This window comes from Lacerta agilis, chromosome 6, assembly GCF_009819535.1.
Source record: "Lacerta agilis isolate rLacAgi1 chromosome 6, rLacAgi1.pri, whole genome shotgun sequence".
Lineage (NCBI taxonomy): Eukaryota > Metazoa > Chordata > Lepidosauria > Squamata > Lacertidae > Lacerta > Lacerta agilis.
Window position 1 is genome coordinate 13,469,792 of NC_046317.1, and position 72,089 is coordinate 13,541,880.

Below are 72,089 nucleotides of genomic sequence, written 5' to 3' on the forward strand. Positions count from 1 at the left end.
GGGAGTGGCCGCCGGGACCACATAACACCGGTCCTGAGAGATCTACATTGGCTCCCAGTGCGTTTCCGAGCACAGTTCAAAGTGTTGGTGCTGACCTTTAAAGCGCCAAACGGCCTCGGTCCTGTATACCTGAAGGAGCATCTCCACCCCCATTGTTCAGCCCGGACACTGAGATCTAGCACCAAGGACCTTCTGGCGGTTCCCTCACTGCAAGAAGTAAAGCTACAGGGAACCAGGCAGAGGGCCTTCTCGGTAGTGGCACCTGCCATGTGGAACACCCTCCTATCAGAGGTCAAAGTGATAAGCAACTACCTGACATTTAGAAAATACCTGAAGGCAGCCCTGTTTTGGGAAATTTTTAATCTGTGACATTTTAATGTATTTTAACATTTGTTGGAAACCTCCCAGGGTGGCTAGGGAAACCCAGCCAGATGGGCGGGGTAGAAATAAAAAATTATTATTATTATTATTATTATTATTATTATTATTATTATTATTATTATTATTATCATTATCATTATCATTATTATTATATAAGCTTGGTTGCTTGTCCCAAGGTTGTATTTTAACCCATAAATGTCAGCAGCATCATCTGATAAGCTTAGGCTATGATTTTCATACTTTGGTGTTGTTTTTTCAACATGCAACAATTCAGCTAATTGTGTAGACATCTGCATCGGGAAATATCATTTTACTGCACACTTCCTCGCCTTTGGGGGTCCATGGGCACATTTGGAATTTTGAAAGTGTGTTGTGGGTGGATGCCATTTCTACTGCCTCCTCATGCAGGCAGGAACTATGCGTTTTATTGCATATCCATTACCTGCAGATGTAAAGGAGAAGTCATACCTTGGCTCCCAAACGCTTTGGGAGCCAAATGTTCTGGCTCCCGAACGATCGAAAACAGGAAGTGAGTGTTCCGGTTTCCGAACATTGTTTTGGAAGCCGAATGTCCAATGGGGTTTCCGATTGGCTGCAGGAGCTTCCTGCGGCCAATCAGAAGCTGTGCTTTGGAAGGCGAACATTTCAGAAGTCGAATGGACTTCTGGAATGGATTCTGTTAGACTCCGAGGTACGACTGTATTGCTCACAATATATTGCAAACCTCCGGATAACCCCACTCAGCATTTTCATGTAGATATTAAGCAGCGTAGGGGATAAAATCGAACCCTGAGGAACTCCACATTGAAGACTCCATGGGGTATCACCCTCTGGAAATAACAATCCAAACAGGACCAGAACCACTCCAAAACACCTGGCTACTCTTGTCTTTCTTCCTCTCTGCCCCCTTGTCCCTGGCTATTTTGTGTTTTCTCTTTCCACACCAGCTGCTACTGTATATATTTTTTCCTCTTCCCCCTCTGGGCCCACAGCCCATAGCTTTCTGTCTCCCATTATCTACATTTCCTTCTTTCACCGAGACACAGGAACAGCCATTCACTGATACCTCTTTCCTTAGGGTCCATGCTCTCTGAGCTGGTAGCATCCAATTAGAACTCCTCTCTCCACTCTTAGTGTCCAATTGGAACTGTCCCCTCTTTTAATTGGTTACTACTGGTCTTTCTCAGTCTTCTGGCCAATCGGAACAATAGATTACCTGAGCAGACAAGTGGGCAGTGCTTGAGGAGCTCAGGTGTCCATTATAATTTGTAACCTGGTGTGGAAAGGGTTAAAGAGATTGAAGGTATTCCAATAGCTCTGTGTGAGCTTTGTGAAAATCAGCAAAATTCCTGGGTAAGAGTTAGGATGTTTATACCTCTTTGCTTAATCCCAGGTGATGTGATTAGAGTAATTAAAGTTCTATGAAGATTGCCCTGTAAGAAGACTTTCCCAATTAACTTTGTTAGGATTGCAATTTAGAAAGCATTTCAGCCTCTGTTCTGATGTAGGATAATAGTTTTAATAGTCTGACGACATTGAACTCTGAGTGTATAATTACTTTCCAATGAAAATCTAAAAAGGGACACAATAGAATAGTTCAGCTATCCCGAATCTTAGACAGGTAATGATACAAATGCAAGCAATTGTAATTCCTTGTAATGGTTTCTTTTGTCTGAAAAAATAAAAGGTAGAGATCTAAAAAATAATAAGAAAAAAAATCTGCGCCAGGGTACTGAAAACAAGGGCAAAAGGAGAAATAGCCTAAGGATCATAAAATGAAATTAAACATAAATATATTTCAGGAAAGATACCTGGAAAAATCTGTGATAGGATATTGAAAAGAATGGAAAAGGGAAAATAAGGATCATAAAATGAAATTGAACGTCAATGTATTTTCTGTCTTCAAGTCTACTGTTATGAAGACTATTAGATATATTGCCAAATGTATTCATTACTCAAGGGAATGCTCCCAATATATATGTTTCCACCCCCCACAACCTGAAGGTATTTCCCCAACAATATTTTGCAGGGTTTCCCCCCCCCTTATTTGCAGATTTCATAGTGCAGTGTTAATTTGCCCCCCCCCCTTGCCCTCTCCAGTTTCAGGCCAGGCAACAGAAACATCCTGTTCATGAGGGAGGGAAGTGAGCAAAGAATCCTAAATCTCCAAAATAGGCATGTGGTGTGATTTCAAAGAAACCTTTGGGATTTTCGAATCTTTCCCTGAAAGCTGACAGTTGCAAAAAAGAAGAAGAAGCTAACAAATAATGAATTGTGTGATTCCCCACAAGAGTTGCTACAAATTGAATTAGTCATTTATTTATTAACACTGTTGCAAACCTTCTGTCATTATTTAATCAGTTTTTTAAACGTGTCGGCAACCAAGGCATCTGATGTTCTGAAAAAAAAGAGAGTGGAAAGGTGTACAGTTGAGACACCTGACTGATTACCTTCAACCTCTTTTGCACAGTGCTAGCTGAGGCAGACAGAATCACACACACAGGCGTAGTCAGAACTTGCAGTATAGCTTCTGTGCCCTGTTCCACCCACCATATAATTCCTCTAAGGATGCACTAGTTTCTCCCTTTATCCTCATAGCAACCCCAGCAGGTTGCTTAGATGGAGAGATTGTGGCTGGCCAAGGTGACTGGAACCTGGATCTCCCCAATTAGTGAGGATCCTTCCTTTTGTTGGGGCATCTGTAGAGTGCCCATTCTCCTGCCAGCGGAGCATGCCAAAGGAACAGAGAAACACCAGACAGTTCTCGGAAGAGTCAGTTGCTTTCCTGATGGTATAATGCAGTTTCAGTTGTACGGTCGTACCTCGGAAGTCGAGCAGAATCCGTTCCGGAAGCCCGTTTGACTACCAAAACATTTGGAAAACAAGGTGTGGCTTCCGATTGGCTGCAGGAAGCTCCTGCAGCCAATCGGAAGGTGTGGAAGCTGTGTTTGGGTTCCAAAGAACATTCACAAACCAGAACACTCAACTATCTGAAAAAGTGTGCATGCACACAAAAGCTCATACCAAGAACAAACTTAGTTGGTCTCTAAGGTGCTACTGGACAGAATTTTTTATTTTGTTTTGACTATGGCAGACCAACACGGCTACCCACCTGTAACTCAACTATGGGTTTGCGGAGTTTGGGAGCTGAAACGTTCAACTCGCAAGGCGTTCGGGATCCGAGCTACGACCGTATACAGTTGCAGATACAGTCTTTCCAGCAGTGTAGTCTCCTTATAGTAGGGGTCAGCAAACTTTTTCAGCAGGGGGCTGGTCCACTGTCCCTCAGACCTTGTGGGGGGCCAGACTATATTGGGGGGGGGGAATGAACAAATTCCTATGCCCCACAAATAACCCAGAGATGCATTTTAAATAAAAAACACACATTCTACTCATGTAAAAACACTAGGCAGGCCCCACAAATAACCCAGACATGCATTTTAAATAAAAGGACGCATTCTACTCATGTAAAAACACACAGATTCCCGGACTGTCCGCGGGCCGGATTTAGAAGGCGATTGGGCCAGATCCAGCCTCCGGGCCTTAGTTTGCCTACCCATGCCTTACAATATACAGACTGTGCTCTGGGCAAGAGCAAACTTGCCTTAAACCAGTGATGGCCAAACTTGGCCCTCCAGCTGTTTTGGGACTACAATTCCCATCATCCCTGACTGGTCCTGTTTGCTAGGGGTGATGGGAGTTGTAGTCCCAAAACAGCTGGAAGGCCATGTTTGGCTATTACTGCCTTAAACACAACAGCATTTATACTGTTGATTGTGCCGAGTCATTCTCACATGCTTAACTAGCTGCAGGTGCAGGAAAACACACCCAAAATTAACCAGCACCCCTAACTCAACCCTTTCTTGCTCTTTTTCTCTGCTTGCATAAACACACACCTGGATGCATCAACATACATTAACATCTTCTGGGTTGAGTCTAGCATTATTTCAGTGGAAAGCTGTTGTGGGGACCCTGCTCTAAAATGTGGACGGCAGGCCGCCCAAGTGAGCAGGTCCATGCAGCACACTATTGGACACCCTTAAAGGAGGAAGGATGCGTTGCAGCATTGTGTTGCCTGCCCCCACTGGTTTTAAACAATAGTAAGATCATTATCAATGACAAACCTAGACAGCATCTTAAAAAGCAAAGATATCACCTTGCCGACAAAGGTCCGTATAGTTAAAGCTATGGTTTTCCCAGTAGAAATGTACGGAAGTGAGAGCTGGACCATCAAGAAGGCTGATCGCCGAAGAATTGATGCTTTTGAATTATGGTGCTGGAGGAGACTCTTGAGAGTCCCATGAACTGCAAGAAGATCAAACCTATCCATTCTCAAGGAAATCGGCCCTGAGTGCTCACTAGAAGGACAGATCCTGAAGTTGAGGCTCCAGTACTTTGGCCACCTCATGAGAAGAGAAGACTCCTTGGAAAAGACCCTGATGTTGGGAAAGATGGAGGGCACAAGGAGAAGGGGACGGCAGAGGATGAGATGGTTGGACAGTGTTCTCGAAGCTACTAGCATGAGTTTGGCCAAACTGCGAGAGGCAGTGAAGGATAGGCGTGCCTGGTGTGCTCTGGTCCATGGGGTCACAAAGAGTCAGACACGACTGAACGACTGAACAACAACAACAAGATCATTATTGGCATGCAGTGCACAATGAGAATGGATGTTGGCTAATAGAGAAGAGGTATTTCTTCTGGGGATATTGAGAAGTGGTCTGTTTTAAATAGCACCGATGCATGTCAGCACCTGTAAGTTACTGTGTAAGGTCAGGAACTACAAACTGTGAAAAAAACAGCTGGTATAATTTTTTTTCTTCTTCCGCAGGTACAGGAGGACTGTAAATTTTTAGAGATGACATTTTTATTCTTGGCTGCAACAGCTTGGCTTCAACCCAGATGGAGACTGAGGTGGTTTGTTTTTAAATGAATGCTTCAAATGCCAGGGAAGATAAAAGAGGGTGTTGGGTGTTTGTGTGTGTGTGTTTGTGTTTGTGTACCTGTCACTGAAGAAATGTCACTGTCTTCCCGATAAACTTACTCTTGCTAACAACAATTTTCCAGAGAAGTATATGTGTTAAAAATACAAATAAATTTAAGGGAAGGGTTCATCTGAAAGGCCATGCGCATGCTTCATCCCACTGTTAATTGTATCATTTTCATTCTTATATTAACACCTGTCAGTTGGCTATAATCTGTTCATTGCAGCTGTTACTCAGCAGGGCAGGGGAGCACATACCCTCCAACATCTGATGAAAAAAGGGACGTCTTATATAATAATAGTAATAATATTAATAATATATGTTTATTATGTATACTACACCCATCTGACTGGGTTGCCCAAGCCACTCTGGGCAGCTTCCAACATATATAAAAATATAAGAAAACATTAAACATTTTTTTTTAAAAAAACCTTCCCTATACAGGGCTGCCTTCAGATGGCTCAGGGGTCGGATAACTCCATACCCTCCAACATATCTCTGATGAAAATAGGGACATTCTAATAAAAAGCAGAAAATCATTCCTGGATCAAATCAGAAACCGGGACGACTTCTGTAAATACAGTACTATCCCAGAAAAATAGGTACACTTGGAGGGTCTGTAAATGTAAGATGGGGAGATGTGGCTTGGCGCATCCAGGAGTTGCTTAGATCACAGCATAAAGGGTACTCTTTTCCAAAGGCTGGTGAGAGCCAGTCCGTTCCTTCACTAGTAAACAGTTATAGACGGGGAGACACAAAAATGGGAGTGTGGGGACAAAAAGGAGGTCAGCTGACCCTGTTTTTTTTAAAAGAGTTGTGCCACAAAATCTGTGTAACTCCCTTCCTTGAGGGTTGCAGACTGCTTTGACCAGAGAGCAAGTCTGTCTCTGGAGCTTTGCTTAAAGTGGCCAGCCCACATCCCTTGAAATTCGAAGAAGAAGAAGAAGAAGAAGAAGAAGAAGAAGAAGAAGAAGAAGAAGAAGAATTTGGATTTGATATCCCGCTTTTCACTACCCGAAGGAGTCTCAAAGCGGCTAACATTCTCCTTTCCCTTCCTCCCCCACAACAAACACTCTGTGAGGTGAGTGGGGCAGAGAGACTTCAGAGAAGTGTGACTAGCCCAAGGTCACCCAGCAGCTGCATGTGGAGGAGCGGAGACGCGAACCCGGTTCCCCAGATTACAAGTCTACCGCTCTTAACCACTACACCATACTGGCTCTCAAAAAGCTTCTTCGCTCTCCTGCCTGGTCATACACACCTCCCTCACCTGGCCAGAACATGGCATGTTTCACAGATCAAAGCATTGCTTGTTATTCCTCAGGCCGCTTGATCCTGTGACAGAGAACCCAGCCTTGACCACTGTCACCTTAATTGTAATTATTTCAATGAATACGATTCAGTTTTAATTATTAGAGCTAAAATAGAGCTCAGTCGGTAGAGCATGAGACTTTTAATGTCAGGGTCGTGGGTTTGAGCCCCTTCTTGAACCCTGCATTGCAGGGGTTTGGATTAGATGACCCTCATAGTGCCTTCCATCGCTACAGCTCTATGATTCTTTGACCCCAGTTCTAAGCATTTTAATTCAGAAGTTAAGCTGACAGGCCTGGCACCAGGATTTGGGCAGCTGGTGGGGCCCAAGCACTCTGGCAGTGGCACCTATCCACCCCCCCCCCCAAATTCAGCAAGGTCTACTTCTGAGTAAGTGTTCCTAGTATTGTGGCCTCCAAAGAAAGGACTTAAACAAAACACTTGGTTTGTTCCATCCAGACTGCAAACCTAAATACACATATTAGCAAGTAAGCCCCATTGAACTCAGTGAGACTTACTTCTGAGTAAATATATTAAAGATATTGCTGCATGGATCATAATTTCTACATATTTCTGTACGGTTAATTTTGCCTTCATTTTCAGCATGAATAAACTCTTCCCATTTCCTCCCTCCCAGAAAGGTTTTGTTCTGTAATTCAGTTATGACAACCAGCTGGCTGGGAGAGTTCTCTGTACCAGCGTTTGCTACCATCAGGCTGCAAAGCCTATCATGATAATGAAGAGTTTGCTCAGCAGAGCAGTTAATGTGCCGGAGAAATTTCTAGTAATTTAGGATTGCCTGACATTAAGGAGTTTCTCTTTCGTTTAAAAATAATGTTTCTTCTTTAACAGGAAAAATGGAAATAGGTGATTCGATTTCATGTGCACCTTTTTGAGGTTAGAAATGGTAGGCCCAGGCAGGTATCTAGTAGCTACTGGAAGCTGGAAATTTGTTCCTGGTAATGTTACTGAAGAATAAGAGAAACATGTTTTTCTTCCCTGTGTGTGTGCGTATGTGCGCGTGCGGAGTGGTGGTTGTGCTCCTGGTTGCTGGTGGGAATCCCACCCCCCACCATAAGACTCTAGAGTGAAGGCAGGAAGCATTGCCCTCACTCCGATCTGGCTTTAGGAGAATGCCACAAGATGACACAGCCAAATCCGAGTGAGGGCAATACTTGCCCTCTGAAGCCTTTGCATGTTTGTGTGGCGATATCAAGATTCTTTGGAAATCAGAAACATTGTGGCTATGGCTGCCCGGATAGGTACTGGCAGAGAAAAAGGGTGCCTCCTCTAATTTTGAGGGGGGGGGAGGTTATAATTCTGAAAATAACTTGGTATTGGCTCAGGACTCTCTCTGGTAGTCTGCATATTGCCTAAAAATACTTAAAACATGACCGGACTTCATTGTGCTGAGTTCTTTGCTCTTGCTATACTTCATTGTCTAACACTTGGGTAGGGACATGTTCAGTGTGTCACATTATGCACTGAGTATTCCTAGACACTGAAGAGGAGAGGGGCAGGAGAAGGGAATGGAGCTTTTTTTAAAAAAAATAGCAATCCCACATCTGCTGTATGTTTGATTTGAGCTCTAGTGTAATAGTAGGGGTTGAAAGTTAGAAATATGAGTGCTTGTTGCAAAAAGTTTGCCGATTAGCACTTGAATCATTCGGAAGATTAAAGTTTGGTCAGCACAGGTGAGCATCCCAAGAAGCATTGGGATACTTATCTTGCCTTCTCCACATGGGCCTTTATCAGCAGTTTGTTTGCTTGGCCCAGAAATCTTCAAACAAGCAGGTTTTATTCGTGAGGTCTTCTATTTTTACCTCCTTGCTTGTCGCTGCAGGAATGAGGAAGCATCATTCAAAGCTCTCAGAGAGAGAGAGAGAGAGAGAGAGAGAGAGAGAGAGAGAGATGCAGATTGTCTGCATTTTGCATGATCTTCGGTTAATTTGTTTTATCATAGGAAAGGTTTAAATGTCTGGTTTCCACATCCATTCATGGCTAGATCAGGAAAGGCGAAGGACAACATTATCCATCAATGTAGCATGTCTGTGGGAGTTCATACCCTCCAACATTTCTCCAATGAAAATAGGGACATCCTAAGGAAAAGCAGGGCATTCAGGGATCAGATCAGAAACCAGGATGGCTTCTGTAAATCTGGGACTGTGCCTGGAAAATAGGGACACTTGGAGGGTCTGGGAGTGGTGATTTGGATATAGTCCTGTGTGTGTTGATTGTTTGGCCACTGGAATATGTTGGCTAATATGATCATCATTGTTTCTTTTAGCCAAGACAATTAAATCAAGTGGGCTTAACTAGAGCTGCCCCTACCAATTTACCGAAAGAGTAGTAGGCTGCACAAACTGTACACTTAAAAAAAGGTGACTTCCTCTAGGAATTCTGGGAGTTGTGGTTTGTTAATGGTGCTGAGAATTCTGCGAGAAGTACCGGTAAGCTGCAGTTGCCATATGCTTTAAATGTGCTGTACATGTATGATGAGTATGCAGCCTGAGTAGCAGCCAGTTACAAATGATATGAAAAAGACAAAGCTGTCTTTAAGACAGCCTATAAATGTTTTAAGCAAATGAATGCATTTCATGTTCCTACCATTCCTGCCCCTTTCTAAGGGGCACTGTCACGCATAAATCGCAAGTGATATTGTACGAGTTTATCCCGGTTGCCACCTTGTGTAATTTGCAGCAAAAAGGATAACCCCATTCATAAATAGCGCTGTGGATATGTATTCTGTAGCTGTGTCTGTACCAAATAATTGCGTAATCGTTTTAACTTCTTGTGATGATGGTCACATAGACACCACATATTTAAAATACATCGCTCCCCACCGTCCCTTTGCAAGAATTCAGTGGATGGCAATTTGTTAAGGGTGTACCCAGTCCTTTTTTGCTTTAAAAAAATGTTTACGGGTACTCTCATTTTGACTCAAGAAAATCACCATTTTACAGTTCAAATTGGGAAAAATAAATACAGGCAATGGGCAAAAGTACAAAGATTCACAAAATGTTTAGGGGTATGCGTCCCCCCGCGTCCCCCCAGAAAAAAAGAACTGGGTGTACCTCTCCAAGGGGTAAACTACAATTCTCAGGATTCTGATCTAAAAGCAACGTACCAATACCAATTATTATTGTGATTTTGGTTATGTAGTCCTTTTTCTCCAGTCTTCCATGATGCTGTTAGTTTTTTAAAGAGCAGGTCACCTTTCCAGGAAACCCAGCCAAATAAGACAGAGCACAGCATTCTCCCCTTCCTGTTTCTTTTTGCCTTTATTTACTTCATTTTTAAAGTTGTGTGGTTTGGTGTTTCTCTCTCTCTTTCTTTCTTTCTCTCCTCCTCCTCCTCCTCCTCCTCCTCCTCCTCCTCCTCCTCCTCCTCCTCCTCCGCTTGTGGTTCCAAACAGATGAAGCTTAAATTGAACTGACTATATTATCTCTTGAAATCCTTTGAAAGGCACCTCAAAATACATTCAGGTGTCACAGGCGCAGCGAGACATAAAGAAGATGCTGGAGATGATGAAAACGGGGAAGGGGAGGGAGAACCCTCCCGTGTCCTTTTATACATTGACAAATGCCATGGAAATAATCAGGGCACCTGATAAAGCTTATAAGCAAGAAAGGAAATGAAAGACAGAACCAGTCAATGTGATGAGTCTGGTGCAGAATCCTAGCCATAGCTCACTAGCTCTACTGGCAGGTGATATGCTTAAGAAAATAAATTAGAAAAGGAAAAAAGAAAACAACAACTCCTCATGCATAAAGTCAGCTGAAGTTACAGGAAGACCCAACTTTTCTTTCTTTCTTTCTTTCTTTCTTTCTTTCTTTCTTTCTTTCTTTCTTTCTTTCTTTTCAAGGATCCATCTTAGTTGTTCCCTTTTGCACCTTTTCCTGCTACAGCATTTGACCCTGAGCCACTTGATTTCCATGTTTAGCCTCTGCATTAAGCATCAGTTCCCACTGTTATTATTAATCTGTACTAGCTCCCCCCACCATAAGCCACCTGACTACAATAAGTGCCTTGAAAAATCAACTGTATCAAGTTGGTAAAGTCAAACAGGGCAAATCTTTGTCACACACAGCAGCATAAACCAAGTGTACTCAAAAGTAATATTTGCATACCATAATTGTTTGAGAATATTAAAACAAAGTGTTCTCCGCAAGCTACCTGCGGTAGTTTATTTGTCCACATGGCAGAACGGCAGTTCTGACTGAACAGTCATAATGGAAGTGAAATGTGATTAATTTTACACTCGTCTGCAGATGACATTCTCTTTTGTTTAATGAGGTATATTTTCCCGCTGCTGTACGTGTGGGCTTTGCTGCATGACTTTCCTGAATATTAGTGAATCATCTTTTGGAAGGCAAATATATGAGGGGTTTGGGACTTGGCTTTTATGAGACTATTTTCTTACTCCTAGCGTTCATCTAAGGGTTGTGTCAAATATTCTCCTTTTTTTTTTTGCCTAAAAATTAACAAGTGAACAAATTACCAAAGAAAACATAAATCCTGAACAACAGGGGAAATGGAGGCATCCCTCTGCCATTTGTAACGAAACTCTAGCATTCCAAGAAAGAGAGAAAACTGGAAGCTAGATTTTAGGAGAAGAAAGGTGCCATGACCCCAATTTGCTGTAGCTTTGCAGTTGAGCACACGCTCCAGATTCAGTCATTGGCATCTCTGGGTAGACTTGGAAAGGCTCCTGTTTGCAAAGCAGAAGTGCTGCTGCCTGTTAGTATACGTCACGTGTATTCAATGTGGTTCCGTCCAGATGTTTTGGACAGGTGTTCTGGCCCCAGCCAGCATGGCCAATGGTCAGATGGGAATTGAATTCCACAATATCTGGGCATGTGGGCTATCTGTGGTGTAGACAAAATGGAGTAAGAGGAATCCTGTGTTACCTTCCAATTTTGGTTGAGATTGAACAGTTAGACCAGGCCACCTTTTCTGCTTGCAACCCACGGTCCTCAGATTAAAAGTCTCATGAGATATCATGTGTTACTTCACTCTTGCATTATTATTATTATTATTATTATTATTATTATTATTATTATTATTATATTTTTATTAAAGATTTTCTTGATTTACAGAGGTAATGCAATGTCCCTCTCATATTTTTCCATATAACATTTTTACAAATCGGTTGTTGTTGTTGAGACATTAGGGAGAGAAGGGGGAGAGAGGTGGGTGAGATGGGGAGATGGGTGGGGTAGGGTGACAATGTTTCTGTTTTACTTAATATGTGTAGGGTTTGGTGTCAGCGTTGTCTGTGAAGGTTCTCTGTTGTTCGCTTGTGCTCCTTTGGTGGTGAGAGAGGTCGGGGTTGGTGTGGGGCGTGATTGTTCTTTTGTGGTTGGCTGTGGTGTTCTTTGGTCTCCTGTGTGAGTGGGGCGGGTGGGTGTTTTTGGTCAGGTTAGCCATATTGATTTGTATGCTGTTGGTAGATTTTTGTCATTGTCTTGTTGGGCTTCTTGCATTTATTATTGAACATCTTGGCTATGAGTTCTGGGAGATCTGCTTCTTGCATTGTAGGTCTTTTTTCCCATCTGACCTGAGAGAGTGGAGCCCTTACAGACTGACTCCAGATACAAAAGCTGAGACAGCTGAATGGACTCTTGGACTGGTTTGTTGTTTCTGTTATTGATACTCAATTTTGTATCTTTCTTTTAAATCTTACTATAATTTATTGTTCAGTTTGGTGGTGCGCTTTCTCATGTTTTGTTTATGACTACTTTTGTGATTATGTATTTTTTTTCGTGATTGAGAATGGTTTTAACTATGGAAGAGAAGCCATAGCTGTCAACTTTTCCCTTTTCTTGCGAGGAATCCTATTCAGAATAAGGGAATTTCCCTTTAAAAAAGGGGAAAGTTGACAGCTATGATTAGAGAAGCATATAAATAAAATTATGGAAGGGTTGAGTGGAGATGTATCTACTGTAGCCTCCCCTTCTCCTCTGGTGGGTTTCTTGAATTAAAATCAAATCTCTTTAATTCTTTCCAAACCTGTCGCCTTTTCACGAGTGTCTCTAGACCACTAATATTCCAGGTAAGTATTTTTAGATTATCCATATTAGTTCCAGAGTAAGCAGTGCATTATGGGAGCAAGTGGGAAAAAGGGAAATCAGCTGCTTGAGATATTTTAACAATGGATGATAAGTAAGCCCCAAACTACTACTCCCTCACTCTCTTTTCTTTCAAGAAGAACAAAGAAATATTTCTACTGTTGGAACCATTGTAGTCCCAATGCTTTTTTTCTAAAAAAAAATAATGCTCATTCCTTAAAAGAAAAAAAAAGGAAGCTAAAAAAGCTCAACAACATTTGGGGGGTCATGATTTTTACTTTTTGAAATATGGCAACCCTACAATAAAGGGTGACAAATAGATTTCTGCCAGTCCCCCACCCTGTAATAAAAATCCTGTAATAGTAAATAATCAAAAGCAAGTCATGAAAACAGAGACAAGACAATCTCACACAGAGCAGGAACCATATTGTGGAATTTTCTGTCCAAATTTCTTCTGCATTGGGTTCTTCTTTACTTTATCTTAGTTTTCTCCCCTGCCTTGCTGTTGTCATTCAGAGGCATCACTTTCTGTCTCTTCATCTGTGCTTCTTTAATTTAGGTTGATTATTTTCCTTCTACACCACCATGATCATGAGATGAGTCATTTTAGTCAAGGGTGTTACTTGGTTTGTTTGTTTGTTTTAAAAAATTCACATTTCCCCCTGCAACTGACATGGATATACACCTTCAACTGAATGGGCCATACAACAGTTTTCTGTGGAAACTTAATTATCTACATTTGGCCTGATTACCAGGTGGTTTATCTTCTCAAATAGTTCTCATTGCTTAAACAGTTAGGAAGTATTCTTAATACCTTGTGAATAACAAGCAGAAAAATGGCTTCAAAGCTAGGTGAAAATAAGGTGTGAAAATGGAGACGTTTCCTAGGAATTCTGCAGCAAGTCCCCAGGAGATGTGTGTGTTTTTTTCCCCACCAAAGAAAAATACACAAAAAGAAAATGCAATGAAAAAAACTTACAAACATCACATACAAAATCCACATTTGTTTTCCAACACATACCAAAAATTATTGTTGCACCAAATATAATAAATTCCCTCATATCCCCCACTCCCCCTCGCCCGTGTGTGATCTCAATACTTTATTTGTCCCCAGGAGATGTTTATTGGCCTGGGATCCAGGGATGCTAGGAACCATGGGACATAGAATATTCATGGATCCCCATGGTTGGATCCACAGTGGCAGCTTGGAGGGAACCATGGGAACTAGACTTCATATGATTTCTAGTGTCACACTTAGGAAGTTTCACTGTGATGCCAATTCAGAGCCAGTTTTTGGGGTGCGGGAGCTGGACAGCCTTGCCCCTGGTGCCAAGCTGAACTTGATAGATCAGTGTTGAGTGTAAAAAAGAAGGTAAAGGACCCCTGGACGGTTAAGCCCAGTCAAAAGCTCACTTTCAGGCCAAGGGAGCCGCCGTTTGTCCACAGAAAGCTTTCCGGGTCATGTGGCCAGCAGAACTAAACTGCTTCTGGCGCAATGGGACTCCATGACAAAAACCAGAGCGCACGGAAATGCCATTTACCTTCCTGCTTCAGCAATACCTATTTATCTACATGCATTGGTATAATTTCGAACTGCTAGGTTGGCAGAAGCTGGGACAGAGCAACAGGAGCTCACCCCATTGCAGGGATTCGAACCACCGACCTTCTGATCGGCAAGCCCAAGAGGCCCAGTGGTTTCGACCACAACGCCACCCATGTCCCATTGAGTGTACTGTCTGTGGTGAGCTGGGGGATGGGACTGTCTTTGAACTCCCCCCCCCCCACCGCACACACAAGTTTTAAAGCAAGGGGAAGGAGTAACCTGAGCCACGGTGGTCTCATACTAGGCAAGGAGAAATGCAGTTAAACTCCATCTGTGTTGTTATGTATGCATGCCTTAAGGTTAAATTCCAGATATGTTTGCTTCTTCCAGGAAAAAAAACAATAATAGTAAGGCAAGGTATCACGACTGCTAATCTTCTGGGTATTTATTTACCTGAAAATGAATGCTGAAAATTATCCATCTGGCAGTCAGTGTTCTGCTCTGTCAGTTTATTACTTCCTCTTTCCAACTCACGCTGCTTTCTGTGTTCTGAATGATTTTTTGACATGCACACAGTTGCTGTTTGCTATAAAAGTGCGCTCTGGGTATTTTCTTGAAGGTGAGCTGGGTAGGTTCAGGAGAGCTACTTTGCAGGGTTATTGTGAGGATAAAATAGGCTAAGCATGTAGACCTATGGTGGTACCTTGGGTTAAGAACTTAATTCGTTCTGGAGGTCCGTTCTTAACCTGAAACTGTTCTTAACCTGAAGCACCGCCACCAGAGCACGATTTCTGTTGTTATCTTGAAGCAAAGTTCTTAACCTGAAGCGTTATTTCTGGGTTAGCGGAGTCTGTAACCTGAAGCGTATGTAACCTGAAGCGTCTATAACCTGAGGTATCACTGTACCTGCCTTCACTGAAGGAAGGACATTGGGTTAAAAATATAGATAAATGCATATTTAATCCACAGTTAATCCTACCTGTTGCCTGACTGATCAAATGTATGCTTTAGTGATGCCAAGGGGCAAGCCACAGTATGGTCAGGTTACAGTTAAAGGGACCGGCAAGGAACATTCAAAGGGATTGCATACCCTCTAACATTTCTCCGATGAGAATAGGGACTTCCCATTCCATGATGATAATTTTACTATTTATACGCTACACATTTTAACTGAGTTGCCCCAGCCACTCTGGGCAGCTTCCAACATCTATAAAAACACAATAAAAAATTTAAAAACCTTCCCTATACAGGATTGCCTTCAGATGTCTTTGGGGGGGCGGATAACTCCATACCCTCCAACATTTATCCAATGAAAATAGGGACATCCCAAGGAAAAGTGGAACATTCTGGGATCAAAGCAGAAACCAGGATGGCTTCTTTAAATCAAGAAAATAGGGACACTTGGAGGGTCTGGGATTGTGTAGTATTAAGGGAGAGTCTGGACAATATCAATAAAAACAAATCAATTAAGGTTAAAACCCAATGCACACTATTTTGGTAGATAAATCCCATTGGATTTGAACAGGATATTTCTAAGTAAACATTCATAAATTCTGGCTGCATAGGTTGGAGTCCCAGTAGTACTCTCTTTTTTATTGTCCAGCGGCAAAAATACTGGATTTTGCCACCATAATAAAGGGAAATAAAAAAGGCCCGATTACTGGTGACTGACAGCACAGTTGTCAAATGCTGTTGAGTTTATCTGACATCATTAACCCAAGCTTCAGACATCCAGGCTGCTGCTACTGCTGCTCAAAGGGTGTTTTTGCAACTACAGTGGTAATACTTGTTAGGAATAGCAGGACCTGATGGTATAGCTGAGGACTGAAAGAAAACCTGAGATTTCAAAGGTCTGCTGCGTGTGTCTACAGACACTTCTTTGCAGCCACACAACAGCTGCTCAGTGGGGTCTTTATGAGCAATAATTTGCATGGAAATGGTGCACATTCCATCTGAATCGGAAACTTCCATGCAAACAGTGACAGCAATTGCTCTGCCGACTAATTATTTTGCACCATTTAATTCACTAGGCAAGGTAAGGCAGCGATTGGAAGTCAAAGTTTGTTTGTTTTTTAAGCATTCTAGATCCAGTCAACTCTCTGGTGCATCAGAGAGTGAGGAGGGGGGAAGGAAGATTTATTATTTATTTCTGCTGCAGTCAGTCACTGTTCTTTATGTATACACCATAATACGCAGCAGGTGTCCTGAATATCTTATAGCCCCGGGGGGCTTCAAACAGTACGATAGCAAGTATATCTATAGCAAGGAGAAGAAAAATCTGAGCATCCCAGGATGCAGGGAAGGCAGATTGCATGAATACTGACATGCAATCTCACCATGTCCTGAGGTAGAACACAGCAGGGATTAGGACTACAGAAACAAGCAGTGCAGTTTATGGTCCCTGAAAGGGAATGACCAAGAAAGCAAAAAGCCTAAGAAGAATGGATGTGGTTCTCAGCACTGTCAAATCAACACAAGTAGGGACTGCATGGCTGACCACGTAGCATTGATTGGGAGGGGACAAAGGTGCTTCCAGAACTGATTCAGAGCTACGTAGATTATAGAATCATAGAGTTGGAAGAGACCACAAAGGGCCATCCAGTCCAACCCCCTGCCAAGCAGGAAACACCAGTAAAGCATTCCTGACAGATGGCTGTCAAGCCTCTGCTTTGTTGTTGTTGTTGTTGTTGTTGTTGTTGTCCAGTCGTTCAGTCGTGTCCGACTCTTCGTGACCCCATGGACCAGAGCACGCTAGGCACGCCTATCCTTCACTGCCTCTCACAGTTTGGCCAAACTCATGTTAGTAGCTTCGAGAACACTGTCCAACCATCTCATCCTCTGTCATCCCCTTCTCCTTGTGCCCTCCATCTTTCCCAACACCAGGGTCTTTTCCAGGGAGTATTCCCTTCTCATGAGGTGGTCAAAGTACTGGAGCCTCAACTTCAGGATCTGTCCTTCTAGTGAGCACTGAGGGCTGATTTCTTTAAGAATGGATAGGTTTGATCTTCTTGCAGTCCATGGGACTCTCAAGAGACTCTCAAAAGTCTCTTTAAGCCTCTGCTTAAAGACCTCCAAAGAAGGAGACTCCACCACTCTCCTTGGCAGCCAATTCCACTGTCGAACAGCTCTCACTGTCAGGAAATTCTTCCTAATGTTTAGGTGAAATCTTCTTTCTTGTAGTTTGAATCCATTGTTCCGTGTCCGCTTCTCTGGAGCAGCAGAAAACAACCTTTCTCCCTCCTCAATATGGCATCCTTTTATATATTTGAACATGGCTATCATATCACCCCTTATCCTTCTCTTCTCCAGGCTAAACATACCCAGCTCCCTAAGCCGTTCCTCATAAGGCACCGTTTCCAGGATTAGTTTGTCTGACTTTTGAAAATGGGTAGGAAATCCAGATGAGGTTGGATTTCCAGACAGATATGGCAAGCCCATGGAGCCTCGGGGCCTGTCGCAGAGTTCCCAGAACCCATATCAATGGAGAAAACGAATATGTAAATATATGTTGAGAGCTTTAAGTCTTATGCAATTGGGAGGAGGCATGAGGTATCAAGTCTACCACTGCACAGAGACTATTCTTAGCCAGATGAGTACATGACTCAGCCCAGCACAGTCATTTATGTTTGAATTTATTACCTTTTTATAAAGGCCAAATCAGCACATCTAGGAATTAATGGCGTTTTAATTTCCTGCTCAGATATTTCCAAGCCTCTGCTGCTTGTCTAGTGGACAGATGAGGGAAGGAATGAGTTTTGGTTTATTTGTTTCTGGCTATTTGCTTATCGTCCTTCCTACTTTTCCTCTCACAATAAACCCAGTAGAATAACAGTAGGTTTCTGTTGCCTGAACATTTCAAGATGTCACTCAAGGTGAGGGAACATAGTGACTTGACACTCTCTCTTTGTAATAACAGAGGTCTCACTAAGGAAAGACAAGGCAGATTGGAGACAGCTAAATTATTAGAAGTGTGACAGTCTCTATAAACTGCTGTGAAGCACTGTAATGAAACAGATATCGCGCGGGATTGTTGCCTGATATTTCCTGCGCTTGATTCTGTTTAGATCCCTTATTTGAACAGGATATTGCGGTCCATTTATTAAACAGTGAAATATTGAGGAGGGCCTAACATGAACATAAAGCGTCTTCTAGCCAAAGACAGAAGCAACTTAGTGAGCATTCATTCTCATATGCCAATTTCGTGAAGGAGCGAGCAAACTGGCCACCCCATCGTAATAACTGCTCAGCCCAGAAAATCACAAAATGGCCACCAAGCAGTAGCCAAACCCCAGTTTCCATGGAGACATGCCGATAGCCACCAATCAGGGATATGATAAAGACAAGAGATGGTTATATCACCCTCCATGAACTCTAGTGCAGTGGTTCTCAAACATTTTTTCCCAGGGTCATACTTTCAGAATAAAAATATGCTTGTGCCACAGCAAAATTGCTAATAAATATATTGGAAATATATTTGAAAACAAAAGAAATATATTGGGAAACAAAAAGAAACAAGTCTTGGCAGTTCTTGATTTATAACGTAGAACACAGTTACTCATGGGGCATCCGGAAAGTACAGCAATGCAGCTACATAAGAAAATGTATCATTTCCAAAATATAATTTGTTGTGTCTTGGGTTCGTGGAGCAATAAGTCCAGAGACACTTCTTCGTGAACAGCTCTTTATTGTAAGGATAGGACAAGACTGGGGAATAGGGGGTAGGGGAAGCTCTATTTATAGACACACTGGTACAGAGAGGAAAGATACATTTAAGCGGGAACCAATAAAAATCAAACTTTCCGGCGGGACCCAATCAAGCTGTGGATTGTGCTTGTACTCTTTAAATTGACCAATGACATTACTCCACCCGGCTGACAGAATATCTTACTTAATACACAACATAATTAAAAGCTGCTCCCTTCGTTAAAGTTCTTAAAGTTGCGTTTTGTTTTGTTTTTAACAGGGCTAGTAGTTGCTAATCTGTCTGGGGCTTCTGTCACTTCAAGAATTCAACTTCTGTCACTTCAAGAATTCAACTTCTGTCACTTTAAGAATTCAATACCCTGCCCCACGCTGAGGCGGGGGTGGGACCTGGTGGCCCAAGCGCAACCGGGTCCCACTCGGAGGTAGAACCGATTTGTCTGATCCAGCAGGGCTCTTGTTTTATTTTAATGTGTATTTTGAGGTAAAATACATTCTTTTGAAAAAAAAGTATTGGATGTGATCTTTTGTACATTTTTTAAAAAGCAAATTCACAGGTCAATTTAGAAATGGGATGGAAAAATTTCTGAGTCAACACATGGGGACTTGACGTGGATTGGCAAGAGATGGTTTTTGTTCATCCCTACATATAGCTCCCTCTATGAAAAAAATACATAAATTGTAATCTCTCTGCAGGATAATATTTCAGTGTGTGCATTGCATATGTTTGTTTATATAATCTTTATACATAAATCCAGATTTTCCAGACACTACTGTGACAGATCAAACAGACTTAGAAGAAAAGTAGGCAGGGACTTTCTGTTTGGAATATAATGCAAACAGAGCTTGAAAGCAAAGGTGACACTGATGTGTTCATACAGAGGAGGATTTAGAAGTTATGACATTGGCAGAATCTAGTTGCGGAAAAGGGAGGTGTTTGAAAAGAACAAAGACAATGTCCACTTAAAGGTTTCAGCCACAGCTCAGACGGAGGGTACCCACCAAATTCATACAGCCTTTATCTCTCATCCCTTAGTTGTTGTTGTTTTTTTCTAGTCTGCATCAGAAGTGGACAACCAGTGGTCCTTCAAATGTTGTTGGGTTCCAGCTCCTTAAAAAGGCATTTGCTTATTTGTATCATTTCTATTGGTTCAGTTACCTTTGCACTGCTGGAGTTTATTATTATTATTTTTAACAAGTTGGATGTTGTTAACATTAATTTGAATGTATATTGGTGGTTTGGTAGGTTTTAGATAGTTTCGGGAAGAGAGTGGTCTGAAAGTGTGGGATATTGGCATCGGTCTCCAGTCATGTCTTCCTGATGAGATTTAGGCTTTCACCACTTTTTCTCCCCTGCAAAGGCCTATTAGGATGGTCCAGCCTCAAAGACTGATGGATTCAATAGGATTCTAGATGGCTCTGGAGGGTTTTGCAGCTGCTATGACTGGTGCTTCTGTCAAAGCCCTGGCTAACCTCTGGAACATCTGAATGGCTGGGTCCATTGACACGATCACTTCTGAGCACCCTCTCCCACTTCATGGAACCCGTTTGGCTCCCTGGAATACTCCAGATCTTAGGGCGGGGAAACGAACTGGGAGACAGCTCAAACGTGAGTGGAGGAAAACTTGTCAAATGCAGTCAAACTCTCCTCATTAAGCCTATGTAGTGGCAGTGATGGGAGCAAAGAAGGCATACTTTGCTGCCTCCATTGCATCCTCATTGTGCTGTCCAGCAGAGCTTTCCCAGGTTGTGCAGGGCCTTCTATCGTCTGGCCTGAAGGAGGTGACAGAACCAATGATAGCTTGCTGTGACTTGTGGCTCAATTCGTAATTTGGCTTGGCTGTTTTCAAAAACATTGGGAAATAGCTCTGTCATTATCATTTGTTGTTGTTCAGTCGTTCAGTCGTGTCTGACTCTTCGTGACCCCATGGACCAGAGCACGCCAGGCACGCCTATCCTCCACTGCCTCCCGCAGTTTGGCCAAACTCATGCTAGTCGCTTCGAGAACACTGTCCAACCATGTCCAACCATCTCATCCTCTGTCGTCCCCTTCTCCTTGTGCCCTCCATCTTGGACCCTGGCAAATGTTTGATGGCTCCAAATCCTTATCCTTACCTCCAAACACACCACCCCATCCAATCTATGTCTCTCTCCCACTTTCCTTTTGGGCACATCTGCTGGTAAGGGTCTTCCCTGATCTTATTGTGGTGAGCAAGTGGTGGAGAAACACTTCATTTCCCCCCAGATTTCAAGGACCTACCCACAGCCACACGGCAACAGAGACTCACAGTTGCCACCTTTTCTCGTTTAAGCATCCAGAAACAGGAAGAGGGCAGCTGAAGGAGAGTGACTGAGTTTGCGGTTGAAGGGAAAGGGAAGAAGGTGAAAAGGAGAGGATTCTTGAACCTAGCTCGAGGTTGTGATTATCACTTTGGGTGGGAGGCAAGCATTTGCAACCTGCTAAGGTTTTTTTTTATTCCAAGCCGAAGAATTTACAACTTTGGTAGCATCACTCATTTCAAAGGGATTCCTCCCTTCCCCGCAATGTATAACTGATCTTACATTGTGCCCTTCAGCTACAATTCTAATCTAGCAAATGGTAAACATAAGCGCCAGTGGAGCCAAACTGCACGATTAAATGCTTAAGTACCCTAGGCAAGGCAGGCGAACGTTTCACTGGATTGTGCCCCAATGATTAATAAGAACAGCCAGAACATTTATATTTTTTCTCCCTGATCACGAAATGTTCTGGAAACTCATCTTTGGACTGATTGAGTCCTGATGGGTCTAAATTAATCTGTGGCTCATTATAATGTATATGTTTGCTGACAGGAAAAGCAGAAACGGCTAAGTAGTGTGCCAGATTGATACTGTAAACTGCCCTGGGATCCTTGAATGGAGGGCAGTATATAAATTTAATAATAATAATAATAATAATAATAATAATAATAATAATAATAATACTGAATCAGATGGTTGGTCTAGCTTAGTATTGTCTACACTGACTGACAGCAGCTCTCCAGGTGATATCCCCAGCTCCGGCGGGAAGGTTTCCATGTGCTGCTCTGGTTCGCCAGAAGCAGCTTAGTCATGCTGGTCACATGACCCGGAAGCTGTTTGAGGACAAATGCCGGCTCCCTCAGCATATAGATCGAGATGAGCGCTGCAACCCCAGAGTCGTCCGCGACTGGACCTAATGGTCAGGGGTCCCTTTACCTTTAATGGAACTTTTATGTGCTACTAACTTTCTCTAGATCAGTGTACATACTGTACAAATGAAGTATATTTAAAGCATATTACTTCCCCTAAAGCATCCTGGGAACTGAAGTTTGTTAATGGTGCTGGAATTGTGGCTCTGGGAACCACAGTTCCCAGGGTTCTTTGGGGGAAGCAATGCACTTTAAAGTATGGTGCATACACAACCTTAGTGTTCAGTAATGTCCCAGCGAAGTGAGCTTTTCCGAATAGTTGCTCACAGGATTGGCTAGTACATCCAAGGAGGGAGAGTAATAGTTTATGCAAGGCATAGGGCTGATAATAAAACGTTGTTCTTTTACATTGTGTCTTTATGAAAGAATGCTGCAGTGGAATCCACTGGATAAAGGCTGGGATAGAATCTTTTAATAAATAAAATAAAGCAGCTTAATCCATTGAAAGCTATTTTTTAAAAAACCCTAATAGGAAGAGGAACAATGCACATTGTTAAGTAAGATTGCTAAAGTAACAGTGACATTTCCTTCATTGTGAGGTGCCCTCCCCCCACTGAATGACTTGGCAGAATAGTTTGGTAAGAGCAAGACTTAAAGGGGAGTAAGGCAAGGTAGTAAAGTGGGTTGTGTGTGAAAGAAGGCAGAGTCTTTTTATTAGTAATAGTGAAAGAGAAAACCATTTCATCTTTTGAACCGGAAGTTGGATTTCTTATTGGTTTCTGTTTTCTGGTTCTTAAGGTAAAAGGGTAAAGGACCCCTGGACAGTTAAGTCCAGTCAAAGGTGACTATGGAGTTGTGGCGCTGGCGTTTGTCCGCAGACAGCTTCCAGGTCGTGTGGCCAGCATGACTAAACCATTTCTAGCGCAACGGAACACCATGACGTAAACCAGAGCACACAGATACACCGTTTACCTTCCTGACACAGCAGTACCTATTTATCTACTTGCACTGGTGTGCTTTTGAACTGCTAGGTTGGCAGGAGCTGGGACAGAGCAATGGGAGCTCACCCCGTGACAGGGATTCGAACCACCAACCTTCCAATCGGCAAGCCCAAGAGGCTCAGTGATTTAGACCACAGTGCCAACCATGTCCCCTTTTCTGGTTCTATCACTCTACATGAAGATTCAGAACCACTGGAGACCATCCCTCCCCCATAATGACTGGATTATACTCAAAACCAGTTTTGATGCTTTGAGTGAAGTGGTTTGTCTTTTCTGTCATCACAAGGGCACCCCCAACTTTTGGAGGGTCTTTTGACAAGGTGTCCAAAGTGGGTCCAACTGCTTGAAGAAGAAGAAGAAGAAGAAGAGTTTGGATTTGATATCCCGCTTTTCACTACCCGAAGGAGTCTCAAAGCGGCTAACATTCTCCTTTCCCTTCCTCCCCCACAACAAACACTCTGTGAGGTGAGTGGGGCTAAGAGACTTCAAAGAAGCGTGACTAGCCCAAGGTCACCCAGCAGCTGCATGTGGAGGAGTGGAGACACGAACCCGGTTCCCCAGATAACGAGTCTACCGCTCTTAACCACTACACCACACTGGCTTGCTTCACTCTTCACAGGATACTCATGACAGCCAATTCAGTTGTCCGGTCTCTCAAGTTCTATGTGGTGATAAAGAGCATGAGGACACCTGAGTCTCCTTCTCCCCAGTCTGCATTGGGTTGAAAATGCTGCACAAGCTTATTCCAGCTTGCTGTCAGAACTTGCTTACAATCTTCCAGCTGAAGACTTTTAAGAAGCAGCAAGGCTAAATTAGGGTGGGTGAGTTCCATCAAAAATGGATTTGCCCCTGCTGGCATTCCCTTTGGAGGAAGTGTTTCAATTGCTCCATTATAATTCAGCTGCAGGGCTGCTACAAATTCCACCCACCCAAGTCACTTGGATCACACTTTCCTTTGCACCATCCACTCAAACTCCATTCCAGCTCCAGCAATGGAAAACCCTCTGTTTAGCAATGGAAGTTAAGTGGTTCCACTCACGTTTAGATGCAATAACCCTTTTCAGTGCTCAATGCTGGTTTCAAAAACAGGGGAATGCTCTTTCTCCCATGACCTTCTCATAAACTTCCCAGAGAAAAGAGCCCAAGGCCACCATCTTCCCAAACATGAGAAACAAGACTTCCACCACAAACGCTAGAATGAAACAAGAGCCATCGATGAGAAACACTAATTCTCCCAATTAGTTCCTGCCTAATTGATTCAAATGCTTATTCTGTCCTTGCCCTTTTCTCTTGTTTCACTCTTGCTTGCAAATATTTTTCCTTCCGTGTAGCCCAATTCTGTACTACAGTGGTACCTTGGTTCTCAAACGCCGAAAACCCGGAAGTAAGCGTTCCAGTTTTCAAACGTTTTTCAGAAGCCGGACCTCCGATGCGATTGTTGGCTATTGTTTCCAGGGTGCCTGCACCAATCAGAAGCTGTGCCTTGGTTTTCGAACATTTCGAAAGTCAAGCGGATTTCCGGAACGGATTAAGTCTGGCACTTTTGTTTTTGCTATTTATTTTGCATTTTTGAGGCTTTTTCGGTTAATTTGTTTTTGTGACTGTGTGGAACCCAGTTCAGCTACTGATTGTGTGACTGGGGAAATGGATAGAAGCCCCCCTCCCCATCCAAACAATGACTATCATCAGTGCAGGTAAGAAATAAATTTAATTGTAATTTTTATCATCTACAATACTGTCTTATTTATTTACAGTACATTGGTGATTGCTTTCATTTTATGGATCAGTGGTCTTGTTAGATAGTAAAATTCATGTTAAATTGCTGTTTTAGTGGTTGTTTTTAAAAGTCTGGAACGGATTCATCCATTTTGCATTACTTTCTATGGGAAAGCATGCCTTGGTTTTGGAACGCTTTGGTTTTGGAACGGACTTCCGGAACAGACTAAGTTTGAGAACCAAGGTACCACTGTATAGGTGCTCAGTCCCTTGCTGCTCTGTGCCCAGTTTAAAGTGGAGGTAACCTGTGTGTGCACATATACACACTGACATTCTGTTGGTTCATATGGAGGAGTGAACATCTATTTAATTTCTAGATCAGCACTTGCCATTTTAAAAAGAAACCAAGAGAAACGTAGAATTGTGACTGCTCAAAGTGTGATTCCTGGATCAGGAAGGGACACTGAATGAAGAAAATGCAGAAGTGAAATAGGAAGCTTGGATTGAATCAGATAGGAAGCCGGTCTCATTTCATCAGCTTTGCTGAAGGCCCAGCTCCATCAGGTTCCCCCTTCCCCCGAACTGTGCGAGCTGGTCATCACAGGAACACCTGGTGTAGGAGATTGGTGCCCAAGGTTGGATTCTGATTTTTCTCTTTTCTTGGGTGATCCTTGGGTGTCATGGTTTCAGCCCAGATCCCCTAAGGCTTGCTGATCAGAAGATCAGCGGTTCGAATCTCCGTGACGGGGTGAGCTCCCGTTGCTCGGTCCCTGCTCCTGCCCACCTAGCAGCTCGAAAGCACATCAAAGTGCAAGTAGATAAATAGGTACCACTCCGGCGGGAAGGTAAACAGCGTTTCCGTGCGCTGCTCTGGTTCACCAGAAGCGGCTTTGTCATGCTGGCCACATGACCCGGAAGCTGTAGCTGGCTTCCTCGGCCAATAAAGCGAGATGAGCGCCGCAACCCCAGAGTCGTTTGTGACTGGACCTAACGGTCAGGGGTACCTTTACTTTTACCTTAGATCTAAAGCCTGTGGGTAGGCACTGTTTGTATGTTTAGCTGCTCTGGCAGCCTTTTTGGCTGAAAAGCAGGATACTAATGCTCTAAATAAATAAAAATAAAATAGCCACTTGGTGCATCAGCTAACCCAACCTCCCTATGAGTACTTTACCCCACCTGGCCCCTAGACCTAACAGGTCAGGAGCTAGTGTAGCACTCTGGCCTTTATTGCAGGGGACCACTGAGAGCACAGTTCACAGTTCAGTTGCTCTTGTGAACGTAACCTTTTCCCTTTTGAGTCCTGTGTTATGAGCAGAGTGAGAAAAAGAGATGGCGGTTGGTTCACCGCCCCCCTTAAGATGGTAATTTGGCACACCATGGACATCTGTGCAGTTACATCCACAGCATCGACGACTGCATCTCCTAAAGAAAATGGAATCTTGTGTTGCAAAAAGGGAGATGTCTGCATTTCTAAATTACTATCCATAGTGCTGATGGGGCCTGATTGCTATCACAGTCTTAAATTAAACTCTTACATATGGATTTGAACGGAGCAAATGCATTGACATTTTTTAAATGGCTTTTAAGACGCAAAGCACAAATTCAATAATGCCCAAATGTTGTTAAGATTCCTCTAGTTATTGTTGCTCAACACTGCATCCCCATTAAGGCACACAATAGTTTTTATTAGCTCAATACTTTTTCCATCTTAGATTAGATTCTATTGGGCTCTGATGTCTTTCACATTAACTATTAGAGATTTGTAGACACCGAAATCAAATTTAAGTGCCAGGCTAAACTGTGCCCAAAGTGTTACAATGTCATTATTGACTTCTGCAAACATTTCAGTTTAGATATTCCCAGCAATAAATTTCTTGCATTTTGTTCCATGTAGAATTTCAGGAAACCAGCCAGATATTCTCATTTTGATCATCCCATTTCTCTCTCTCTCTGCTATAACAAAGCAGACAGATTAATAATAGGAAAGAATGAGAAGGGGGGGGGCATGCACCAAGTAATTCAGAGGCTGTACTATAAACTCAGGAGCATTGTTTGTCATTTCCTTTGTATTAATGAGCATGCGTGTCTGTTAATTGCTATTCTAAGTGTTCCATAACTGGATTGTATGTGGTTAGTAAAATGAGCACATAATTACCTCTGACTAATTTCAGAGCATTCATCATATTATTTTTTTTGCTGCAAATAGAATACTTTTAGAGTTATTTTCAAGTTACTTTTGGATCACTATAACTTAGTTAATTATAAAAAACACACCCCACCCTTCTTTCAAAGAAAGTCAAACCACTGTATGTAGTTAGTTAAATTATCACATAATTACCACTTGTTAATTTCAGAAAATTCACCATTTTTGCAAATAGAATGCTTTTGAATGATTTCCAGGTTTTTGGGGGGTAGGCTTGTGTGCCTGGAAGGGTTGAAGTCCAGTGTTAGAGCATCTGCTTTGCATGCTGAAGGTCCTTGGTTCGATCCGCAACATCTCTTTCTACGGCTGGGAAAAACCTATTTCTCAAACCCTGGAGAACTGCTGTCAGGTCACTGCAAAACAATACCTAGCCAACTTGTGCAACTCAGTATTAGGCAACTGCTTACCTTCATGAAAGTTGGGAACTTTATCCTTTATTTCAGGCAGCAACAGATCTGAGTCAAGATCTCTCCCTATCCACACTCAAACATAAGCTGGACTGTAAAGTATAGTAATTTAACTCACTGAAGTTGTACATGCTTGCATGCATGACTATGTGTTTACATTTGATTGGTTGGTAATTAAATTGAGTAATACCCCTCCTCACTCTCTCACTATATATAAGGGTCTGGTGACTTCTATTTCAGTGTATCTGAAGAAGTGTGCATGCACATGAAAGCTCATACCAAGAACAAACTTAGTTGGTCTCTAAGGTGCTACTGGAAGGAATTTTTTATTTTATTTTTAAAATTTTTGTTTTGAATTCTAAAGAGTTCTCTAGTAGTTCTCGTGTGATTGGCTAATGTTGGTCCCATAGGTGGGATCTAGTGAAGGAGAGACTCTGTTTTATGTGTTTTAGAATCCACTGTGAGCACTGCTAAGTTGAATAGAGTGTTAAGAGTGCCTCTTCTCTGCTGGAAAGAAAGAGGGCTAAGCTGCAGGAGAAGGTAGAAGTGGAAATCTCTCATAGGAGCTGCAAGGCCTGGCCTTATTGAGATACAGAATACAGAGCTCTGGAAAGAGGAAAATGCAGTTGCACGGAAGTTAGAAGACTAGACTGTAAGCCCATGCTTGGAGAAACACGTCACTGTAAATACTATGTTTTAATTTATCTATAACTATGAGCTTCTGCAAGTAATGTTTGTGAATGTTGAAGAACAGACATTGACCGAACGTGTCAGTTATATATATGATTTGACCTTCTTATCTGTGATTTCACTACACTTCAACACAGGCTATTGGGAGACCTCCTTAAGCAAACAAACCCCATTATATAATGGCCTATTAAGTGTCTGACAACCTCCCTCTTATTTGCTGTCCCATATAGACAGCAAGGATAGGTTGACCAAGTCCCTAGCAAGTGATGCTTGTGATGTGGAGGGCCTTTGCTACCCCAGCCCAGCCCAGTCATGGCATGAGAATATGTGCTATTTTGGAGGGGAAATTGCCTCTTCAACTTTTAATGCTTAAAGCAAAGCCTGAGATAATCCCCTTGCCCACGCTAACCTGTAATTCAGATCCCCAGGGTGACTATTACCCAAGATTGCCAACCAGCCAAGAAACTGCACGTAAATAGAATTGGCAAGGCCCTTGAGTACAGGAAGACTTTGCAAAGAATGGAATAACGGCTTTATCAGTTTTCATTTGTCTGAAAAATCTGAGCTGTCCACATTCAAACAAGTTTGAAGTGAGGAACTGTGGTTTCTCGCTTGTGTTGTTGCTGCCGAGATTGCTTTGTTATAACTACATGCCAGCTCAGATGGTAATAATAGTAGGTAAAGGTAATACTTGTGTTATCATCTGCTGAGTGTCGGCTGCCTGCGGTCTTATCTTAATTCTCCCTCAGCTTTAACCGATGGACCTGAAGAAGATTCAGGTAGTAATTGTACCCCAGAGACGTAAAAGGGCCAGTATCAGTTTATATATGCAGTGGTACCTTGGTTCCCGAACGACTTGGCTCCCGAACACCACAAACCCGGAAGTAAGTGCTCCGGATCACGAACGTTTTTTGGAAGCCGGACGTCTGTTTCGACTGTCGGCATCGTTTGCGAGGCCAATCAGCCAATAAGAAGCTGCGCCTTGGTTTGCAAACGTTTTGGAAGTCAGACTTCCAGAACGGATCGAGTTCAGGAACCAAGATACCACTGTATACCTTGTGTGTAATTATGAAATAATTGTGATAAAAGAATTGTGAATAGAGTAGGCACTCTCAAAAACCGGTTCAGATTCTGCTTTCCTTTGAAGCATTGCTAGCTTTTGAAAGAAAAGTAAAATAATTTAGGAATAATTTATTATTATTGGCCAAGTACATTTTCCAACATACTTGGAATTTGTTTCAGCTACATTGCAATGTAAACATACAGACACTGTTCCTCTCACAATACAAAGAAGCAAAGAAACCCCACCCATAATTTACCTCCCCTTCAGCTATACAACTACAAATTTAACAATTTAATGGCACAAGGGAAAAAACTATTCTTGTGCCTGGCCGATTTTGTATATGAAGTCCTGTAGCGACGTCCAGATGGAAGTAAATCAAGCAGATGATGACCGGGATGTAAAGGATCTGTTACAATTCTCTCTGCTCTCTTCCTAACTCAGGTAGCATAAATTGTCTCTATTGAAGGCAAGCTAACACCAATTACCCTTTCTGCAATTCTTACAGCTCGTTGGAGCCTTTTCTTGTCTCTCTTGGAGGCTGTACCGTACCAAGCTGTTATAGAATTACAGAGAACAGTTTCAATGATGCCTCTGTAGAACTGGATCAACACTTCCTGGGACAATTTAAATTTCCTTAGTTGACACAGGAAATACAGCCTCTGGTGGACCTTTTTAATAATACTATTGATGTTGCTTGACCAATTTAAGTTATAAGAAATTATAGACCCCAGGAACTTAAAGGACTCTACTACTACAACCATGTTACCAAGAATGGAAAGTAACAGGTATCAATATAGGAACTTTTCTTTTAGCAAACACCAGCTGTTATTTGTGGCTAAAGTGGATTGGGTTTGGGCTAGCTTAAGATGCATCCAGTATGAGGATTCTCTGGTATGGTTTTGATTGCAGAGTTGTAGCTGAGGGTACTTGGGCTTTACTGAGCCCACATTGTACAACAGCAGCCTTGCAGGAAAGCTTTGTGTAGGAATAAAGAATGTAAGAGACTTGCTAGTTCAGATCAAATACCTCAGAAATCCAGCACCATGTTTTCCACAGTGGCTAATCCAAGGTAAGGTCATGAAGAGGACATGAGGGCAAAAGCTGTCTTCAGCTGTTGCCCCTGTTATAATACGTCCCGGGGGGGGGGCAAGTTGTTAGACTGACCCCCAGGCAGGAATGAAGCTTGCGTGCCCTCCTGGCTACTCAAGTACAGGGGCACATTAGTAATATGTGATTGTTCCCCAGCTTGAAGAACAACACACACAAGCCAGTGAAGGCTAAAACTACTTTATTGCAGTTAAAATACAGAATATGTTTCTGCTAGCCAGCTCATGATTTCAGAGTTGTGCATAAAAGTGTCCAGCATCTCTCGAGCCAGAACTGAAAGTAAAGTACAACAGTACAGTAAAAAAAACCATCACATGTGTGAGAAAGCTGGTAGGACTGGTAGCTTTCCCACAGGATAAAAACAGACACAATAGTCATGCTGACCTCGCTGCTGCAGCGTTCGCAGCTTGGCATGTAATAATATCACAACAGCCCCCCCCCCGCAAGTTTGTATTCAGAGAGAAGTTTTCGCAGATTCTGGAAATGGTATTCTCTGTGAGGAATTATGGGTGGGCAGCAACCACAGGCTATAATGCAAATGCGGCAATTCAACTGATGTTAGTCATGCTTAGCCCCCTTTGAAATCAATGGGGCAAGTTAGCTTGATGATTTGGACTGGAGGAAATCGGTTCGGTGAGCAGAAAGAGAGTTTTTGGATTTGATATCCCGCTTTATCACTACCCGAAGGAGTCTCAAAGCGGCTAACAGTCTCCTTTCCCTTCCTCCCCCACAACAAACACTCTGTGAGGTGAGTAGGGCTGAGAGACTTCAGAGAAGTGTGACTAGCCCAAGGTCACCCAGCAGCTGCATGTGGAGGAGTGGAGATGCGAACCCGGTTCCCCAGATTATGAGTCTACCGCTCTTAACCACTACACCACACTGGCTCTCAAGTGTGTCAAGTCAAAAATCAATCATTTGCCAAAGGTCCTTGGATTCTTCTGTTCTGTTTAACTCCATTTTACAGCTTGTTTGGGATTCCATGGCTTCAGCTGGGCAACACTTTTTTTGACCCGATACATATTCTGATTACTGTATATTGCTTTACTCTCTTATTAATTTTTGAAATTCTGAGAAGTGGGCTTTGTTCGTGTATTCTGATTTACGGATTTTGTCAAAGCTGAGACTGTACTTGGCATAGTTATTTCATTTGCTATTTCTAGAAGCTAGGGTAGAATTGTAAGAAGCAATAAAAGTGTAATTTTAATCTTTGCTTCAGAAAGGCATTAGTACAACTGTGAATGCTGGGCCTTGATCCTTCAAGATTTGAATTTGTGTTAAATTCTACCTTTGAGAACGGTCTGGCAATATCTTGGGAATTTTTGCAGAGAATACTAATGAGTGTTTTTGAAGAAACAGGTTCTGTATAATGTGAAGCTATGCATAGCTTTTGTGAACCTGAAGTAGTTGCGACAAAAAGAAAGGCAGGGCTAGGTTCACTTCACTCATAAATATTCATCACTTGACAACTGATGAACATTCGTCACTTGATGACTGCAGCATCAAATGGTGACTTGTATTTTTTGGGGGGGATGGCCCATTCACACATGCAGCCCATGGAAGAAATGAACCCACAAAAGAATAAATCAGTATGAAAATTATCTATAGAATTGTATATGTGTGACAAAGGGTGACATTCAGTTTTCTAAGAATGATAATAAAATCTATAAGCTATACAAAATGGTGAAAATACAAGTTCCTGTGTGTCTGGGCTGCTAGTGTGCCCAGTTACGCCTTGTAAGTAACGAGGATTTACATCATCTTAAAAGAAGGCATCAATTTGCACGTAGCAATTTATATATGTATAGGCTTACATTTAGAAATAATTGTACATCTTAACATAGTGGAGAAGACACTAGGCAACCTGTGTACCATTGATGAGCAACTTCTAAACCCCTCTCTCCCTTTTTATGGTTCCTTATATTTGGATTGGAGAGCCATCGAAAAGAGGACACCTTCAAACAGAGCACCATGCTCCATGAAATAGGACACACAACCACCCTGTTGTTGCTGCTGTTTAGTTGATTAGTCATGTCTGACTTTTCGTGACCCCATGGACCAGAGCACGCCAGGCACTCCTGTCTTCCACTGCCTCCTGCAATTTGGTCAAACTCATGTTGGTAGCTTCGAGAACACTGTCCAATCATCTTGTCCTCTGTCGTCCCCTTCTCATTGTGCCCTCAATCTTTCCCAACATCAGGTCTTTTCCAGGGAGTCTTCTCTTCTCATGAGCTGGCCAAAGTATTGCAGCCTCAGCTTCAGGATCTGTGCATCCAGTGAGCACTCAGGGCTGATTTCCTTCAGAATGGATAGGTTTGATCTTCTTGCAGTCCATAGGACTCTCAAGAGTCTTTTCCAGCACCATAATTCAGAAGCATCAATTCTTCAGTGATCAGCCCTCTTTATGGTCCAGCTCCCACTTCCATACATCACTGCTGGGAAAACCATAGCTTTAACTATACGGACCTTTGTCGGCAAGGTGATGTCTCTGCTTTTTAAGATGCTGTCTAGGTTTATCATTGCTTTCCTCCCAAGAAGCAGGCATCTTCTAATTTTGTGACTGCTGTCACCATCTGCAGTGATCCTGTTAAATTATCTGGTGCAAGAGTTAGGGAACTGGGAGGATCACATTCAGACATACAACACCATAAGTGTGAACATGACAAACGTGCTTGAAGATGTATGCTCCTCTAGTTACACTTCTCAGGGAGCCATTATTGATCACAGCTCCTTGGCTAAGTTGCAGGTCTGTATTTCCCTCTATGTAATGTGCAAAATGTCCCTCAGCTGTCAGAAATCCAGTGCTATAAGTACATGAGTGTGCGAAAACTCACACAGTGGCAGTTAATCCTTGGGTATTATGATCCGGATCCTGAGACACTTTGTTTCTGACACACCCTGCTGAAAGAAAGAAGTGTGCATTGCCATGATTGTGTCACCACATTATTAATGACCCTCCTGTCTGGGTCATGCAACATATGATGTTAAAGAGTTCCTTTGGGACAGGGGACAGGGGTAGAACAGAGCAAATAAGGCAATAGATGGGAACCTGAGTAGATGAGGGTGACCAGGGGCATATAAACAGACAAAGAGCAGCAATGAAGGTTCTAAAGGAATATTGGTAAAGGAATATGAATTCTTTCCCCCTCCTTTATCTCTCTAGCTCCTTTTGCTATATATGAGGAGTTGTTGCCTAGCCAAGTCAAGTGCTAGAGAAGTCTAAAAGATCCATCGGCATAAACAACTGAATGGATTAGCCATTGCAAGCTATGCTTGAATAAGACTGTTACAAAGTGGTTCTTTTTATATATACTGAATTCAAAATGACTTTCTTTGTGTGCCATTTATCCGTTAATAGCTATTGACTGATCTCTTTAGCTTTGCTTTTAAAAATTTAACAATGATCAACTCCACTGTCATTTAGTTATACACCCTTCAGGTCATTTACACAGCCGTAAAGCCCAACTCCCAGGATACTAGACTGTTAACAGCACATTGTACAATGCTTAATTCAGATTCTTAACTTTGCATTTTCATGTGACCATAGAGCCTTTCCTTTCCTTTCCTTTCCTTTCCTTTCCTTTCCTTTCCTTTCCTTTCCTTTCCTTTCCTTTCCTAGAAAGAAATGGGAAATTGAGCAACAGTATAAGCCCATATCTCTCAAGCTTTACTATGGCAAGCTCTGATTTGATATGCCGCCACTATCCTGAGCCTATTACGTCCTAACAGCCCATCATACGAAATAAAGAACTTGAGTCTGGGTCAACGGCCTTGTGTGTCACAAGTTAGGGTTACCTTTGCTGTGAAGAAGCCATTGTTGATGGCATCTGTCTGTCTAGGGAGACAAAAGAGGAATGTGCTTTTGGTGGCGAAGTCAAACTGTTGGAAGGCTGCAGCGTCTGCTGTGGCTATAGACTGATATGGGAGAGACATGTTTTATTGCAGCTGGGGCAGATGAAGGTGTCTGGTTCTGCTGATCCAGTTATAGAACCGTGTTTCATCCTTCTGTGCTCCTCCCAGCAGTCATTCCTCCTCTGGTCACTGGTGTGAATAAAGGAGTCGACTGTCTTCAGGCACTGAGGTCACCTGCAAGTGATTCCCATAGGGTGGGGTTGAAGAAGCCCTTATAGGGGCCATCATGGAACCACTTTGCACCCTGCTTTTTGTGTTTATGGGGCAGGACTGGGGCCAAAATAACATTTGCTTTTTCTCTGAATGCCTCCAAAACCATAAAACATTACAATTGGTCCAGAATATTGTTGATTGGATCTCTTTCCTGATTCTTTATTCTGCTCTGGCTTGGGGCAGCCGCCAGGTCAACCATGAGGTTGGTCTCAATACTCCATTTTCCCATCCCTTGTAGCTGGCCACACCCTTATGTTTCTGAACTGTGCTTCCTGCACAGTTGTGGTCCAGGAGTTGGTTTTTTAATTATTATTCCAACTCCCTTGTCATGGTAAGATCACTCCCTACTGAGGATTAGACTCAGAGCAGCTATTTCCCTCTGCAGAGCTGAGGACTGAGAAGGATGGTCTGCCTGAAGAGGAATCCACAGGATTCAAGAGAACCTTTGATGGGTTTCTGGTCGCTTTGGCAGACACTCCTGTTGATGCCATGATCACTGTAGAATGTGATGATGTGAGCAATGGGCACAACCGCCTAAGCCCTGACTACTGTATTTATCTGAATACTGGCAGATGACCTTTCAGCTGGGCCGAGGTGACTTGAAAACAAATTGTTAAGTAGTACAGATCTCAGCAGCATAACTGCGTTGCTAGCTCTGTTGGGTGTTTACCCTTAAGTGAATGGATAATGAAATGTAGCACATCACTGTTTTTATTCTATTTCTGTTGGAGGAGATAAAGAAAGCAAATTCCAATTAAACTGTCTAATTAAACAAAGGCCCTGCAGTCGTCGAGTCTAGTACATAAATAAATTTGTACTTTTCTATGCTACACTTCTGAAATAAAGAACTTGCGCAGGCATTCTGATATGTGCCCTATCAAAAGTGTGGCATCGAGTCAGCTGCATACCTTATGGGCATATTTTATGTGCCACTGATTAACAAACAGCAAGCGTTCTGTAGATGTACAAACAGTCATGCCCTAATCTTCTTAAATGTGTCTTTAGTCCTGGACTTTATTCAGCTGTCAAAGTGGGATCGTTGCAGTGCGGCATGAGGGTTCCCCAAAGGAGCCATAATATATTCAGCATTTGCATCAAACATCCAAGGAATCTGGGACAAAGTCCATTTCCTTTTGTACTTTTCTTTTTTTTCGCGTGTGTCTCAAAATATCTCACTATAAATTCATAGAGGCTGAAGAAAGAAGATACAGGAACAGCCAGGAGAGTCTGCAATAAAAGGACTACCTATTTTGTTGACTGGGTTAGGAAGCGTGCAAACTCCATGGCTGGACTTCTTCTCTCGAAATTGGGATTAAGACGTTTCCTCAGGACAGTGGAGGGTGGGTGTGCTGCGTCCCATTCATGTAGTTGTGGTGGAAATGCTCTGCGGGTGGAGGGAGGAGGCAAAAAATGTGGAGTTGAGGATGCTCTGTGGTGGGAGTGGCCGTGGGGTGAGAAATGTCCCTATTTTCTTCTGAGGAATGCTGGAAGGTATGCAATACATGCCCAGACTTTTCTGCTCAGTGTTGGAGAGGCATGGGGGTTGAGTTGCACGTTCCTGCTGCGCATCCACTGAAATAGATTCTAAACAACTGAAGCAGTGCAATCTGTTGCTGTTTTCAAAGTGTATAGTTATGCAGCAAAATCATTATGCCATTCCCTTCCTTCTGAACAAGCATTTTGAAACCTTCACCCTGCTGTGGATGTTTGGAGTTGCATCACTCGTGGCTTTTGGAGAAGCTTTCAGAAAACCCATCTGCCCAATGCATTTAAATGAGATGTAAGTTCCAAGTACACATCTTTATGTGCTCTTGGACAAGGCGGTAATATCAAGGTTGCCTAGGTAACTGTATAAACCTGAGCTTTTCTAGCATTTGACTTAGAATTCTAGTTTTAAATGGATTTTTGGAATGCTCTGTAAATCTGGATTTGTATTGGTATCCAAACATTCCCATTACCCAAGCTATGTGCTTAACTTCATTAGCTCGGCTGAGCGAAGTAGGTTGCAACACTCCCCCCCCCCAGTAAAATAGGTGGACCAGCATGTGTAAATATGTATGGAAGTGCTTTAAAAATAGCTGCATTCTCTATAGTACAGGCGCTGCAAGTTGAATGAAAATAAACAAAGTGTATTTAGTCATTCATGAAGGGTTTTCAGTCATTTCATGATTCAATTAAAGCTGTTCGACAGCAACAGTAATCAAGCTTCAGTGAGTTGCTTAAGTAGTGCATTTATTCGTCTGGCGTGCCATGTAAAAGTTGCTTAATGTTGTGACTTCTTTTTTTTTTAAAAGAATCTGACAGTAAATAAATATTTTAGACGTTCAAATGTAATTATGCAGATTCTTGAGACTCAGCCAAAAACTTCAATATAATGTCATGCTTTGAATTGGTTAATGTTAGAGTTGTTCCATGGGAAAGAGAGTATGAAATTAAAATGTCGGAGAAGGAAACGTCGTATTTTTGCCTTACAGCTTGGGTATCGTTCCAAATCCAAATATAGCAGCCGGTTATAATTGTGAAACTGGGTCATTCCCGGCTCAGTTGAAGGGAATGGCCACCCTTCCGCTGATTGTGGTAAGAGAGAGAATAGTAAACATTCACCTCGTAATTCTCACGTCACACAGGGTTTAGCACAGATTTATTCTTGAGCTGCAGAAGGAAATAGCGCTTCATATGCTGCTGCTCTCTTTTCACGCAAGTCAAAAAGAGAACAATGCAATTGTTCTATCTGATTATCTGAAAATTAGAATGGCTTTTATCCTTGGATGCCCATTGTTATACTGGAAACAAGACAGCTGTTTAGGCAAATCCTTTCTTTGATTGTGTGTGATGTTTGTGATTTTGAAACTTAGTGTGTGATTTCAAACCCCCCTCCCTCCCTCAAGGCATGATTAATCAGGAGGCATAACTAAACCTAGAAGTGCAAAGAACCCCAAAAAACTAAAACAGCCATGAATACGTTCAGGATATACAAATAGAAAGTGCCCCCTACAAGCTACAGTGTTTTTACTTTTTTATTTATTGTTACAGCTACGACTTTATGGTATAAGAAGTAGGATTCAGTCGTCTGTGGCCTTAGAGATCATTATTCACTTTCTGTAAGCTGATGTCTTGGAAGAAAATCCCAGGATCTACTCTTCTAATTACACTATAATTGTGAAACTGGGCCATTCCTGGCTTACATGTGTCCAGTATTGCTTTTGATGTTTGTGTCTTTTTCTTTTTCTTCTTCTTCTTTTTAAGGCCAATGCCCCATAAAATGTCACTTGGCAAAATACTTGAAACTGGAGCTTCAATAGCAGTGATTGGAACTTCAAAATGTTCTCCATGAACGCATAGGCTAGAGAGAGGGATATATATATATATAATTCCTAATGCATATCATAGGATTGTGGAGGTGGAAGAAAGCCCAAGGGTCATCTCATCCAACCCCCTGCAATGCAGGATTCTCAACTAAAGCATCCATGACTGATGGCTATCCAGCCTCTGCATAAAACCTCCAAGGAAGGAGAGTCCACCACCTCCTGTTGGGAGTCCAAACAGCTCTTACTGCTAGAAAGTTATTCCTCCTGTTTAGTTGGAATCTCCTTTCCAGTAACTTGAATGCATTGGTTCAAGAAAACAGGCTTGCTCCATCTTCCACGTGATAGTCCTTTAGATATTTGAACATGGCTATCGTATCTCCTCTCAGTCTTCTCTTTCCCAGGCTAAACATGCCCAACTCGCTAACTGTTCCACATAAGGCTTGGTTTCCTGACTCCTGATCATCTTGGATCCCCTCCTCTGCACACGTTCCATCTTTCCAATTACCTTCTTAAATTGTAGTACACAGAACTGGACACAGTATTCCAGGTGTGACCAAGGCAGAATAGAGTGGTACTATTACTTTCCTTGATCTGGGAAGTAATCAGCAAGTGGAGGGGGGGCTGTATTTCTGAAAGAGTGTCTCCACCCCCATTGTTCTACCTGGGCACTGAGATCCAGCACCGAGGGCCTTCTGGCGGCTCCTTCACTGCAAGAAGTGAGGTTACAGGGAACCAGGAAGATGGCCTTCTAGGTAGTGGTGCCTACTCTGTGGAACGCCTTTCCACCAGATGTCAAGGAGATAAGTAACTATACAACCTTTAGAAGACGTCTGAAGGTAGCCCTGTATAGGGAAGTTTTTAATATTTAATGTTTTATTATGTTTTTGTATATGCTAGAAGGTGCCCAGAGTGGCTGGGGCAACCCAGTCAGATGGGTGGGCTAAAAACAACAACAACCCTTTGGGCTAGCCTAAAGTAGTTACAGTGGTACCTCGGGTTAAGTACGCTTCTGGTTAAGAACTCTGCTTAAGAACAGAAATTGTGCTCTGGCAGCGCAGTGGCAGCGGGAGGTCCCATTAGCTAAAGTGGTGCTTCAGGTTAAGTACGCTTCAGGTTAAGAATGGACCTCCGGAACAAATTAAGTACTTAACCCGAGGTACCACTGTATTTGGATCCTAGCTTGTGACCCCAGACCCGAGAAATGAATGGGCAAAAGTTAAAAATTCATGCACTTAAATTGACTTGTCTCTGACTAGACATACATAGGTGTCAGGCTTCGGGAATTTGGCTCCCTCCCTCCCTTTGCCTGTGAATAAGCAGAATAGTGCCTTATCATTTAAAGAGATTTTAATGATCACAGCGCCTTATGACCGCCATTGAGAGCTCGCTCTGCCCCTGGCTGCAGGGCGTGCATGCCAGTCTGTGCACCTGAGCAGCTATCCTGTACCTGGGAGGGCACCCTCTGTGCACGCCCCCCTCAGGAGAGCAACCCACCCCCTCGGGAGCGCGCCCACCCTGGGCAACATGGGCATATGCTCCACCATTGTCTCCACTTTGCTGTTCAAACCCACCCCCACCCCCAGTTCTTCCCAACTTTTGTCTTCAGAACTATGCCCCTCTGCCAACCACTCTTCTAAATCTATACTGCTCCACTGCTCCTGGGCAGCTTCAGGAATCCTGGTCAGGAGCAGGGGGAAGGGAAGGCTCCCACTATTCTTCATCAGAGCAGTACTCCTGAGCCTGTTCTCTGACAACAGGATCGGGCTTTTACTGGTGCCTATGTAGGTTTTAGCTGTGTTATGTGGAGTTGTTCCTGTATAAAAATATTCCAGGTGGAAGTATTCAACTACATAAAAACATACTGCAGGGCATCAGTTAATACTGGAACCAGCAGTTATTTTATTAGGAGATTTAACAGATAACAAAACATCTTGTAGCGCTTTAAAGGCTAGCATTTTTTTATTATGGCAGTAGTTTTTGTGTACTTGAGCTTGCTAAAAATGTGCTAGTCTTAAAGGTGCCAGAATATTCTTTGTTGTTGTTTTTTTGGTTGTTCTGGGTTATGTTTTGTTTTTGCTGTGTCAGACCTAAGCAACTATATTGCTCTGGAAATTGCTAACAGAAGATGGAGAGAATTCAAACAAAAGTTCTGATCGGTAATCTTTCTTTATTAGCAACGATTATCTTGATTGTTTCTGAATAAAAATCAGTTAATATTCCTTCGAGTACAGAGTAGAGATATAACATACACTTAAATGAAGTATGGTGGTTAGCTAAATTAGAAAGATTGGCATTGTATATTAAAATAATAAAGACAAAACATGGTGACTAAAGACCCATTTTAATTCAATATCATAGTGCATAATTTGAATAATCAGTATCATATTTGATATAGCAAGTTACTTGGCTTCGTTTTCCCTCTCTGTCAGCTGGCATACAAATCTACATGTTATAATTTAAAATTAATCATCACTTGTTACCTGAAAGGTCTCCAAGTGACACACACACACACACACACACAAACACCATATGGGGAACAGAACCTGTGTTGTCTGATCTGATCTCCTTGAACCTGTCGTCTGTGTTCTGCACTATTTTGAAGCTTCCAAACAATTTTCAAAGGCCGTTCCACATGAAGTCCATTTGAATAGTTCAGTCTTGAGGTCACCAGAGCATTAAATACTTGAGCCAAGTATTCCCTGTCCAGATAGGTCATAATTAGGCCCCCAACTTAAGCTGGTGGAAGGTCCTCTCCACCATTGAAGTCACTTGGGCCTCAAGTTACAGCAATGGATCCAGGAATATCTGCCATATTCAAACTTGTTCCTTCAGAACGATTGTGACCTCAGTCTAGAGCATGCTTTACACCACTCATCCAGACACACAAAACAGCCATTGATAGGAAATCGGGTTCTCCCTTGGGGGAGCACGTGTTGCGGTGGGGGCTTGCAAGACACCTCCCTGGCAGCTGGGCGGGTTTGGTTAACTGGCCACAGCTCTTATAGGTCCCTGCGAGTTGCTGAGGAGAATTGAATGTAGCAATGTTGTGATGGACAGCCCAGCGTCCTTTATATTGCTCTGCATGCAGGGAGATCCTCCTCTTGGCTGCGTGCTTCGGATCACCCACCCACCCTCTCTTTATTTTAGGCCTCTGCATTGACCTTGCAACTGCCTGTCATGGGGTCGTCTGCTTTGGGGGCAGGGGCCCAGTAGGAATTTTGTCCATTTGGCTGATTGGCTGTTGCCATTTGGTTTTCGCCTACTGCAGTAGCAACTAGTCACAACTTGTAAGGATGGCGGTTAGGCATTGGTCATTGTGTTGGTTACTGGAAGGGTGGTGCCCACCTCTAGAATGATGATGGTGTGCAGGAATTCCGTTAAAGGAATCCAGGGGCTCAACATGCTTTTGTCCGAACCCCCGGTAGGGGGACAAGGCCACACAAGAGCCCCTGGGACCTCTGGGGAGAGGGAGGGCTCTGCTCCCGGCCTCCTTAACTCTCCCCAGGTGGCATTCTCCTGTCACTGACCGAAAGTCAGCTCTGTCCCGGTGGACAGCTAGTCTGAACCAATGTCTACGCAACCACTCACATAATTTGTATTTTAATAAAGTTGTGGCCTAAATTATTACCAAAAACCCAAACAAAAATAATGTCTGTAGTGTGAATTTTTTTGGGGGGCGACTTGGGAACCTCAACACGCAATCTCAGTCCTGTATGAATTGTGTTTCAGTTACCAGCCCTCATCCATTAACCCAACCAAGTACTGATTCAGCATATCCATTGCCTCCCTTGCAGAAGATGGAAAGAAGAAACAGAGCTGTGTGTCATCAGAATACTCTGTATGGCCCGGCTCATGTAGATGTTAAACAATTTGGGGGACAAAACTGACCCCTGCATAGGACCTCATACTGGAGAAACATGTCACATGTTTAATGGATGGGCATAGGTCCCTAGAGTCATGCTTCCTAGAGTGGTGAGATCCTTTACATTGAGAAACAACCATATGGCATTCTTAATGTGTGCCTAATAATGCCTTTTGACCCAAGAACAAACTCCAGACTATCCGAAAGATTAGTTTATAACAAGGAAAAGAGCACAAAGAGCTGCATGCCCATTAACTAATGCAAACTGAACATACAAGAGAGATGTGGGTGAGGATTTATAACTAATTCACAAAAACCAGCTGGATACCCAAGTTTGGGAAACCCTGGTCTAGACAGAGGAGTGGTAGTTATTCAGTGTAAGGGGACTACTTCCACGTCTTGGACTGGCTCTAATTCATGGCTCATTACTCAAGTCTCAAAATCAATCTAGGGTTGATTATAATAGGTGATTTTTAGACAGGAGACCCAATTTTCATAGCAAATCAGCAAACATAATTGATGAAATATTATTATTTTGACTTGGCTATACACATTTTCTCTAAGCCTTCAGGCTTACAAGCTCATTATTATTTAAAATGCTTATTATTCTTTCTAAAGTTATTGAATAATTTTGAATATTTGCTCAAAGCTATGATATTGTGAAGAGGGGCAAATGTGAAAATAAGAAGTAGGAGCAACATTTCATTGATAGAGGGCATACATTAATTATTAGGCATAATCTTCTGCCCAAGTCCTTGATATGTAGCTTGTAAACCAGTTAAAGTTTATATATATATATATATATATATATATATATATATATATATATATATATAGAAAAGCAGTTCCCAAATGTATTAAATGATCACTATTATCTAGAATAATAAAAATATCCAGATTTTAAACAAGTGTCACATAATTCTATTTGCAGCTAGGCATTCCTTGGCTTTTTAAAGCCTTTTCAAGGGAAACATTTTGATCCACCCTACCTAGCATTCGACTTTACACGTATTTCTGTAAAATTTAAGAATGGAATTCATTTCAATCCTTAATGTAGGATAAGTTTTAATGTATTTTAAAAACAAAAACAGTAATATTGAGTTTTGTAAAGCACCTTAGGGGTATTTTATTTTTCCATAGGCAGAAAAGGTAGGATTGATTGTAATGTGAGGTCACTTGAGGACAGCTTTTTAAGCTTAAGCTTTGGCTAGAAAATGACAAAGTAAAGCAGTTTTGGTCCAAGATGCTTTCAGTTCACAGGAAGCAGTGTATTTAACTAAATAATAATTTTTTTAAAAAAAACTGTAATTTTAGTGAATGCACACTCTGGGAGGACAGCCATTGGTAGATTTGAACACCAAACTACACCCAGGCTCAGGAACGTGCTTATATCCAGGGAACCAGCAGGTCAGCTCTGGTTCTGAATGGGGCCCTTAGCAAAGTGCTTTCTAGAGCCCCTTCTGCATTGCTGGGGTGACAGCAGCAGCTTTCTGATTGACATTTTCTGTCTGCCATGTCCCTTGGTGGGCTTGGCTGCTGATAACATTGGTTGGGTGGAAACTGGTCATTCTTGGGAATCAAGATGACAACTGCACATCACTGACCAGGACACCAGTTTTGAAGAAGAACCTGGATAATAATAATAATAATAATAATAATAATAATAATAATAATAATAATAATAATAATTCCCCAGCCACTCTGGGCGGCTTCCAACAAAATATTAAAATACAATAGTTTTTCAGATATTAAAAGCTTCCCTAAACAGGGCTGCCTTCAGATGTCTTCTAAAAGTCTGGTAGTTGTTTTTTCCTTTGACATCTGGTGGGAGGGCGTTCCACAGGGCGGGTGCCACTACCAAGAAGGCCCTCTGCCTGGTTTCCTGTAACTTCATTTCTCGCAGTGAGAAGGCCCTTGGTGCTGGACCTCAGTGTCCGGGCAGAACGATTGGGGTGGAAATGCTCCCTCAGGTATACTGGGCTGAGGCCGTTTAGGGCTTTAAAGGTCAACACCAACACTTTGAATTATTCTCGGAAATGTACTGGGAGCCAATGTAGGTCTTTCAAGACCAGTGTTATGTGGTCTTGGTGGCTGCACCCGGTCACCAGTGATCAGTGAGTCACCAGTCATGACATCAGTGAGTCAGCAGTAAATCCTCCAAAGAGCTGTGTGTACCCAGTGCTGTTTTTCTAGAGAAAGAGGTGCTGGAACTCACCATGAACACATCTTATAATGGCAATGATGCCTATCTGAGAGGTGTCGGAATTGATTTCCGGTGAGTTCCAGCTGGGGAAAAAAAAAGCAGCCTTGGGGTAGATCCCTCTCATGTGACCCTACACTCTCTCCACATAAGGATAGATTCTGAACACTCGAAGAGAGCCCTATTCATCATTTAATTCCATCCAGCTGGGTTCAGAAACTATTAAAGGGTAAAGGGACCCCTGACCATTAGGTCCAGACGCGGACGACTCTGGGGTTGCGGCGCTCATCTCGCTTTACTGGCCAAGGGAGCCGACGTACAGCTTCTGGGTCATGTGGCCAGCATGACTAAGCCACTTCTGGCGAACCAGAGCAGCACATGGAAACACTGTTTACCTTCCTGCTGGAGCGGTACCTATTTATCTACTTGCAATTTGATGTGCTTTCAAACTGCTAGGTTGGCAGTAGCAGGGACTGATCAACGGGAGCTCACCCCGTCATGGGGATTCGAACTGCTGACCTTCTGATCAGCAAGCCCTAGGCTCTGTGGTTTAGACCACAGCGCCACCCGTGCCCTAGTCAGAAACTGTTAATTGTGAGCAAATATTTGTAGGGGGTGTACCAATCCTGCAGGAAACAAAGGACTGAGTTCCTGGTGGTGAGGAGAGGCTGGTGTGAGAAGGGAACAATGGCTCCCTTTCTTTTATGCATGAATCCTCTCTTGGAAGAAGAAGAAAAATTCCGCACAGGTGGGAAACAAGGGAGAATGATTCCATCTGACATGTAGTTCTTTGTGTGTGTTTTCTGCATGGCTGACCTTGCAAAAAAATAAAATAAAAAGGGGATCCTTTTACCTTCAGATCAAAGTGTTATGGTCCAAGAAAAGCTCTACCACTCAGTTCTGTTAAATGTAGAAACCAGTTCTTCATTTCATTAATTCAGCCTTTATTGGCATAATTTAGACACTAGAATCATAAAGGGGGCGGGAACCATCCATTTCACCATGAGGGAGCAGAGCTGATCAGCAGAGGTTCTACCTTGGGGTTTCAGCTCCCTCTGGTGGAACTGATAGAAGATATTACAAACCAGAGTACTAAGTAGGATTAAGTGGTCCTTTTTTATTATTTATTAAAGTGGAAGACAGGGGAAGCAATTGAGATAATGGTACTCCAGTTGAGCTGTACAGATTCCACACTACGACAACTGGAGAGTCTACAAAACCTCTCTACAGAATTGCTGTCTCACCTACTGAACAATGCTGTTATTTGTTTGGCAGAAGTTAAATATGCCAAGTTAGTCCTCTTTGGGGGAGAGTTTGTTCAAAATGGACGCGTGTCAATAGGGACGGAAGATTAACTTGGAGCCTGAATCTCTTCATCCCAGCATGCACGGCTGCCTTTTCAACTCACAACATTTGTTTACCCTCCAACGTAAGTGCCTCTTACCCTAGTGCTCAGGCAGGAAGCCAAATTGACTACACTCAATACACCCATCAAATGGATTTGGCAGATGCCATGAAGGAGGCGTCGTATTTTCTGGAGTTCATGTATTTAAGATTCCAAAGAAATGCTCTCTAGCAAATGCGAAATTTCTGGAATGCATTCCTTGTGCCAGGGGCAGCAAAAGCTGTGAAGGGAGCCCAGAACTTGAAAGGGAAGAAAATAATATAAGTATTTAATTAAATGACCTGAGAGCAAGCTTAGCAGTTAGATCAGAGGTGAGGAGTTTTTTTCCCAGCTTCAGGGGCACAGTTCTTTCTGGCCAGGTTTCCAGAGGACGCCATGACTGTGGTGGGTATGTCCTGAGGCAAAAATTGGCAAAGCAGTGAATGTAAACTAATGTTATTTGCCACTGTGAGGTACTTTTGCCTCAGTGATGTTATATGTGGAATATGAAAGGGCTCACCAACAACATTTGGCCTCCTCAAAAGTAAAGTAAGCCTGCACCCAACCCATGAAAACTTTGCAAACATTTTCTCTCCCCTCTGAAAATGTTTGGATGCAATTCCTGTTAAGCATAGTAATTTGATTCACTGAAATTGTACGTGCTTGCATGCATTACTATGTGTTTACATTTGATTGGTTGGTAACTGAATTCCAGAGAGTTCTCTAGTAGCAGTGGCAGAGGAAGCCTCTTCGCTGCCTGGGGTGGCATAGTGGAGGCACCCCCCTGGGGGCGGGGCATCACGATGCACGTCGGTTGCACTGCGCATGCCCAGAATTTCTGGGCATGCGTAGTGCATCCGTGCCGGTGCTGCTGCTCCTGCGGCGAGCCAGCGAGTGAGCAGCGGCTCGTGGGGCTGCCCCGTCCATCTGTAAAGAAGCATGGACAGGGTGCCAGGTGGCGGGGAATGTCACCCCCCCTCCCTTGGAACCCGGGGCGGCCAGCCCCTACGTCCCGCCCTTCCTACACCACTTTCTAGTAGTTCTTGTGTGATTGGCTAATGTTGGTCACATAGGTGGGATCTAGTGAAGGAGAGACTCTGTTTTAAGTGTTTTAGAATCCACTGTGAGCACTGCTAAGTTGAATAGAGTGTTAGAGCAGTGTTTTTCAACCTTTTTTGGGCAAAGGCACACTTGTTTCATGAAAAAAATCACGAGGCACACCACCATTAGAAAATGTTAAAAAAATTAACTCTGTGCCTATATTGACTATATATAAATTAATTTTTCAATTTTTCCCACGGCACACCAGGCAACATCTCGCGGCACACTAGTGTGCCGCGGAACAGTGGTTGAAAAACACTGTGTTAGAGTGCCTCTTCTCTGGAAGAAAGAGAGCAAAGCTGCAGGAGAAGGTAGAAGTGGAAATCTCTCATAGGAGCTGCAAAGCCTGGCCTTATTGAGATACAGAATACTCAGCTCTGGAAAGAGGAAAATGCAGTTGTTCGGAAGTTAGAAGACTAGACTGTAAGCCCATGCTTGGAGAAACACGTGACTGTAAATATTATGCTTTAATTCATCTATAACTATGAGCTTCTCTATGTAAAGCTTTTGAGTTTTAAAGTCTGGATGTTGGTTTAATTTCCAAAGAAGGGTATGAGTCATATATATGATTTGAACTTCTTATCTTTGTTTTTGCTTTCCTTATATTCAGCAATTCCCACCCCCATTGATTGAGAAACGTTTTAGCAGAAGACTAGTTGGAACTACCTGTTAAATAGTCAATGCTGACGGTTGCTTCTCCTCTACAAAGTAGTGTTAGGAAAGGGCCTTTGTACCCAAGTGTCTGGTCAGGGTTAACACCCTCCCTGTCTATAGATTTATCCCTGCAACCATCACTTTCCTATGTCATGGATCCAGAAGTAGGTTTGCAAAACCAATACCAGTCTAGTGACCTGACTGAAGGAAAATCAGATGACAGAAGGAACTACAAGGGATGAAGAGCGGATAAGCTTAGCACCCTGTCCCATTAGCTAACCAACTCTTGACTGTTCTTAATGAATCAAAATGGATAATTAATAAAAGCTTCTGACTATATGTTTGTATGCAGTGTGAAAGAATTGGTCTGGTGACTAGTTATTTCTTTCTACACCCCATGCCTCTCTTAGTGATGGGTAAATTACTGTGTGACTTTTTTGCAGTCCATTCTGTCCCATTTTCCATTAGTCTGTGATAATTAAAAAAAACTGCATGAAATTTCACATTAAAATCCACTCATACCTTGGATTCTGAACACCCTGGAACTCAGACGTTTTGGCTCCCAAACACCGCAAACCCGGAAGTGATTGTTCCGGTATGCGAACATTCTTTTGGAACCTGACCATCCAATAGGGCTTCCGCGGCTTCTGATTGGCTGCAGGAGCTTCCTGCAGCCAATCAGAAGCCGTGATTTGGTTTCTGAACATTTGGGAAGTCGAACGGACTTTCGGAACAGATTCCGTTCGACTTCTGAGGTATGACTGTATGTACTTAAACATGCATTTTAAAATGTATTTTTCTCACATAGCACGAGATTTAAAACATATTTTGATGTTGGTTTGTTTTCGAGAAGTGAACTGTGTTGGGCATTTGGAAAGGGGAAAAGCCTCTGGATAACTTAAGTTCCAAATCAACATATTTGTCTGGAAGGTATGAATCACATCAGTTCATACTGGAGCACAGGAAGATCGAACTCCTCAATCTCTTTTGCTTGTCCGCACACACCTGTGTGCTAGCTCTTCATTCCTACAATGCAAAATCACCTTTTAAATATTGCAACACCCCAGAGTCTTTTTAAAAAAAACGTGTGCTCTCTTCAAATGAATTCCTGCAGCTTTTCAAATAATCTATGAATCACCTACAGCGTGTGACTTCAGTTGGGAGCAGGAGAAATAAATTAAAATCACAGTGTTGGGCCCACAGTCATTTGAAGTTCCTAAATTGCATCTGAAGGAAATAATAATAATAATAATAATAATAATAATAATAATAGCAATGTGCAATTTTTATTCATGCATAAAATATATTTGAAGTACAGAATATGTACGGAGGAGCATTCTTTGTCATTGAAAGGCGTGAACAGAATCCTGTGTGTATTGTGTGGTGTTTGGAAGTACCATTTGGACATTGGTTTACCATGTTTTTGGTGGGCTTCCAGCTTTTTAGTATCCAGGTATAAATTAGAAATGACAGCGATAAATTCTCTGTCCTATTCTATTCTTGTTTTATGAAACCAAATCCTGCTATGTTTAATGGAGCTTTCTCTGAAATATGTGAGGACTGCAGCCTGACAGCACAATTCTCAGCATGTCTACTCGGAAGTCCCATTGTGTTCAATGAGGCTTACTCTGATGTGAGGGGGCAGGATAAATGCCCAAGTTCTACTTTATTGTTCATCAATCTACATGTTGCTTACATAACAGAAACAAATATTGCACCAAGTAGGGTAGTTATGTGTCCTACTTTACAGAGGACTGTCTTCTCTGTTTAGAAGGGCTGTTCAGCCCAAAGTTAACCCAAAGATCAGGAGGGGCCTTGAAGTTGCTCATCAAAAGTTAGCACCTAGGCAATAGATGGAGTAGACACACATATAACCTGCTAAGGCCGTTGAATTCAAATGGACACACTGTGGCATAACGTAGAATCAGGACCGGTGCTAGGGTTTCTTGTGCCCTAGACAGACCACCTTCTGCCCCCCCCTGCCGCCTGCCCGCCGCCAAGGCCTGCTTTAGCGGGAGGTGGGGGTGGTGGAGAGGCAAGAAGCAGTTTCTCCACTGTAGCAGAGAAGCTGCTGCTTGCCCGTCCCGCTGCCTGCCCCCCGCCAAAGCCTGCTTTAGCGGGAGGTGGGGGTGGTGGAGAGGCAAGCAGCAGTTTCTCCAGTGTAGTGGAGAAGCTGCTGCTCACCCGTCCCACCCCCCGCCAAAGCCTGCTTTAGCAGGAGGTGTGGGGTGGTGGAGAGGCAAGCAGCACCTCTCCACTACAGCGGAGAAGCTGCTACTAGCCCATCCCGCCCCCCCGCCCAAGCCTGGCCAGCGCCCCCTCCCTTTTGGTGCCCTAGGCAATTGCCTAGTTTGCCTTAATGGATGCGCCGGCCCTGCGTAGAATCAATCTGCAGCAAGCTTTTATTTTTAAAATGAAGCCAGTTTCTCGAGAAGCGCTTTTCAGGGGCAAAACATAGGCAACAGATCAAGATTTTGTGTGTAGAAAGTAGGGGGGGGGAAACAAGAAATGGGCTTCCGTTGATTCTAGAATAAAATGCCACATGTATGCAGCCTAAAACGATGTATTTTATTGGCCTTTTTTAAAATGTGTGTGGGGGGGTCTCAACTTTTTCACATTATGACCAGCTTGATCGATGACTGCAGGCATGATTTATGCCTTCTCTAGATTTCAGTCTGCCAAGACACAACGAGCACCTCTGGAAACACGACCAGGTCCAGCATTAAATGGCTAGGCCTTTTAGAGTTTTGTGCTCTTCTTTTGTTCCACCTGGAAAACGACAAAGGCAGGGGTGGGTGGGTGGGGGGGAGCTAGAAGAAGAAGATTAAAATTAAAATAAAAATCTAAGCTGCTTCTACACGACCGAATCTCGCTGTTTCTATGTTCCAAGCTGAGTGCCGTTAGTAACTTCTACCTCCAAGATTCTCAGCCCTTACCTTTGTCCAATAGGAAGCCCAACGGTTTTGGCTGGGAATGGAAAGGCACAGATGGAATCGCCAGCTGCATAATGTTGGCTTCAAGCAAGAGAGAGGGAGAGAAGGTTGGGAGTGATATGCTTGCATTCAGCATGGGTACATTGACTTTTTCCTTATCACTGGGCATCCTTTGGCTGGGGCTGCTACACACAGCTGTTACCACTGCAGCACTCAGAGTAATATGTCCCTTTGTTTATAAGAACCGAGTCAGTGTGATTGCTCTGTAGCACTTACAGGTTTATTACCTTTTTTTTGTAACCAAGCTTATGTCTGGATATTTGGATATATCTCTACTTCTCCCTATTCTGGTATCTAACCACAGAACTATATGGGAGGCTATCAAGACTATCAAAGTTGTTTTAACAAAGAGACACACCAGCATATCTTCAATATCGACAATGTCCTGCTCTCCCCACTTCTCTGATTCCAGACGTGCGGGGTTTGCCCCAGTTTGATTTTCTTTGGAAGGAGGCTTATAGTGGTTTGGAATGTTTGTGCTTATTTGCACATTTTCAGGTTGCACACAGATGGAGACACATCTCTGCACACTGTCAGCAGTCAGCCAAATCTACATCAGGTCTCCGAAGAGAGACAGCTCCCTAAGAAGACTTACACTCAATCTGTCCCCTTTGTTCCTTATTACAGCTGCAGACCTGAATTATGTCTCTCTTGGGGGATGGAGTAGGACAGAGATATGCCCTGCGTCCTCATTGCGGATCAGTTTTCCTTATTAAGTCGCTCCCAGGTAAGTCCTGTATCAAAAAACCATCTTCTAACAATTAGCTCTCGTGAAGACTATTAATAGACTCGGGCCAAGTGTTGCCTTAAAGCACACCCACGGGGACAGCCCAGTTCACAAAAACCCACTAGCAGGGAAAGTTCTCTTGGATATTCAAGTTCTTAAAAAAAAAATCAAGAAGAAGAGTCTGGATTTGATATCCCACTTTATCACTACCCGAAGGAGTCTCAAAGCGGCTAACATTCTCCTTTCCCTTCCTCCTCCACAACAAACACTGTGTGAGGTGAGTGAGGCTGAGAGACTTCAAATAAGTGTGACTAGCCCAAGGTCACCCAGCAGCTGCATGTGGAGGAGCGGAGACGCGAACCCGGTTCACCAGATTATGAGTCTACCGCTCTTAACCACTACACCACACTGGCTCACAATTTCTTAGCTCTTTAGTACCAACCTGCACCCTTGGTATGTGTTACTGGACTGAGCACAGAAGTCTGTGTCTGCACTTCACGTCTAAAAAAATACAGAACAAAAGTACAGTAGTATTTCTTTCCTGATGGTCATGAATCATTGTTGCAACATTATTTTAATGTTGAGATATATGCAAGTAAGAGAATATGGGAAATGGTTATATGCAGCTATGCAAATATGCATGTAAATTATAGTAATATATGTATCTGTACTTCTCTTGGATGAACCCTAGCTTAAGATTTGCACTAAATATTATATATAATGTGTTTCAAATGTTGCTAATTGTGGCTACTGCTCGCATATGTCTGAGAAATAGGGCAAGTCAGGCTTATTGGTGTAGAGAAATGGAATGAGGCAGGTGGTAGACAGAAATTGCATAACCATAAATAAAATTCCTAGCATGTGTCTAAATTGGATGCAAACCCTGTTTGGCAGATAAGAAAAATTAACAATATAGTTGGGCAAATGTTGAGATCCACTTATAGAAGGGGGAAATGCTGGCTTCTGCCAGCGAATCTCAAATAGAGCTCTTATTATATTAATGGAATGCTGAGAGGGATAACACTGTCAATATGCCTGTCTCGTAGGACATTACTGCTTAATGACTTTTTCAATGAATATTGGGTTGCTTTGCAAAACACACCTATGTAGAAGTAAATTCTATTGACACAGATTCAGGTAATGTGGCCAATATGGTGTGATTTCCAAAAAGGAAAGGTGTTGGAGCTCAAACCTTTGTGGAAACTTTGGAAGTCTCTATCCCAAATATCAATATGTGATGATGCACTTATCCTGTTGCAAAGGCAGATTCTTATTCCTTTTTCACATTGCAGGATTTGATGCAAATTCCAGGTCCGGACTGATCCCTGCCTCGAGTTGAGCACTTGGCTTTAGACTTGAGTCTATGGAAGAAGTACAGAGCAACATGTCAATTAGCGAAAACAGGGATTAATTGGGGGTGATGTATTAGGTAAACTCCCTGTCCCTACTTGAATATCTTGAAATCCCTGGGTGCAAAATTTTTAGCTGAGTCATGTGGCAAAACACAAACACATACCCTCCAACATTTCTCCAATGAAAATAGGGACATCCTAAGGAAAAGTAGAGCATTTTGGGATCAAATCAGAAACCGTGACGGCTTCTCTAAATCAGGGACGCTCCTGGAAAATAAGGACACTTGGCAGGTCTGCAAACATTTCCATAATTTGATGAGTCTCTTGCTAGTATTTGTAAATATCGATCCACATGAAATGGATTCAATTATTATTATTTTTTGAGCTGCCCTACCCCAATATTTTGTGGGGCTTGAAAATGCTCTGGGAATAGTAGATGTGTTCAGCCAACTCACGAAACTGGGCTTTGCTTCTGCGAGCTGGGAGTCAAAAGCCACTCTGGTGTGAGTATAAAATATTTCTATAAAGATGCCTGAGTGCCATTCGAGGCCTACTGTTTTCATGGGTCTTCATCAGTTCCTTCTACATGCATATCACTATATAGCTACACCCTGTTTTATATGTCTATCAGGGACACGGGTGGCGCTGTGGTCTAAACCACTGAGCCTCTTGGGCTTGCCGATCGGAAGGTCGGTGGTTCAAATCCCCGCAACGGAGTGAGCTCCTGTTGCTCTGCCCCAGCTCCTGCCAACCATCAGTTTCCATGCGCTCTGGCTTCCATCATGGAGTTCCATTGTGCCAGAAGCAGTTTAGTCCTGCTGGCCACATTACCCGGAAAGCTGTCTGTTGACAAACACCAGCTCCCTCGGCCTGAAAGCGAGATGAGCGTCGCCACCCCATAGTCGCCTTTGACTGGACTTAACCGTCTATCTATCTATCTATCTATCTATCTATCTGCCATCTATCTATCTATCTATCTATCTATCTATCTATCTATCTATCATGATTTAGTTCTGTGAAAACATCTGTATTAAATCCTCCCAAAATATGCCAACTTGCTGATTACTGTCTCGCATAGCACAAGCCAGCATGCCTGATTTCAGTGAATGACGATATATTGTCTAACATTTGGCTACCAAATTGCAAATTGCAAATTAAAACAAAACAAAACCAATACTTCATTATTTCTAGAAGATGCATTGGGAAAGTTAAACACCTGATAAGCCCCTGCTAGCTTATTTACTGCTTTGTTTACTAAGTGAAACTTTTGTAACATTAAAATAATAGATTTACAAAGTAGCAAATAATATTACAGGCAGGGGCGTTTCTAGCCCCTTGGCTGCCGGGGGCGGGCAGCCAAGAGGCACCCCTGGGGGCGGGGCATCGCGGGTGGCATGCATCATGATGTCATGACACATGCAACGCCCCGCCCTGGGGTGCCGAGCGGCGGATTCGGCAGTCTGCGGGCTGCGTGCCCAGGCTCCCTTTGCGGAGCGCAAATCGGGGCAGGGAGAGGGGTCTCCCTGCCCCGACTTGCGCTCTGCAAAGGGAGCCCCGGCTCCGCAAGCCAGGCAGCGGCGGAGCTCGGCATAGAGGCAAGGGGTGGGCCAGCGAGGAGGGGGTGGCACCCCTTATCGCTGGCCCGCCCCATGCCTCCATGCCGAGCTCCGCCTCTGGAAGGGGGGGGACTATTTTCGGCGCTGCCGGGGTGGAGCCGCAGGGGCGGCCAGCGAGGGGGGGTGACAGATGTTTTGGGACTACAACTCCCATCATCCCTAGCTAACAGGACCAGTGGTCAGGGATGATGGGACTTTGCACGCATTTTGCACGGGGGTTCCATTCCTGACCCCCCCCCCCCGCACATTGATGGAGCACACATAAGCCCACTTCGTTCAGCCCCTGCCCCATGGTTACTACCTGTATGTTTCAAGACCCATCCTATTCGCTTGGTTGTAATCCATTTTAACTGTTTTTAATACTGTATTTGTAAATTGGTGTAACCAGCTCTGGTACCGCAAAAGGAGGGTGGTCAAAAAAATCTAATAAACTTTGCCAAATTGAAGAGCTAGGATTTTGGCCTCAACTGTCAAAATGTTCTCTGTAAATCATGAATAATGGTTGTTGTTGTTTTTTAAAATAAATAAATAAACAATTTAACTAAAAAGTATTAAATCCCTATTATCACTTTGATCCTAGAAATATAATTTCGCACTTTGGAATGAAGAAATGGCTCCCTTTAGGGGAAAGGCTAAGGCAGGGGGAGGCTGGAGCAGAACACTGGCTAATGGGTAGAGCCATAGCTGTCAACTTTTCCCTTTTTTTAAAGGGAAATTCCATTATTCCGAATAGGATTCCTCGCAAGAAAAGGGAATAGTTGACAGCTATGGCAGAATCTGGCAAATTAGGGAAAAGTTTTTTTGGGAAACATTGCACAGAGCATGTCAAGATCTGCTGGATCACGAGGAAAGCCTAGTTGACTTTGGAACTCACTGGCTTTTCAGACACCAGCACTGGTTATCTGGCAGAACATAAATGTTAACTGATCAGACCAGCAAAGCACCCACTGATGGTTAATCTGACCAGGTGGACATGGACATTTTGTTATTGCAGCTTCAAAATCCTAGAAGAGTTAAGTCTCTCATGTCTTAGTGCTGCTTGGCTCATATATTATCACTTTGTTAACCAGTGTCAGCCTTTACATCACATAAGGGGGTTTGCCAGCTGCTGTATATACAGTTATTTTGTAACATAAACCGGTATATAACCCGCAACACAATTATTCATTTTAAAAGGTCTATTAATCATTATAGTTTGTCATTTCGAGTGCGCCGTGGTCCTCTATTCATTTTTCAAGTTACTTTTTCCTTTGTCAAATATGCATTAAGAATGTTTCACTGTCACACAGGTTTGCTACAAAGCCTGCACAATCCTTTCTCTTGTTTATTTATCAGACTTAATGTAATGGGATCCCTTGACAAGTACATAGATGAAGAAGTAAGAGCCAATTTCAGAATACTAAAACCAGGAGCACCAAATGAGACTTTGGGAACCAGCACTTTCCCCCTTCCCTTATATTCTGGAGTATCTTTTTGCACAAAAACTTTTAGGCCTGGGTCCAGCATGTATAAATCACTGCCTCCATTCCATGTTCCTTCCTTATTGATTAACTGGAAATGCGCTCTTAAGCGACTATGCATCCAGACCCTCCAAGAGTCCCTATTTTCCAAGGGCAGTCCCGGATTTATACAGTGGAACCTCAGTTTTCGAACATAATCCGTTCTGGAAGTCCGTTTGACTTCCGAAACGTTTGAAAACCAAGAATCAAAGGGACGCCAGCAAGTTCAATGGATAAAATTGAGAAACACGCCTTGGAAGCTGTTTGACTTCCAAGGCGCGTTCAAAAACAGAAGCATTCACTTCTGGGTTTTCGGCGTTTAGCTTCTGAAACGTTTGGTAGCCATGATGTCCGAAAACCGAGGTGTGACTGTAAAAGCTGTCCTGGTTTCTGATTTGACCCCAGAATGTCCTGCTTTTTTCTTAAAGGTAAAGGAACCCCTGGCCATTAGGTCCAGTCGTGTCCGACTCTGGGGTTGCGGCGCTCATTTTGCATTACTGGCCGAGGGAGCCGGCGTTTGTCTTTGTCGGCAGACAGCTTCTGGGTCATGTGGCCAGCATGACTAAGCTGCTTCTGGAGAACCAGAGCAGCGCACGGAAACGCTGTTTACCTTCCCACTGGAGCGGTACCTATTTATCTACTTGCACTTTGACATGCTTTCAAACTTGTAGGTGGGCAGGAGCAGGGACCGAGCAACGGGAGCTCACCCCGTTGCGGGGACTCGAACCACCAACCTTCTGATCAGCAACCCCTAGGCTCTGTGGTTTAACCCACAGCGCCACCTGCTTTTTTCTTAGGAAATCCCTATTTTCATCAGAGAAAAGTTGGAAGGTATGGAGTTATCCAACCTCTGAGCTGTCTGAAGGCCGTCCTTTATAGGGAAGTTTCGTTTAATGTTTTCTTATGTGTTTTTATATATGTTGGAAGATCCACAGAGTGGCTGAGGCAACCCAGGCAGATAAGGTGGTGTATAAACAGTAAAATTGTTTTTGTTGCTGAATAACACATTCCTATTTTCATCAGAGAAGTGTTGGAGGGTATACATATGAGGCAGGGAGAACATTGTCAGTGACTGCACTCAACAGTGGTATTCTCTTCCTCTCAGTCATCACTAAAACCTAAGGTCAAACTGGACTTACCATTAAGGATCCTTTTGGTCATTGAGGTCTCTTTGTTTGTTTCTAATTAACTAACTAGCAGCTGGGTGGGGAAATCTAGATCAGGGCCACAGCATGAGGGAGAAGGGATTTAACAAGCACTGAATTGCCCTGACAGCTGTTACTACTTATTAGCAATACGGCCATCGTTCCTCCCAGGACACATAGGGTTTGTTGGGAGGAGATCTAGGCTGCGATGTCTCCCACATTCTCGGATGCCAATCTGAATTACCCACTCTGCCCCCAAAAGTTTCCCAAAAAAACTTTTCCCTAATTTGCCAGATTCTGCCATAGCTGTCAACTATTCCCTTTTCTTGCGAGGAATCCTATTCGGAATAATGGAATTTCCCTTTAAAAAAAGGGAAAAGTTGACAGCTATGGCTCTACCCATTAGCCAGTGTTCTGCTCCAGCCTCCCCCTGCCTTAGCCTTTCCCCTAAAGGGAGCCATTTCTTCATTCCAAAGTGCGAAATTATATTTCTAGGATCAAAGTGATAATAGGGATTTAATACTTTTTAGTTAAATTGTTTATTTATTTATTTTAAAAAACAACAACAACCATTATTCATGATTTACAGAGAACATTTTGACAGTTGAGGCCAAAATCCTAGCTCTTCAATTTGGCAAAGTTTATTAGATTTTTTTGACCACCCTCCTTTTGCGGTACCAGAGCTGGTTACACCAATTTACAAATACAGTATTAAAAACAGTTAAAATGGATTACAACCAAGCGAATAGGATGGGTCTTGAAACATACAGGTAGTAACCATGGGGCAGGGGCTGAACGAAGTGGGCTTATGTGTGCTCCACCAATGTGCGGGGGGGGGGGGGTCAGGAATGGAACCCCCGTGCAAAATGCGTGCAAAGTCCCATCATCCCTGACCACTGGTCCTGTTAGCTAGGGATGATGGGAGTTGTAGTCCCAAAACATCTGTCACCCCCCCTCGCTGGCCGCCCCTGCGGCTCCACCCCGGCAGCGCCGAAAATAGTCCCCCCCCTTCCAGAGGCGGAGCTCGGCATGGAGGCATGGGGCGGGCCAGCGATAAGGGGTGCCACCCCCTCCTCGCTGGCCCACCCCTTGCCTCTATGCCGAGCTCCGCCGCTGCCTGGCTTGCGGAGCCGGGGCTCCCTTTGCAGAGCGCAAGTCGGGGCAGGGAGACCCCTCTCCCTGCCCCGATTTGCGCTCCGCAAAGGGAGCCTGGGCACGCAGCCCGCAGACTGCCGAATCCGCCGCTCGGCACCCCAGGGCGGGGCGTTGCATGTGTCATGACATCATGATGCATGCCACCCGCGATGCCCCGCCCCCAGGGGTGCCTCTTGGCTGCCCGCCCCCGGCAGCCAAGGGGCTAGAAACGCCCCTGCCTGTAATATTATTTGCTACTTTGTAAATCTATTATTTTAATGTTACAAATTTTATTCATTTTAGTGTTCATTCTACTTATATTGTGAAGTTGGACATGCTATTTTAGGTTAGCCCCACCCAAAGAGGCTAACAGAAAAGTGGAACATTAAAAATAATAGCAAACCTTGGTGAACGCTGGCAGGAGACAGAACAGGACCTTAGAGAAAGAAGAGGAAAGTTTCATTATGCTCAGAAAAGCTCAAAGAATGCACAAAAAAAACTTCTTTAAAAATAAAATCCTAAAGGGGCATCACTTCCATTTTTTTCAGAAGCTCAGTGAGAACTGAACATAGGCATAGGCATATAATATTAGCTGTTGATTGAAAACAGATAAAAAATCGGGAGTGGGATGGAATGGAGTATTTCGGAGAGGGTAATGGCTGGCTGGCATGTTGAACATGGTACCTCTAGTAGAAGGTTGCAGATCCCACTCATAATAAAAGATGAGCTCCCGTTGCTCTGCCCAGCTTCTGCCAACCTAGCACTTCGAAAGCACACCAGTGCAAGTAGATAAATAGGTACCGCTGTGGCAGGTAGGTAAATGCCATTTCCATGCGCTCTAGTTTCCACCATCGTGTTCCGTTGAGCCGGAAGCGGTTTAGCCATGCTGGCCGCAGAAAGCTGTCTGTGGACAAACGCTGGGTCCTTTGGCCTGGAAGTGAGATAGCGCCACACCCCATAGTCGCCTTTGACTGGACTTAACCATCCAGGGGTCCTTTACCTTTTTAAATAAAATCATACATAGACAAGTAGTAATCACTTGGTGCTGCAGATAGCAAGTTATGTATCTGTGTAGATGAACCAGCCCTTCCTTAATAAATAACACCTCTTTACCCTAGCATTTGATACCTGAGATGTGTGTTTTCAAGGCTCACCCCATTCCCGTGATTGTAATTTTTTTAAAACTGTTTTTGATTCTGAATTTTAAATTGTTGTAACCCGCCCTGGTGAAGGATAGATAATAAATGTATTAATAATACTAATAGTTGGGGGAAATGTATTCATACTAGGTAGTAAGTATGCAGGATTGCACATTTAAGAATGCAAGAGGCATCAGACTCCAAAACAGATTTATCCAATTCTGCCTTCATCTACTTTAGGCTATTTGACAAGTCAATGACTGGTAGTTTCCTAATACATTATTAAAGATTTAATTATGATTGAAAAAATAAGGAACGCTTTGTTGGTGCCTTTCCCAGTGCACTGCTAAATTTTTTATAGAGGAACTATTAAACCCTGTAGGAATTCTATTCAACAAAGTACTTACATTTTATTATTTTCAAACTTAGTTATTCATTTAATATCCTGGAAGCGAACATTTTTTCTTTTTTTTTTCTTTTTTGGCTCACAATATAAGAAGTGTTATGAGTGCTGAGGAATATGCATTGCAAGATGTTAAAATTAAAGTATAGGTAAATCCAGTTTATTGGAACACAGTAATAAAGATGCAAGTAGTAAAAAAACAACCAAGCAAACAATTAAGCTTGTGGTAAATTTTAAGTTGCAGCGATGGCCTTGAACCTGCCTTGCATGTGCAAAGTGATGGGTTTCTTAGTGAACAGTTGATCAGGCTGAATATCAGATCAAATGTGGTAAAAATAGGTAAAGGACCCCTGGACGGTTAAGTCCAGTCAAAGGCGACTATGGGGTTGTGGCGCTCATCTCGCTTTCAGGCCGAGGGAGCCGGCGTTTGTCCAAAGACAGCTTTCCGGGTCATGTGGCCAGCATGACTAAACTGCTTCTGGCACAACAAAACACCACAACGGAAACCAGAGCACATGGAAATGCTGTTGACCTTCCCGCCGCAGCGGTACCTATTTATCTACTTGCACAGGCGTGCTTTCGAACTGCTAGGTTGGCAGGTGCTGGGACAGAGCAACGGGAGCTCACTTCGTCGGGGGGACCTTCTGATCGGCAAGCCCAAGAGGCTCAGTGGTTTCACCACAGTGCCGCCCATGTCCCCGATCAGTAACAGCACATGCAGTCAGGGTACTCTCATTGGCACAACTGTGTGGCCCCAACTTCACCAGCACCCTGCCCCCTCCCCATTCACGTAAGAAGAGACAAGTGTGGTGTTGGCCACATGGCTCTGCTTCACCACACAGGCTGCTATTGATGAGAATTCATGTGTACCTTGTTATGGGGATTTGAACCTTTCCCAGTTTCCGACTATCAGCCCTTTTCTCATGAGTAAATGATGGGCTATCAAGCCTATTCACAGTTACAGGTGGGTAGCCGTGTTGGTCTGCCATAGTCGAAACAAAATAGAAAATTCTTTTCAGTAGCACCTTAGAGACCAACTGAGTTTGTTCTTGGTATGAGCTTTCGTGTGCATGCACACTTCTTCAGATACCTGAACAAGTTCTTGGCTCATACCAAGAACAAACACAGTTGGTCTCTAAGGTGCTACTGAAAAGAATTTTCTATTTTGTTAAGCCTATTCACAGACTGGCTTCATCCTACTAAATGCTCCTTGGCTTGCCTTGAGCTGCAACACCTCCGCTTTCAACTCATTGCACTCCCTTCCTCCCTCTCAACCTGAGCAGCACACACCTGTCTCACATGGCAGTACAACTCCAAAAGACACACTAATGGACTAAACCATTACTGGTGCACAGAGGACTGTGATGAGTGCCAAAGCGCACGGAAATGCTGTTTACCTTCCCGCTGCAGTGGTACCTATTGATCTACTTGCAGTGGCATGCTTTTGAAGTGCTAGGTTGGCAGGAGCTGGAGCAGAGCAATGGGAGCTCACTCCGTCAGGGGGATTCGAAACACCGACCTTCCGATCGGCAAGCCCAAGAGGCTCAGTGGTTTAGACCACAGCGCCACCCTATCAAATGTGGACTGCATAGGGACAGGCAAACAGGTCAGATTCCGGCAGTGGTGGAGGAAGCAGGGTGGAAGTATGGGAGAATTAGCACTTTATATGGTTTCTTACACAGTGAGAGAATTGAGTGCATTAAAGTTTCTGTGCAAATGACCACAGGGTGGCTGGAAGTGACAAGCATTTCCTCCCATAGGCTCCAATGCTATGGGGCTGAGAACACCTCAGCCCTCCCTGGGAAGTATGTGGGGACAGGGTTGACACCCACCCCCCATCCTGAGGGTAGGTAGGTAGGTAGGTTTATTTCGGCCATGTGGCCCATATCACATCGCAAAACACATTCATCGTAATACACACAGAGTAAAACAATTTAACAAATTTAAACAATACAGTACGAAACCAATTTTAAAACAACCCATTTACACCCTTCCATCTAAGTCAAACTGAGATCTGACATCCTGAGGGTCAGTGGTGGGGGGGCCCTGCTGGCCGAGGTCCCCACCAGGCCTCGCAGCTTCCTCCTGATGTGTGTGATGTCACACGTGTGGCATCACACGCATGTGACAAACCCCCTCCTCCCCATGTCAGGTGGAACTCAGTGCCTCTGTTCCCTCCTAGGGTTGTTGTGTTTATAGTAACCTGTAGGGGCAGGCACTGCAAAACTGAATGCCGTATTTTAAATATAGCATTTCCATTTGTTGGCAGGCATCTACTGAACCCCCCCCCCCTTTTCCACCACCCTTTTCTGGGCAAGAAACCTAAGCATAGCTGGATCTTTCTTTGAAATTTTCCACCCAGAAGCAGCGACAATTTAAAAGGCAACTACCTTGGTTTAACAAATAGGCAGCGTTAGACAGTAGCCAGCTACCCAGTGCCTTCCAAGAAATGATTTATTAAACACCCTTTGCAGTTTCACCTGCTGTTGCACGTGCCAGCTTTTTTTTTTTTTAATATTCATGGTTACAGACTGCATGCCTAAAAGTATTTGAGTCAATTAAGCTGCAGATGTATGATATGGCAGTTAAAATGCTATCTGTACTTGGCACTGGGCTCCAATCTGTTTTGACGTATGTGCATCTGTTTATCCCCAGTAGAGACCAACCGACCAGTAATAGACCGGTAGCCAGCTGTTATCCCAAGGTTTTCCCCAGAAGTTTTTCGACTTTGGCCTCATCTACACCATATATTTAAAGCACATGGTTAAAGAATTCTGGGAGCTGTAGTTCGTGAAAGTGTCTGGAAAGTGTAGCTCTGTGAGGGGTAAACTACAGTTCCCAGGATTCTTTAGGCGAAGCAGTGTGCTTTAAATGTATGCTTTGGATGTGAACTACAACTCCCATCATTCCCAACCAGCATGACCATTGGTAAAGGTAATGCGACTTGTAGTTCAGCTACTCATGGAAGACACCATGTTGGCTGTTCTGGGCTAAGGCATTCTCCAACTTAATTAAGTAAGAACTTTAAGATAATGAGATTTTTTTAAAAAATATGCACTATGTAGAGCAGGGGTCAGCAAACTTTTTCAGCAGGGGGCCGGTCCACTCAGACCTTGCCGGACTATATTTTGAAAAAAAATGATAATGAATGAATTCCTATGCCCCACAAATAACCCAGAGATGCATTTTTAATAAAAGCACACATTCTACTCATGTAAAAACACCAGGCAGGCCCCACAAATAAGCCAGAGATGCATTTTAAATAAAAGGACACATTTTACTCATGTAAACACACACTGATTCCCGGACCATCCACGGGCTGGATTGAGAAGGCAATTGGGCCGGATCCAGCCCCTGGGCCTTAGTTTGCCTACCCATGATGTAGAGCTGGCTTCCTCAACCTCAGCCCTCCAGATGTTTTTGGCCTACAACTCCCATGATCCCTAGCTAGCAGGACCAGTGGTCAGGGATGATGGGAATTGTAGTTTCAAAACATCTGTAGGGCTGAAGTTGAGGAAGCCTGATGTAGAACTACCAAATTTCTACACAATTTAGGTGATAGAGGAGTTGATGTAGCTTTTGAAGGAAGTTCAGGTATGCAAAAAAACAAACAAACCATGAACCCTGGCAAGAAATGGTGGGTTGTGTGTCATTTACATCAAAGGGGGTGGGGTCCTTGGAGGAGCCTTGAGTAAGGGAGCCATGCTGTATTACAATGAAGCTTTTTTCTTTGTGGGAGATGAAGGGATCTTACAGGAGAACAGCAGGCAAGAGATATAAACCCCATGTTGGACCAGGATCTCCTCCCTTTTGAAGTCTCATCTCATCCCCCATTCTCTTAGAAATCCCTAACTAACAGAATGTAAGGGAACCCTGGGAATTATAGTTTTCTGTTGAGGTAGCAGGGACAAACCATCTCTAACAAAGTGTTCTGAACATCTGCACCCAATGTCAAGAGTCCGCTGGTAGAAGGACTAACTCTTCAAAATCAGTTTTAAGCTACCCTCTCCCTTTGATCCACCAGCTTAGGCATGATGACACCAAGCGTTGTTCCCTGAGAGTAAGGAGATTTCTGTATTAAATGCCTGTTCAACTGGCAAATATTCATACATGCTATAGTCATTATGGTGCTGGAGGAGACTCTTGATTATGGTGCTGCAGGAGACTCTTGAGAGTCCCATGGACTGCAAAAAGATCAAATTTATCCATCCTTAAAGAAATCAGCCCTGAGTGCTCACTGGAAGGACAGATCCTGAAGTTGAGGCTCCAATACTTTGGCCACCTCATGAGAAGAGAAGACTCCCTGGAAAAGACCCTGATGTTGGGAAAGATGGAGGGCACAAGGGGAGGGGGACGACAGAGGATGAGATGGTTGGACAGTGTTCTCGAAGCAACTAGCATGAGTTTGGCCAAACTGAGGGAGGCAGTGAAGGATAGGCGTGCCTGGCGTGCTCTGGTCCATGGGGTCACGAAGAGTCGGACACGACTGAACGACTGAACAACAAAAATAGTCAGTGCAAAATGCAGGAAGCCACCCATCCATCTGCTGGCTTTCTGTCTGTAGATAATGTTTGCTGGTCTGCAGACTTCTTTCATTTAGGTTGTGCATTTGTTCAACGAGGCAACAATCTGTGTCGGTTATGTGTATTTTCTTCTAACTCGATTCCCTGGGCTTTCCACTCCCTGAAGCAAAACTCTCCTCATGGTCTAACTCCCCTAAGGTCGCTGGCACTCTTTTCTTTGTATCAATCCTCTTACCTTTATTCTACAAACAAAGCTACCTCCTGTTCTGGAAGAAGACAAAATGGGGGGGAAATTGCAAGGTGATATATAACAGAGGGTCAGTGCACTAACTCCAAAGCCAGATAAATCCTTATGAGCAATTGCTCTGTTGACATTTTTGGGAACATTGGGAGGTTTCTGTTTGCGGCTTCAGGTCGCCGAATGGATGAATAAAGAGAAACTATTACCCAAGTTCTAATAGAAGGGAGAGAGGCCAGATCTCAAGAGGGGCTCATGTAGATGTGTAGCAAGTTCAAATATGACACATAAAATGAGCAGCTTGCCACGAGCCTCAGGACTTATTTTCAGTGGGTGCAGGCAAGAGTCAACTAGTGATTAAGCACTTTCCTCCAGATTAAAGTTCTGGTTATTTCTTTCTCTCTATATAAATCATATGTACTTAGAGAGATTGCAGTTCCTTAGGTCCTGGTCTTTATGTGATCAGTGTTGCACTGTACACACAAGGAGCGACCAGAAGAACCCCAAGGTACTTGCATAAATACGGGGGGGGGGGGGGGTCTTTAAAATAACATCTAAAGAGGGGAAACCCCAACCAGTCCATGGCTGTGGAATACCAACTGACTGAGGGGGAGGAAAACCAAGAGCAAATGGAATATCCTGAACAGGCCATCACCCCCACTCCTGATAAACTATACTAGCAACACTCCAGATATCTAAGAAAGGACAGCCATACAACCGTGATTCGTTCAGAATTTTATACTCATTTTTGCATTGTAGACAAAATATGCATGCGCTCAGTGGTTAGAGCAGTGTTTTTCAACCACTGTTCCGTGGCACACAAGTGTGCCGCGAAATGTTGCCTGGTGTGCCGTGGGAAAAATTGAAAAATTACTTTATATATAGTCAATATAGGCACAGAGTTATTTTTTTTTAACATTTTCTAATGGTGGTGTGCCTCGTGATTTTTTTCATGAAACAAGTGTGCCTTTGCCCCAAAAAGGTTGAAAAACACTGGGTTAGAGTAAAGTGTTGGTGCCAGGTCAGACACAACAATTTCAGAGAATCTGGACACTGTAAAAGGTGAGCCCATGAAGCTACTAAAAATGGGTTGTGTGTTTTTGGTTCTGGCCAACAACTAGTTTTGCTAGCACACAATTCTGAGCAAGAAAATGATAGTATATGTGGAAAAGTTCTTAGCAGACCACAAGCTTAACATGTACTTTCCATAGCTCAGTTGGTTGAGCATGGTGCTGATCACGCCAAGGTTGCAGGTTCGATCCCTGTATGGGACAGCTGCATTGCATGGGGTTGGACTAGATGGTCCCAAGTTCCCCACCAATTCTGCAACTCTATGATTTCTTTGACTCAACAGTAAGATGCAGCAGCCCAAAACGCTATTCTAGGCTCCATTAACAAAAGTATAGTGTCCCGATCAAGTGAAATAATAGATCCACTCTTTCCTGCCTCGGTCACACCACACCTGGAGTGCTGTGTCCAGTTTCAGAAGTATATTGGCAAGCTGGAATATGTGCAGAGGAGGATGACCAAGATGATGAAGGATCTGGAAGCCAAGCCTTATGAGGAGCGGTTGAAGGAGTTGGGTATGGTAGCCTACTGACAGGAAATTGTGATTAAACTTCAGGAAGAACTTGCTGATGGTAAGAACTGTTTGAGAGTGGAGCAGTCTCCCTCTGGAGGTTGTGGTTTTTAAGCAGAGGTTGGCTTAAAATCCTCAGGTTTTCTTCCATCTCTACAATTCTATAATAGCCAACCCAAAGTGTGCAGCCCCCAAAGGGGTCTGCCGGCATTCATGCACAGCAACCACTCTCTTCATGTCTTTCTTTTGCCTTTGGGTTGGCAGCGGCATTCTCAGTCAGCTGAATTTATCCCGGTTGCTCCTAATAGAAAACGTAGCGATCTAATTCCTGATTTTAGCAGTGTATGGGCTTTCCATCCTGAGATTCTCTCAACAAAGAATAAGGAGGTAGCTATTTGGGTCGTGCATTAGCGTAATCGGAGAAAGGAGACTGTTGATGGCAGCTCTCTCATAATGGCTTGGTTCAATAAGCTAACCTAGAGTTGCAGGCGACTTCCACTCAAGTAGTGGCTTTCTTTTGAGAGGAAACTGCAGTGGCAAGCAACACAGAAATAATTCTATTGATTAAAGTGGCATTTGCATTAGGCCTGCAAGCATGCAGCAGCGAAATCCAACTTTTCATTTTCTTTTCTAATCATCCTTCTTATAAAGCAGTCCTCTTGCATATTTAGGAACTTTATGATGCATGATGAGTCAACTCCATTTGACTCAATGTGGAATCAGCTGAAAATTATGAACTTTATTGGAGAATGTTAGGGGAAAGCTCATAAGTTCTCTTCCGGAACTCTTAAATATTGTAATATTGGTTGATTTATGTATATTTTCATTGACAGCATTTATATACCACCACTTAAGAATAAGTTTCTAAGGCAGTGTACAATTAAAGGACATACCATCACATTTAAAACTACAATATGAACATAAAATGTAAAAAACAGATTTAAGTATTAGGATAAAACCTAGTGTTCAAGGTATAAAAAGCATCCAGCCACATTTTTAAAACAGAAAAAGCCTAGGCAAATTAAATATTCTTAACCACCTACCAAAAAAGACAATTATGCATACCCTCCAACATTTCTCCAATGAAAATAGGGGTGTCCCATTCCATAATGATAATTTTAATACTTATACCCTACACATCTTACTGGGTTGCCCCAGCCAGTGGCAGAGCTTCATGCTCCGGCACCGGGGGCAGGAAGCAGGCGGGGCTGGGGCTGGCGTGCGTTCTGGGGGTGGGGCGTGCCGCCCACAGGGGCGTGGTGCATGTTCTGGGGGTTGGGTGTGCAGCGCGGGTGGAGGGGCAGCCGAGATGGAACCCTACCAGGATCGTGCTGCCTGGGGAGCCCCGCCCCCTACGCCCCACCCTTCCTACGCCAGTGGCCCCAGCCACTCTTGGAAGCTTCAAACATATAAAAACATAATAAAACATTAAACATTAAAAAAAACTTCCCTATACAGGATTGCTTTCAGATGGTTCGGGGGTTGGATAACTCCATACCCTCCAACATTTCTCCAATGAAAATAGGGACACCCTAAGGAAAAGTGGCACATTCCAGGATCAAAACAGAAACCAAGATGGCTGCTCTAAATCAGGGACATCCCTGGAAAATAGGGACACATGGAGGGTGCGCAAAATGTGGGCACCAGGCAAACCTCTTCTGGAATAACACGATACAACCATGACATCACCACCCCCTTACCTAATTAGCCACCTGCTTCCTTTCATTTAGTGGGGGCACATGGAGAAGAGCCTCTGAAGATGATCACAAAAGATGATTCTTCAAATAATGTGGTCCCAAGCTGTTTGGGGCTGTAAAAGCTAATGCTAACATATTTTTATTAGTCCCAGGGCCTGCACTATGCAGCATTCTGAAGCAATTGCTTTCCACTTGCCTTGTCATTGACACTACTTCATGAGGTTATGTAGGGCTCTATGCTTTGCTTTGAAAAGTGGGGCCCTTAACTGATAATCCACCAACCAGCCATGAAGAAGAAGAAGAAGAAGAAGAAGAAGAAGAAGAAGAAGAAGAAGAAGAAGAAGAGGAGTTTGGAATTGATATCCCGCTTTGTCACTACCCAAAGGAGTCTCAAAGCGGCTAGCATTCTCCTTTCCCTTCCTCCCCCACAACAAACACTCTGTGAGGTGAGTGGGGCTGAGAGACTTCAGAGAAGTGTGACTAGCCCAAGGTCACCCAGCAGCTGCATGTGGAGGAGCGGAGACGCGAACCCGGTTCCCCAGATTACGACTCTACCACTCTTAACCGCTACACCATGCTGGCTCTCATGATGATGATGATGATGATGATGATGATGATGATGATTTTATTTCTACCCCACCCACCTGGCTGAGTTTCCCCAACCACTCTGGGTGGCTTCCAAGAATTATAAAAACATAATAAAATGTCAATCATTAAAAACTTCTGGATACAGGGCTGCCTTCAGATGTCTTCTAAAAGTTGTGTAGTTCTTTATCTCCTTAACATTTGATAGGAGGGCGTTCCACAGGGCAGGCACCACTGACTGGTTCCCTGTAACTTCGCTTCTCGCAGTGAGGGAGCCACCAGAAGGTCAATGGAGCTGGTCCTCAGCATCCAGGCTGAACAATTGGGTTAGAGACACTCCTTCAGGTATACGGGGCCAAGGCTGTTTAGGGCTTTAAAGGTCAGCACCAACACTTTTGAATTATGCTTGCAAACCTACTGGGAGCCAGTGTAGATCCTTCAGGACCAAGGTTATATGGTTCCGGTGGCTACTCTGCAACCCTCAGAAGGCCCTTTGTAACATTTCCAGGGTCCTGGGGAGAGATAATAGTAAACTAATTTACGTTTGCAGCACAGATACGCCATTGAAATATCATGATGTGTGAATTAGTTGATATCGTTGTACATTTAGATCACTGAACTCTGATGTATTGCACAATAAGTAATAAAGATAGGTAATGAAAAGTGTGAGCTGCGGAGTCCATAAATTTGAACTTGCAAGGTTATGCCTTTTGTTTTTAGATTAATATGTAGTCTGTAGAATATTCGGCCTTGGAGAAATCAATAATGGCAATAGATAACTTTATTCAAAGTTATGCAAGTGCCAATTAATTTGAACAAAGAAATGGAGATAATGAGTGGTTGTCGGAAGGCAAGAAAAATGAATGAGATAGGAACTGGAAGAAGTTATGAGATATGGAGAGGTTTATACAGACACCAAGCCACTTAGGGAGATGTGCAGCAAGAGCACATTGGATGGAAGCAACCCAGAGTGGCTGGGGTCAGTTGGGAAGGATAATAATAATAATAATAATAATAATAATACATTGGAGAAATGTTGGAGGGTCTGGAAAAGGAAGCAGGGCAGTGGTTGTGTTCTTAAGCATAAATATTACATTGATAGGTAGCAGGAGGAAAGGGAGTGGAGAGGGAGAGGGTCTAATTTCAGGTCTTCAAGTAAGGGTTAAATAGTTAGCCTTGATCCCACACAAGTGGTAATATTGAAAAGGGTCACTGGTTTGACTGACACCACCCTTTTAAGCAAAGTCTTCTAAACCACATAGTATACCATGCTTGCCCTGTCGATAAACCTCACCACCCAACAGATTAATCCGTATACAGTCTGCAAAATGGAATTTTCCAAGGCCTGTTGTGGTGCCTGGCAAATTAGTGGTCACAAAGGAGACCGCAATTAGCACAAAGGGGATCAATAACATAAATAGATCATTGTCTTCCCTGTTATTTCAGAGCCCGTTAGCTGGAAGCAGATAAACAGAAATAATGAGCAACTGTCAATGAAAGCTTTGGGGAAGAAGAAGTGAGGTGACAAAGGAAACAGAGAGGGGGAATGAACCAGAGGGTGGGTGATGCATTAGCCTCAGAAGGCAGTGAAGCTCCCAGCAAACTGCCCAGAAATAGGAAGAGTGATAGAGAGGGAACGAAGCACTGCGTATCAGCAGAAAAGAATTTGCTTCACTTAGGAAAGTGTGGTCAGGCTATACTTCTTGGATGAGAAATGAGAAATCAGTTAACTCTCCAGAGTTTATGTGGGTTGATGACCTCTTTGACTTTTTCGTATAATTTCTTTGACACAAGACACAGTGGATTGTTAGTTTTTTTTGTGTATCCTTTGATTCATCAACCACCTCATGCTGGCATAAAGAAAAAAAATAAGATAAACATACAATTAAGCCTTTAATCATAAATATATGTTTAGATAATGCTAGAGATTGCTCCTGTTTATATGTGTCCTTGCGTTTTCAGTCAGTTGCTGGGTTGTTGTCGTGTTGTTGTTGCTGCTGTTTTTAACAGTGAGCTACATTAGGTTATATTTTATTTTACAGTGCTGCCACGTAGCTCACATGAGCTCCCTGGGTAGCTAACAACCATATTAAAAGCTTCCAAAAAAACCCAGAGCCTCAGCAAAAATAAAAATAAAACATAAATGAAACAGGAGTGGCTAAAAACCAATGAAACCGTAAGTGTGAAATGACAGATGAAACCTGTCTCAAGGTAAAAATACAAATCCATTTCAGTTGCATATCAATACCCGATCCCACCCGAGGTGAAATGATGACACAGGACATCGGAAATAAGGTTAATGGGCATGAAAAGGCCACAACTTTATTGGTTACGGATGTTGAGCGGTATTGGAACTAACTAACAATATCCGACTCCAGCACGTCGTGCTGGCAGTCCGAGAAGGGTTAACCACCGATGGGTGAGAACCCTGCTGCTGCACATCAGCTAGGGACTCACCCAGTGATCACCGGACTGGGGCGTGCCTTTGGCCCTCACCCACCGTGGCTTCGGACAGGGACACGCCCCCCCCCCGGACTCATTTACTGAAGTACCTTTCAGAGCCTTGGGGGGAGGTGATGGCCGAAGATAGCAAATCCCTTTCCGCCCCTTAGGAAGGAGGGGGAGTTGCATTCAGCACGAGCCCAGCACGTGCGCAGGGGATGGTTGCATCCCCTGCCACCACTGGCTGAGCCCTGGGCGCGGTGCCCGGCTTGCTGGCCAACCGGCTCAGCTGTTGGGTGTGGCTGGCTGCATTTAAGTAAGTTTAATCAACATTTGTTCATGGTGAATTAATACAAGCATGTTGTGGTGATTTGAAAAGGCAAGAAAAATTCTCCCACCCTCTTAAACCTTTTCTCTGAAATCATCTATCCACAACTGTTTGTCTTTCAGTGGGGATTGCTTCCTGTCCCAAAGCCACATTGTGAGAAATCTGGCTGAGTTAAAGGTTACAGCAGCTCCATAAATTCCAAGTTAGAATAAGCCATGTAGAGAAAGATTCATCTCCCTGGCTGGCAATCCAGCTCTTACACCAGTGTGCTACCAGAATATTTAGTCCTGCCCTGTTTAGGTAATGTGATATCACAAGTGGCCATCAGCTGTAGAAACAGGGGCAGTGTGAAAGTGCAGCTGAATGTGGCTGAACTTGATAAAAAATGAGAGCTCCATGTAGCTATCTTGCTTGTAACAGAAGGTAGAAATACTTCAGAGTGATTTAAGGAACGGTGATAAAGCCAGAGAGAGTTAGAACTTCAATTGAAGACCCCCTGTGTCCTGGCATGAATAAGGTCTTCCAATTTATGGAGCTGGTGTAACTGTTTACAAAACACACACACAACTGTATTGCAGTCCATAGACCCAAAATGCACAGTACAGCAATGGTATATATTGACAGTTATTGAGGTGTAAGAGCAGGCTTGCTAATCAACAAAGGAGCTTTAACCCGTACATTGTTGTTGTTGTTGTTCAGTCGTTCAGTCGTGTCTGACTCTTCGTGACCCCATGGACCAGAGCATGCCAGACACCCCTATCCTCCACTGCTTCCCGCAGTTTGGCGAAACTCATGCTAGTCGCTTCGAGAACACTGTCCAACCATCTCATCCTCTGTCGTTCCCTTCTCCTTGTGCCCACCATCTTTCCCAACATCAGGGTCTTTTCCAGGGAGTCTTCTCTTCTCATGAGGTGGCCAAACCTGTACATACTGGCTTCTAATTCTTACTGCCTCCGAGATAATTTTTGCTATGGCCAGTGTAATAGTATCAGTCTTATCCTCAAGGAGAACCTTAACATAAAAGGACTCAGCAATTCTAGGTTGTTCTGTTAATATCGGTTTGATTAGATGCTGTCTAATCTGTTTATACAGACTACAGTGTAGTAAAATGTGTTTCATACATTCAACATCCTAGGAACATGGGCACAGCCTATCTTGGCATGGGGTGCCAGCTTATCTTCCACTCAGCACTTCAGATGGAAAAAACATTCAATCTGACTTTAGAAAACAGATGGTGATAGTTTGATACTGTCAAATTCTTCAGGTAGGAAGAGAGAAAAAACAAGATATTGGATTCGTAACACAGATGGGCCCCAGGTCACATATGAGTGAGATCGTAAGTTGCTCACAAAACAATGTGAGGCCCTTTTGGTTTTCCAGATGTTGCTGAACTTCAGCTCTCATAATCCTTGGGCATGTTTGCTGGGGCTGGCGAGGGTTGTAGTTCAGTAACATCTGGAGGGTCAAAGGTTTCCCACACCTGAGTTAGAGTAGTCAAAATGGATTCAGGATTTGGTGTGAGAACTTGGGTGCATAATGTTTCTTTTTTTCCTGTACGTGAAGTAGAAATGTTTCTGTAACTTCCTCATTTCACTCAGAAAGGAAGACATGTAAACAAGGCAAAAAATTTTTAAAGGTATCCAGAAGAGAAGCTGAAAAGGAATTAGTAGCACTGTAATAGCCTAGTAAATTTTAAGGAGAATGAATAGTAGCAGCTTGTTAAACATGGAAAGGAT